The sequence below is a fragment of the Microcaecilia unicolor genome, chromosome 14 (genome assembly GCF_901765095.1).
Source record: "Microcaecilia unicolor chromosome 14, aMicUni1.1, whole genome shotgun sequence".
Taxonomy (NCBI): Eukaryota; Metazoa; Chordata; class Amphibia; order Gymnophiona; family Siphonopidae; genus Microcaecilia; species Microcaecilia unicolor.
This window is the reverse complement of record NC_044044.1, coordinates 36,398,217-36,470,305: the sequence shown is the minus strand read 5'-3', so window position 1 is coordinate 36,470,305 and position 72,089 is coordinate 36,398,217. Positions and strand designations below refer to the sequence as shown.

General features: G+C 43.4%; 1 protein-coding gene across 1 annotated transcript; it reads left to right on the top strand.

Moving 5' to 3' along the window:
- Nucleotides 1–28,802: 28,802 nt before the first annotated feature.
- On the top strand, nucleotides 28,803–71,752 carry LOC115458306 (immunoglobulin superfamily DCC subclass member 3-like; the record flags this gene model as incomplete). Its single annotated transcript, XM_030188183.1, has 13 exons — nucleotides 28,803–29,121; nucleotides 34,517–34,661; nucleotides 38,750–38,880; nucleotides 42,143–42,280; nucleotides 42,465–42,623; nucleotides 50,808–50,973; nucleotides 52,679–52,929; nucleotides 58,054–58,218; nucleotides 59,216–59,404; nucleotides 59,493–59,597; nucleotides 64,509–64,638; nucleotides 65,503–65,662; nucleotides 71,668–71,752. Coding segments are annotated over 13 exons (2,130 nt in total), but the record flags the coding sequence as incomplete, so codon positions are not given.
- Between the last annotated feature and the right edge of the window lie 337 nt (nucleotides 71,753–72,089).

Below are 72,089 nucleotides of genomic sequence, written 5' to 3'. Positions count from 1 at the left end.
GCCCCACCCTTCTCCTCCCCTCACCTGTACCTGCTTCCTGAATCAGCATCATGTGACCTGCCTTGCTTGACCCCTCCCCCAAGGATCAAACTTACTTGAAAAGCAGAACAGAACTGCAGTGGTCTTCTCTTACTCTCTCTTTTAGATCTGGGGGCTAGTCCTTATCTTTTCTGAGCTCCAACCTCACTACGGGAGTTACACTTTTATCCCTGCCAGCTCTAGTATTACCTGTGGCCGAATACCTCAAGCCTGCAGTTCAACTCTGAGCTGAGAGACAAACTAACCTTGCCTCCGAAGTTCTAGACCGTGGAAGGGAAAGAAAACTAAAGGATTTTAAGACCCAGTAACCAGACAGATGGTAAGTACAAGTTACTAGTTGTTTATTTAAACCCAATTTGGGCTATGGCAAAAATGATGTTCTTAACACATTAGGTTCTTTTGTAACATAAAAATACATTTATACATAAACTAACAGCATAATTTTGTCTTTACAGGTGCAGCAGTAGAACAACAACAACAACAGTGAAACCAACAGACAAGTATTAACCAAAGTATCTTATCTGTTCTCTCTCAATCTATAAATTTCCTTTATATTGTGTGTCTCAAGAATCATGACTTTAAATTTAAAAAGAGGCATATTTTCAAAGCACTTAGCCTTCCAAAGGTTTCTATGGAACTTTGGAAGGCTAAGTGCTTTGAAAATATGCCTATCTTTTAGGTGGGAACACCCAGATTCAGTCTCTACAACAGGTAAATCAGATTAAATTGTGACCTTTCAGTGTCCTTTTGCATAAGAGTGAAGACTTATCTTTGGTCCTTCTTGGAGCTTCTTGGTTCTTCCCCCTGGTATGTTGGAGCTCGGGTTCTTCTCTTTCAGTACAGGAACCTACTGCCTCACCCTTTAAACTAAATCAATAAATAAAAAAAAAAAAACCTTCCTTCCTGACTAACAGCAGGAACAGCACTAGCTGGGATTCAGGGATAACTGTGGCTTGCTAACTAACAAAATACATAAATAATAATTGTATAACCTTAAATAGTTTCTCTGTTCTTGTACTGAGTTCCCTAACTAAGGAAGGGCACTGTTCATTGGCTCTTGCAGTCACTCAGCATATTTGTCCCTCCAAATTAATGCAATCTTCCACTCTAGTGCACCAGCATGTGAACACACATACTGCAAGCCCAACCTTAAGCTTGAAGACCAGTTTTCCTAGTGGATTAACTGGGATTAATCCACTTGCATAAACCTGGCTTACACAACCTTGCAAAGGGTCTCTCCACCACAGTCTTAACTGTAAAACTTTTAAACAGCACACAAACAAAAAAACAGTTTAGTTCTTTCTTTCTCTTGTTCAAATCCAACACCTTTCACCTTCAGCACACTTCACCTGCATTCAGTGTTTCAGTACTAAACACGGGCAGAGAAATTCCCTTTCAGATGCTTAAAACAGGACCCATCTTTTCTCTTCAGTGTCTTCAGCCCCTCCTGCACTTCCTGGCAAGCTATTGCCAAGCGACACTGGGTCTCTGAGTCACTTGCTAGCCAATAAGGTGTCAGAACACAGGGTGTTTTCCTCGTGGACACTAACATTTTTTCTAAATCTCCATTTTGGAAAATAACTTTCCATAGGAAATAATAAAAAAAAAAGCTATACTTTCAGACAAAACCCCATAACATTTCTATACAATCAGATCAAAACATCCCACAATCATTGGTGCCATCAACCACACACAGTGTGCACCTTTCACATGTTTAAACATACATCTAAATACGTTTACAGACTTTTATCCAACACTCAGAGCATTGGGGCAAGCCGCAGACAGCGCAGCTCCATGCAGGAAGTCCAGAACTGCTTCTGGAGCCACAGCACTGACCACCAACAATCTCTGGGAGCCCAGGTAAAATAAATAAATAAATAAATATAACCCAGTGGGTTACATAGTTCTCATGGTTTTCTGATGAATTAAAACTACATCTGAGAAGCCACTTGTTGTTGGTTTTTTTTTTTTGCTCCTGTTGACATAGGTGATTATATTCTCCCTAAGCACAGCTTTCACTGTATCCCAGGTAGGTTGATTTATGTCTACCTTATACAGTAGTCCAAACATTTCTGCATCAAATATTCACAGAAAGCCAGTGTTGTATAGTAACTAAGGACATAGAACTACTTTCTGGTTACTTTTATTTGTAAAGACATTGCAGTTAAAAGGTAAAGCCTGAGGGAGATGTAAATGACGATTCCTCAGTAAACCAAATGAAACAGCAAAACTTCCAGCAGGATTTTGCTGCTGCAACAGTGGAGGAGAGGAGCGGCCTAATGGTTAGTGTAGCAGGTTGTGGAACTGGGTTCAATTCCCACCACCACCTCATGGTCGACAGTAGGTTCGGATCCTGAAGTTCAATTCCCTGCACAGCTCTGTGTAAACTTAACCCTCCATTGCCCCAGGTACAACAGTAAGTAGTACCATGTGTACTATTTAGATTGTGAGCCCACTAGGGACAAACCCAGTACCTGCAAAATGAAATTGTAAACTGATTAGGTCTAAGTGGTTTATAAATACTTGAATGAATGAACCTCATCTTAAATTTTGCTGTTCAGTGAGTACGGCCTATGAGAACAGTGCAGTTGCCTATATTTTGTTGAATTGGTTACTGGTCTCCAGCCAAACACAACAGTGATGAATTTCAGGGGCGTAGCCAGACAGCAGATTTTGGGTGGGCCTAGTCAAGAAGCGGGTGGGCACCAAGTGTTCTCTACCCCCCCCAATGCGATGAGGCCAGTATCAGCAGCTTAGGAAGCTTAGACTGTTGAAGTGGAAATCAGTGTTTTCAGCACCATCAGGGGGAGGTCTATGGAATATTCCTGCCCCATCCTTGACCATCTTTAAATCTAGCTTGAAAGCCCACCTCTTTAACATTGCTTTTCACTTGTAACCACTCCCCCACATTAATTGATTTCTTTATTTTTGTCTATTAGATTGTAAGCTCTTTGAGCAGGAACTGTCTTTCTTCTATGTTTGTGAAGTGCTGCGTACGCTTTGTAGCGCTATAGAAATGCTAAATAGTTAGTAGTAGGTCTTCAGCTGACAAAGCTTGGGATCCCCACTAGCTAGCACTAAATATGTGATGCTGTTGGGTGGGCCTGAGCCCTAACTGGATGGGCCCCGGCCCACCTGTGGCTACGCCACTGGGTTAGCTGACGTTGAAATGAAGCTAATAGCAATTCCTGGCAAACAGACTGCTCATTATCCCATAGGAAATTTTACATTGGGGTGACTGTTCACTGGATTGATAGAGTCTTTAGAGAGAAAGTTTGCTTCCCTGGCCTTAATGCTGAAAAGTTTCCGCATCTTTGATCTTCTTGCATCAGTTCTTCAAGATCAGAAGAAAAATTATTAGAACACAATGATTTCAACTTTATGAAAGCCTTCTCTGTAACTGGCCACATAAAGATGAAAGTGATGAATTAGGAAAAGGAGGCGTTAAGGGTTGCAGACTGGATGGGCCATTTGGATTTTATCTGCCGTCATATTTCTCTGTTTCTAATGCCGGTGATAAAATACTCTTTACTATATAGAAGTCGAGTGTTTTTACACATTCCCTTAATCATTAGCTGCAGACCCAGTCAGAAGACATCAGTAATATTACAACCTGTGTGGGCTCTCAAGAAAAGGTACAAAATCATTAATAACGCATACCTGAGAGCCCGCTGTGCTTTTTGTCTGGGTTGCTTTGTTGTGTACTTTGACCCTGTGCATTGTACGCCGGGAGAAAAACATTAACAATAATTGCATTCATTGTAGGTGAGGTACTTTTATTTTGTAATGAAAAAGTATTATATTGAGCAATAACTTTTTTTTTTTTTTACTTTCACTTAAGTAATTTTTTTAATGTGTTTTTCCACTATATTTTTACTTAAGTATTAAAATATACATTTATTTTTACTTTTACTTAAGTACTTTGAACAATACTGAGTCTCTATATAGATACACTGGAAATGTCCAACGTGGGCTTCCTTCTCTCCTTAGTCCTAACCTCTATGGAAATTAAGGTGTGATCCAAAATGATCAGGGGGCCCTATATTTGTACCTCTTTCTTTTTGGAAACAGATCTGTGGACAGAAAAATCAAATCAATTCGGGACGGGCGTCAGGCAGGAGAAGCATCTGATTTCTAGTAGAAGTCCAACAGAAAGACAATTTTATCACAGTCTCAACAAAGAAAGATCATCAACCAAGTAGACCGTTTTCCAGCAATTGACTCCACAAGGACCAAAAAAGTTATTTTTTTTTTGGTTCTGCCACAGTCTTTGAGTTGATGACACCACTACATCAGGTAGGCCACAATCATTTATTTATTTATGGCATTTGTATCCCACATTGTTTCAACCTATGGCAGGTTCAATGTGGCTTACATATTGCTAAAAAGGCAGTTACAAAATTTAGATTAGTAGAAGTTAGAATCACTGCAGTGCACAGTAAAATCAAACAATCATGCGGAAAGGAACTCTATAAAAAAAAAACCACAGTCCTTCATCAGTTAACTGAATCACTGTGTGAGACCCTCAGCTTGGTGCCAGTGAAGTTTCTCAGTTGGAAGGCATTGCTGGCAAAATCAGCGAAACACATGCATTGGTGAGCTATTACCCCTACATGCGGCCTTCCAAAACTAGTTTCAGACTTCCATATTAATCAATTACAAAAAATCCAACAAACCAAGTTAAACCATAAACTCACTATAATAAACTTGAATCCAAGTTTATTCTAGTGAGTTCCATATTAATCAGCCAACTGTGTTACCAGTGTTCTGTCCAGCATCTCATGCTAATGATGAAGAACGGAGGTGAGGACAACATCCTCCACCAGACTTTCACAGCGAATTTTCTCCTTCTCTTATTAACTGGAGCATTCTTTCTTTTTTTTGTTTTTTTGGATCGAACTTGATCATTTTGAGTTTTAGATTACGTAGCTTTTGCCAAACATTATAGAGAGTCTGTGCTCATTAAGTCAAAGCTCTAGAAACAAACAAGGCCCAACTTCAGAGATTTCTAGAAAAGCACCACTTGATCCTCCAGACTTACATTCACCAAACTTTATTGTGCAAATCAACCATCTTTGCTGAACACAAACTTTGGTCAAGCAGTACTCGCAGACTTTGCTGCTTAACACTTCAACCTTCCTCCTCCTCCTGCAAGGGGCTGAGAGAGAAAATAAAAGCAATTTGAATCCTGCCACCCTTACTTAGATAGGAAGTCACCAACTGTGCGGCTGTAGCAAACCCTGCTGCCGGTGGAGAAAAGGAGGTCCTGTGTGGACACTCAGGATCTCACAGCTACACGTTCCCTCCCATCCCAACCCAGTGTTAATAGACTGAACAGTAGCACAGGAACTCCCACTCAGCCTGAGAAAGTTTTTCTAGAAGTTTCTTTGAGATGAATGAACCTAGCTCCAACCTGATGATGTCACAGGGATCTTCTTGTCCACAGAGAAGAGCATTATGGAGATGCAGTTCTGGTTAGTATGGGAAGCTCCTACTTCCTCCACTGCAAATACTGTGTGCTGGTACTGGTTTGACACCAGAACTTGAATAGAATTTTATACTGTAACATGAAACATCTCCATTCTACTCTGCACCTGTGGCTCTTCCATGTGAATCATTTACATAAAAAGGTGCATGTAAGAATGACATTAATTGTAAATATAAAGTAGAGCAGAGCTCGGTTTCTTGGCTTGGGGTTCCCTAATATATAGATGTGAGTGAGAGAACAACTGAACCTACATGTTGTTCTGCCAAGGTCAACAAAAGGTAGGACATTTTCCTTTTGTTGACCTGGAAGAACAACGAATCATGGTCTTAACACATTAGATTCTTTTGTAACATAAAAATACATTTATACACTAACCATGAAGGTCCTTTGCTGACCCTGCCTTTCCAAGTTTATTCTTTACTGACATCATACTCGCTACTCTAGATCCAGGGGTTCTCAACCCAGTCCTCGGGACAGGCTCACTCAGTACAGTTTTCAAGATATCCAGAACAAAAATGAATGAGATAAATGCAATTCTATGCCATGGAGGGCTGTCTCAAGAAATGTGTTGAGAACCCCTGCTGTAGAGACAATTACATCATTTTTCTTGACCACCAGTTTGTTTGTTTGTTTTTTTATTAATTGATTTGCCTTTAGTCTGAAGATTCCTCTTCTATATAGTATTTTGCTAGCATGCCAGTAAAGTTATCCGAATGTGTTAATTCAAGAAACCTGTATTTTTGGACTGCACAGCAGCAATCCCCTGGTTTGGCTGCAGAGCTTTTGCAGCCATTAAGAGAGAGGAGGGGGTCCCTCCACGGTGTATTACAGACAACACTGCTCCACTCCTGTCATCTGTATAGTAAAACACCACCAGTTTCATGCAAACATGTGTTCCGTGTGGATCTCCCTCCTCTGAGCTTTTCTTTCACTTCTCTACAGATAGCAAAGGTCTGAGGAGAGTTCCAGTCGAAAGAAGGAATCTGCAGACAACCTCTGACCTTTGTTTTGGCCTCAACTGTATTGCTCGATTTCTCTTTCTTATAGGTTTAGGGGTTTTGGAGTTAGGGTGGGTGTGGCAGAAGTAGGTCTGAGGTGCTCTCCCTTTTTCACACTTCTGGGATTTCAGGTCTTTGGATGGGGCCCAGATTTCTCCAGGATTCCATATTTCTGCTTTCAAGGGTTCACTGGTCCTGCTTATCCTGGGGGCTGCCTGTCTGGGGTAGGTTTCCATTTCCTAAGGCTGGATATCACTCCCCTCCCCTGCTTTTGTCTCTCACAGAATAGAGTTAACAGCTTGTGAAAATGACACCATGAATGGAGCAGGGGTCTGGGGAAGGGGGGGGGGGGGATTAGAAGGCTGTGATCATCTCCCTTGGTAACAGTTATAAAAGTAAAGGGAAAAGCACAGCCAGGGAGAATCTCTCCTTCACTTGCAAATGAGAAATCCAAGCCCCAAAGATCCCAGGGCCTATATTTGTGTAATATCCAGGAAGGTTTTTAAGCCTGATCGGTTTGATGGATTGCCCCTTTGTAATGTCACTGACTTTCACCTGAGACCCTCCTAAGGGATTTGTTTGCCTTTGCATTTTGAGAAGCATTTGCTGTTCTGTGATCCACAATATCGGCTCTTTTCTGCCTGAACCTGCTGTCTCCTGTCCTATCCTTTCCTCTCTCTCCCTGTCAGTACCATTGAAAGCTGGCCCTGGTTTGTCTGCAGATGAGAATGAGATCTCCAGTGGAGCAGCAGTGCATTCGTTAATATATTATCTATATGCTTACAAGGTTTCTGTTCCAAAGCTATTTCCCTGCAAGAAAATAAGAATATTATATGTGCAATTGAAGTGTAGGTTTTGCACCACTGGTCCTATAGTGGGGCAGAGAGACAGCCTTGAATCCCTCAACTTCTGCTTTTCCGCTCCCCCTCGTCTGTGCTTCTCCACCTGGCTCCTGTACCTCTGCATCCCCCCCATTCAGTGCTGGGATATTGCTCATTTCAAACTTGCTGGACACTGAGATTTAGCATCTCCCTCGGGAAGGGTGGGGGATGCTACAGGGTTGGGACCTCCCCCTAATCTTCAGCTGAGCTGTTATTGGGGTCACTGAAGCCTTCGCACCCCTTCACCCCACCCCGCTGTATCTGTGACTGTGACAGGACATCAGGGACAGTAACAATGAGGGTTACAAATCTCCTTTTCCCCTGTGAGGAGGATCAGAGCTGAGCAGGGAAAGCAGCAGCCCTGGCTCACAACAGCAGCAAATGCAAAGAGATGCCAAGGGAAGGAATAATGCTGGACACCTGACTCACTTCTTGAACTGTGCTTTCCTCTTTCTATATGTTATAAAGACACACCTACCTCGTGGATCTGGCAGTGGATTGGAGAATTACTGGGGAATATTTTGGGTACACCTTAATGCCGGCATGTGGATCCTGCAAGTGTGGCTGGCTAGTTGTATACTGCAGCACTGGGGTAAGTGTCAAAAAATCTGGGCTCTGCTGTGTGCTGGTCTCCGCTGGACACCAGAACTTAGGGTGTAGTGAAAGAACCATCGTGCCCGGGACCCTCTGCATCCCTACTGTCAAAAGAAGGGCAAGATGGTACCAAGGTCCCCCTTCCAGCAGCTGCTACTTTGTTTAGGGTTCTATATTGTGTTTTGTCCTGTAATGCTGATGGTTCCCTGTGCAGCTAGGTGTCTGAATCTCTCTTAGGGTCCCGTGCTGCGTGACTAGGTTTGCACCACTTGCAAAATTTCTCTGGGATTTGCTTTTTGGGATCCTGACAACAGAGACGAGGCTGATTGGACGTTGTTCTGCTTTCAGGCAGCCCTTGTATGTTGGTTTCAGAAAACAGAACAGTCCGGGATGTGAAAAAGTTTCTCAGTACATGAGTGGTTACTGGAGTCTTCTCGTGCTCCTTTATTTCCTCTTTGAGGTTTACAACCTATTCTACCTAATGACCAGCCTGTAGTTTTTATCAGTTGGGTGAAATGTGCTTTATTCCTGATGGCAATGGAATTGATCCCGAGCAGAGCAGAACCCAGGGGAAGTGGTGCTATGGGGGAAGGGAGAGAGGCAGGTGCTACAAATAGAAGAATTGAGAAAAGAGGTAACCAAAGCGCTTTAAAAGTTCAAATACATCCAGAGGAGAAATCCTTTCCCATCCTTTTTTTTAATGGCAGCAGATAGTTAGGGTCTTATCAGAGAGTGACTATTGCAAACGCTGAGGAATAGAGTCTGTGTCTTTGCTATCTCTGTACAGTGCTGTGAATAAATTGTTTAGTAGCCATAATAAGCTTTCTTATGTTAAAGTGATACCGTTGGGTTCAAGAGTCTGCGTCGCTTGCTATTAACTGTTCAGCTGGATGTGAACCTCAGCATGGCCAGGGGAATGAGAATGCCTGACACAATGTTTGTTAGAGTTGTGATACGATGACCTGTGTAGGGAAGAGAATCCCCCTGTTCAGGTCAGAAGTATGGAATTTCCTGAGGAGCAAGTTGTTAGCAGACAGGTTAATGTATTAAAAGGTGGAAAACAGGTCTTCCTGGTGCCTCACCAAGTTCTTATACTTCTCTGTGGTTCTCTGTGGCTTGGAAGGATCTCCACAGTGAACGTGAGATACATTTGTGTATAATGGAGGTTTCTAAGGACTGGCTGGTTCAGAGCAGGTGCTGTTGAGCCCTGGGTCAGGCCTACAAAAGGTGGAACACGTTCACACTCGCCGCCTGTAGTCCAGAGCGGGAAGGGTGAGTTCTGGTTTGTACTTGACTGAAATCTGAGGTGCGAGTGAGTGGCTGGCCCTGTGCCTATACTTGTTACAGTGAGCGGGAATGGGGCAAATTTTTACCATCTGCAGTTTGCATCTTTAGCTGAAAAACAGTCTTCCTGCTATCTGTTATTATGGATCATTACTTGCTGTTCCATCACCCGGTTTGTATACCCTGCGACTTGAACTCACTTACTTGGTTAGGTTTCCTAAAAGAGTCCATGGAAGCCGTCTGCCTTCTGATTGTCTGATGCCTCTCCATATACTACTTACTGCAGGAGAGAACTTGAAGAAACCTCGGTAGTTTTAGCTCCTTCTGTTTCTTCCTACCCCCTCATACACGCACATCTGGTGATCAGCAGCATCCTTCATCTAAGCTGTGCCATCAACTCACCATCTATCGTCTGCCCCCTCAAATCTTTTCCAAAAGTGATGTTTAACATTCTGTTATCAGCATCTCTGACAAAATGTTCCATAATTTTATCACCTTACATTAGCGCAATCAATCCCTTCCCTGGAGAATGGTGAAACCTACTACCCGTAACCTCTAAGGTTCCCCTTGTTTCACCTGTAGCTCTTTTGGCAGAATGTTGACTTGCAGGGGCAGTAGAAAATCTTTTAGTTTGGAAGGACCAACCAAACCCAGCTTTGCCCCTAAGCTCTCTAGTTGCCGATACTGTGTTGGACAAAATATCGGTGGAGCCAAGGCCTCTGTGGCCCTCCCCCTCCCCCCATTCTGTTGCCTCTAGGTCCTTTGGTATTCCGATGATGGCAACTTCCATTGTTTTAAGTTCCACTCAACTTACAGACTAGAATTGCCAACTGGATTCCTGTTCACCCAACAGTGTGATCCAGTCCTGGATTTACCTCACTGCATGGAAAGGGGGAAACCTAGGTCTGGATGAACCTTGTCGAGTGAATCTGGATCCAGGAAGCAACCTGATTACTAACCCTTCTCATACCTTTTCTAATAATTGAAATGTATTTTTGAGGATGAGTTCACAAAATCCAAAACCCTATCACCATACATGTGACCTTCTCTGGGAAAAGTTGACTAAAGTAGCGGATCAAAAATGTTGAAAAGGGTTGATTTTTTTCATGTCATGAGTTCATAAGGAGCCAGAAAAAGTAACAGGTTTGAACTTTGCTAATTTTTTTGTTTCACATAAAGGATGGAGTTGGACTATTGTATTACAAACTGTTTGACGGAATTCATTAAATCCTTTTTTTTTTTTCTGGTGACTTTAACCACCTTTTCCCAGAAATAGTCACATACGATCAAATGCTTATAGAGGGGTTGTGTGAGATTTTGGTTTTGTTTGTATTTTGCACTTCATGGTTCCAGTGTTGGGGCTGTTTTGCTTTTGTTCACTTATTTTGAGTGTATTAACAAAAACGAAACTCTCTTTACTGGTCAGTTGCCGAAATAAAGCCTATTTGCACTATCCTTTAGCCTTGTTTACAATCACTGTGTGTAATTTTATGCTCCATTGGAAATATTACCAGAGAATATATGTGTGTGTGTTTGTGTTGGACGTTAAAGCCTATGGAGAAGTGTAATGCTGGGGTTTACAATGAGGTTTACTTTATTGTGTGCTGTATGTTTTTATAACATTTTTAGAAGTAACTTTCTTTCAAAGGAACGCAGAGGTCCCTCTTTCTCATCTGTGATTCGGTCTAACAGCTTCTTCGTCCATTTCTCCTTTCATTGTACCTAGCATCTGATGTCAGAAAGCCAGATCAGGTAGATAGGGGTCATGGCCTCCTGCTTTGGACCCCCAGATGTCTTAGCAACAAGTAGCTTTGAGGCAATGGGTGGTGGCTGCATCTGGACACTACATACCTCACTTTTATGAGGTGCTGAGCCCGAGTCATGGTCAAATTCATTCTATTCGCTGTAGGGGTCATCTCTCAAGCAGTATGCAGGTCACCGGGCCACAGCTCCCAGACAGAGCCAAGACTTTGGACAATAGGGACAGGAGGACTGCAAGTCTGTTTGAGTGATGGGAAGTCATGGGAATCTCACCCTGAACTCATCCTCTAGGCTTCAGACCAGGCAGATGGAGACCCTGGACTTGGGAGTGAGGTGGGGCCTCTGTTCCAGCTCCAGCCATTGTGGGGAACTGGAGCACAATTGGTCGCTGTGACCCTCGGTGACTTGTCACATTGTTCTTCCCCCCAGCATCCTCTGCTGGCCATTGTCTTGCTTCACTATAGAGCTCTGGGATGTGCTTTCTGCCCTCTTGGCTGCTTAAAGGCCTTTGTGAAAGAAGTATCAATCAAGATGTCAGAAGAGCAAACCATCTTTCCCCCTCCCTGAACCCATTCAACCTTACTTTTTAGAGCTCCCTTCCCTCTTTTCTTAACTTTGTAGGCCCCAGCTGCTTTGTAAGATTTAGACGGCACAAAGATAGTCAGAGTAGGGGGTAATAGCTCATGAAATATTAAACCGATAGACCTTCACTCCGCCGTACCACGCAATCTTGCATTAATTGCTAAAGAGTTTTATGTGGGATTCTCCCCTCATCTCCGTCCTTAGTACCCACACCCTTCTCTCAATCCTGCATTTTCCTTCCCTGGGTGAAGTGCACAAAATCTCAACATTTCTGAAAATGATTACGCTGAAACTTGCAGTGCAACTGAAATGGGAAGAAGAGGTTTATAGACTTAGCCTGGAACACTCTCAGTTGCTCCATTGTCCAGACCCAAAGTGTTTGCATTGTAAGAGTGTTTTACATCAAGCACCAATGGTTTGGAACTCGCTACCTACACACATCACAATGATGCGAAACTACTTGCTATTCAGAAAGACGTTAAAAGCATTCTTGTTTAAAAAATATTTCGAGAATTGATATTTTATAACCAAGGGCCCTGTTTACTAAGCCGCGCTGTAAGCTTGCGCTAAAAATCAGCGCTCGCTAACGCTAGAGACACCCATAGGAATATAATGAGTGTCTCCATCGTTAGTGTGTACGGTAAAAAAGGGTGGGGCACCTACAGCGCAGTTTAGTAAACAGGGCCCCAAAAGAACTAGTACATGATGTGGAAATAAGAAAGTTGATATTTACGAACCAGTTGAGCTAGTCCACTTTTCAGTGGTTGCTCACCATTACCACTGAGGTGTGATGTGTGCTGCACCGTTGGATAACTGATCACTATTTAGATGAGATGGTTTTCTGTTCTCATGAATTGGTTCTATTGCACAGGAAAGTGGGTTGGGATCTTTAGAATGGACTATTCTTATTGGGTCCATTTGGAGAAATGTTGACTTCTAGTGGGTTTTCCAGATTAACCTCATCATTAGTTATGTCCTTATGTTTTATGATGTTTGATGGCTGTATATGGAGTCCTCATTTCCTCTGGAAGTACATCAGATAGAAACTTGTGTTTTGGAATTATTTCTATTTTTGTGTTATATTTGGCTTTTTTTCACTGGTGGGTGGCTCAGCCTGAAACAACTTACCAGAGCTTCTCAGTGTCTGCCTTTCAATTGTGGAGCACGTGGAACTGCACTTAAGATCCACTGTCTGTTCTATGCTGAGTTGTGATTTAGGTTTTTGATTTAAAGTTACTTGCTTGGGATTGTTGGAAGATATTTGTTATTTATAGCTTGCTTAATGTAATTCCATTTTCCAGACCTTTTCGTTGTACTCTGCATAGTGTGTTGAGGCGCTTGGGTAACTGGGCATGTTTATTACAGGTTCCGAGTTGATGAATCTCAACTGGGAAGACGGAATACTCCATTTCATTTCTTAGCTTCCATCAGTAACGAGAGGGAGCCTGCAGAAGATGGAAGACACAGTGCATTAGTGATTATGCAAGGGTATTGTTTAGTGTAAAAAGAAGTGAATGAGATTACTTTGCAGGAGTCCTTTCAATAGCTGGAAAATTCCTTTCTGAAGACTTTTCTCTACAGACAATACAGCCTTCCCTGCTTTAACTTGTGTGACTTTCTTTAGAAATCTGAACTGGACTCTGCAGAAAATGTTAAAGTACAGCACTACTGTGCTGAGAAAGCTGAGAAATTTGCTCCAGAAATTTTCTGGGGTTTTTCTACCATGGCACTAATCAAGCATCACCACACGCTACCCGGTTACCACAGGCGCCCTTCCGCCACCTCAATGGGTAGCCATAAGTGCTCCCCCACCATATGGCTACACACTAAAACCAATTTTTTTTTTGGGGGGGGGGGAGGGGGCTTTTTACCCACTGCTGTAAAAAGAGCCCCTGCCCCTCCTAAGAAGCCTACATGGAGTGGAGGAGTAGCCTAGTGGTTAGTGCAGTGGACTTTGATCCTGGGGAACTGGGTTCGATTCCCACTGCAGCTCCTTCTGACTCTGGGCAAGTCACTTAACCCTCCATTGCCCCAGGTACAAATAAGTACCTGAATATGTAAACCGCTTTGAATGTAGTTGCAAAACCTCAGAAAGGCGGTATATCAAGTCCCATTTCCCTTTCCTTGGCTTCCTATTAACGCTCGCATAACATTCAAAATATGCACAATAGTCCACAGAATCATCTACGGACTCACATCAGATTACATGACAGAACTTATGGATCTACCATTAAGAAACGTGATGAGAACAGCAAGAACCAACCTAACCCTTCACTACCCCAATTGCAAAGGTATAAAATACAAATCTTCACATGCCACCAGCCTCTCCTTTATAGGCACACAACTTTGGAACTCACTACCCAAAAACCTGAAACTCACAGAAAACTACCTACCATTCAGAAAAAAAACGGAAAATACATCTTTTGAAGAACTCTTTCCCACCTGGATCTGCCTAATCCCACACCACCATACATCAGAAAAGTTCAGAAATGGAAAACAATAATATTAACCTCTCTCACAATATGCTAATATATCAACCTAAGTGTTTATTGTACTTCTGTATTATGTTCTAGACTTCTACAAATCTAAATTTTGTAACCGCCTTTTTAGCAATATGTAAGTCACACATGGTGGGAAAATGTGGGATACAAATGCAATAAATAAATAAAAGGACCCTTAGTAAAACATTGGTCTAGCTCATATATGCTTTTACCAAACAGGAAACCAAAGCTGTGTATCCTTATTCTCTTCTGTGGCAGCTAAGCAGTAACAGCTTTAGAGGTGAGGGTTGATGCAGAAGCAGGCACAGCCCAGTTTTCTTTGGGACATTGTGCTGCAACCATTCCTGGCATTAAACATCAAGCAAGAGGGTATGTGGTAGAGACATTAATATGCGGAAAGACAAATGGAGTTCACACTCTCCACAAGGACAGAACACAGCAGTAACAGGGTGGAAAGGAGTATCTTATCCTGGTGTGGTGACTGATCACTTGGAATTGGTTCCTTTCCACCCTGTTACTGCCGAGAGACATTAATATACCTCAAAACTTTCAAAACACATCAAATACAAAACAAAATCAGTAAAGACATAACAAATAAACTGATTACCATATTTTGTCCATCAGCTGCATGGTTCACTATTCAACCTGTCCCAACAAATGCTCCTTGAGCAGTCTCTCAAACAACCCTGAATTCTTGTGTGTCCTGAGAGTTGCAGGTAACTCCTTCCACTCTGTCGGTCCTTCAACGGATAGGATACACCTCCTTGTATCCTCTAAACCAAACAGTAGAAAATCCGGAACTGTTAACAGACAGGTGTTGTCTGATCAAAGCACCCGCTTCAGGCAATATAGATGAAGACAATCTGAAAAATTCTGAGATGTCATATTACGACTACTTATCATTTCTATAGCGCTACTAGATGTACGCAGCACCATACACTTGAACATGAAGAGACAGTCCCTGCTCGACAGAGCTTACAATGTAATCACAACAAACAAGAGATAAGGGAATATTAAAGTGAGAATGATAAAATAAGGGTTAGGAGTTAAAAGCAGCATCAAAAAGGTGGGCTTTTAGCTTACATATGAAGACGGCCAGAGATGGAGCTTGACGTACCGGCTCAGGAAGTCTATTCCAGGCATATGGTGCAGCAAAATAAAAGGAACGGAGTCTGGCGTTAGCAGTGGAGGAGAAGGGTGCAGATAAGAGAGATTTACCCAGTGAACGGAATTCCCAGGGAGGAATGTAGGGAGAGATGAGTGGAGAGATACTGAGGAGCTGCAGAGTGAATGCACTTATAGGTCAATAAGAGGAGTTTGAACTATATGCGGAAACAGATAGGAAGCCAGCGAAGTGACTTGAGGAGAGGGCTAATATGAGCATAACGACACTGGCGGAATATTAGTCGTGCAGCAGAATTTTGAACAGATTGATGGCTAAGTGGGAGACCTGTGAGAAGCAAGTTGCAGTAGTCTAAGCGAGAGGTGATAAGAGTGTGGAGTCATAATGCACACTATAATGGACCATCATCAACAGCTTAAATTTAACCAATTCAATTTCTGATAATAGGGCGTAAAATGATCATATTTTAACAGGCCGTATAACAAACGTACTGTCAAATTCATCACTACCTGCAATGCGTGTTTACGTACATAAGGCAACCAGCATAACAAATACTACAGTAGTCCAAACCAGTCAGAATCAAACCCTGAAGCACCCTACAGAAATAATTCTGAGAAATTAGTGGTCGTAAATAACCGCAACTTATAATGTGATCTTTTCACCACAGAGCGAATCTGAGAGGAAAAGGACAATGTAGAATCAAGCAATACACCCACATTATTTTAGAACAAGAATGTACAGGAATCACATCGTCAGATATTAAATGGAAAAAACACTGCCGGTTCAATGATCACCAGCAATATTTCTGGTTTTGACATATTAAGGGATGCTATTCTGAGACACCATAACAGGCCCCAGCTCCGTCAATGGGAGAAGAATTGTATGTCATCCGCGTAAATGCGCTATTCCACACCAAACTCCTTTAATACCCTACAAACTGGGGCCATATACAGTTTAAACAACATCCTGGACAGAGCCGAGCCTTGAGGCACTCCACACGTCACAGTTCTCATAGTAGACAATTCATTTTCCACACGTACTTGCATTTTCCTACCCATGAGATATGACTTAAACCGAGCCAATACAGATCCCGCAATGCCACAGTCCATTAAACGCTGTATCAAAGTACAATGGTCGAGGGTATCAAACGCAGCAGACACATCCAGGAAGACCATGAGATAACTAACATGGTTATCCAACCCTTGCCTAACCTCATCCAGAGTTACTGCCATCAACCCCTCAGTGAAATCCATATTGGAATGGCTCAAGACATTGCTCATGCAACAAATGATCTTCCAGTTGACAATAAGCCAGTGCTCAGCAATTTTGGCCAACATTGGAAAAGATGCAACCGGTCGATAATTGCTGAGCATGGTAGTTCCCAAGGCAGGATTCTTAACCCTGGCCATAACAGTAGCAACTTTGAAAACAGCTGGTACTAACCCACTATCTAGTAATTTATTGACCATTTCAGACAGCACTGGGGAAACTGATGTAGACATATTTTGCAAAACACATGGACTACACACATCCATCACAGACCCTGGTGAAATGTAGTAGATTGCCTCACCAATCTACTACATTTCTTTCAAGGGTGTGAACAAACATGTGGATAAAGGTGAGCCGGTTGATATTGTATTCAGAAGGCGTTTGACAAAGTAACCTCATGAAAGACTCCAGAGGAAATTGGAGAGTCATGGATAGGAGGTAGTGTTCTAGTGTGGATTAAAAACTGGTTAAAAGATAGAAAACAGAGAGTAGGGTTAAATGGTCAGTATTCTCAATGGAGAAGAGTAGTTAGTGGTGTTCCCCAGGGGTCTGGTCTGTGCGTGGACCGCTGCTTTTTAACATATTTATAAATGACCTAGAGATGGGAGTAACTAGTGAGGTAATTAAATTTGCTCATGACACAAACTTACTCAAAGTCCTTAAATCGCGGGAGGATTGTGAAAAATTACAAGAGGACCTTACGAGACTGGGAGACTGGGCGTCTAAATGGCAGATGACGTTTAATGTGAGCAAGTGCAAAGTGATGCATGTGGGAAAGAGCAACCCGAATTATAGCTACATCATGCAAGGTTCCACGTTAGGAGTCACAGATCAAGAAAGGGATCTAGGTGTCGTTGATGATACGTTGAAACCTTCTGCTCAGTGTGCTGCTGCGGCTAAGAAAGCAAATAGAATGTTAGGTATTATTAGGAAAGGAATGGAAAACAAAAATGTGGATGTTATGATGCCTTTGTATCGCTCCATGGTGCGACCGCACCTCCAATATTGTGTTCAATTCTGGTCGCCGTATCTCAAAAAAGATATAGTGGAATTAGAAAAGGTGCAGAGAAGGGCAATGAAAATGATAAAGGGGATGGGACGACTTCCCTATGAGGAAAGGCTAAAGCGGCTAGGGCTCTTCAACTTGGAGAAAAGGCGGCTGTGGGGAGATATGATAGAAGTCTATAAAATAATGAGTGGAGTTGAACGGGTAGATGTGAAGCGTCTGTTCACGCTTTCCAAAAATACTAGGACTAGGGAGCACGCGATGAAGCTACAATGTAGTAAATTTAAAACAAATCGGAGAAAATGTTTCTTCACTCAACGTGTAATTAAACTCTGGAATTTGTTGCCAGAGAATGTGGTAAAGGCGGTTAGCTTAGCGGACTTTAAAAAAGGTTCGGACAGCTTCCTAAAGTAAAAGTCCGTAAACCGTTATTAAATGGACTTGGGGAAAATCCACTATTTCTGGAATAAGCAGTATAAAATGTTTTGTACTTTTTGGGGATCTTGCCAGGTATTTGTGATCTGGATTGGCCACTGTTGGAAACAGGATGCTGGGCTTGATGGACCTTTGGTCTGTCCCAGTGTGGCAATACTTATGTGCTTGGGATTCTGAATGGAATCTTGTTACTCTTTGGGGTTCTACATGGAATGTTGCTACACTTTGAAACTCTGCATGGAATCTTGTTATTCTTTAGAATTCTAGAATCTTGCTGCTCTTTAGGGTTCTACATGGAATGTTGCTACTGTTTGGGTTTCTGCCACGTACTTGTGACCTGGGTTGGCCACTGTTGGAAACAGGATGCTGGGCTCGATGGACCTTTGGTCTGTCCCAGTATGGCAATACTTATGTACTTATGACAAGTTTTGAAATAGGAGGACCCTCCCTGTCAGAAACCTTAGCAAATGTATCCCAACACACCACATTTTCCCTCTCAGTATCATACCAGGTTACACCATAAGAGAATCCTTGTACCACATTCCTGACCTTCATCTAAAAAATAAATCTGCAAACTCATCAGCAGATATCCCAGAGTCACTCGAAGAGGGTTCTTTAACTGTAGTTAATGAGCGGACCACAGAAAACAACTCTCTAGGTTGATTCCCAGATTCACTAATCTGCTTTTGAAAATACCCCACCTCTTTTCTCTTACTATCATCACTCGATATCATATAACTATCTGTACAGTCCACATCTCTGTTACTCCGCCACTCCCGCTCGGCCCAACTCACAACGTAGCTGTTGTAAACCAGCAGACAATCAGAGTGTAGAATTACACCCTGTTTTAACCTTCACTATACGTTCAGGCACTTACCTGATCCAAAGCTTTAGTCAAAGTCATAATCCAATGATCAACCAATCCAGAGAGATCCAGATGAAGAGATTTATTTAACTCGGGCAACCATACATCAATCTCCCCTCGTACTTTCTTTGCAATCACCTTGTGCTTCTGGATACATTTACAGCCCCGGGATTCAAAGGTAATTTAAAATCCCCCATAATCACTAATTTAGGTAAATTCACTGCCAGTGTCACTAACACATTCCACAAGAGAGAGCAATCTTGTTCTAGCACAAGGAGGAGGGGGGGGGGGGGGGGGACAATACAACACATACAAAACACTTTTCATCACAAATACATCAATCATTCAAAGACTCTCAATACACACAATCTCTAAACCCAAACACTCACAAATTAACAACACCCCTCCCCCTCGCCTAGCTTCCCGACATGCCCAAGCCTAGGTATAACCAAGAGGACAACATGATTTAACCAGGGCCATATCAAGCCAATTCAGTCACAGCGAACACATCAACCACATTTTCAAGCAATAAATCATGAATAATAAGCAATGTCTTATTTCTCATCAAACGTGCATTAACCAATCCCAACCTCACCGGTGAGGAACGCATATCTTCCATTACATAATCAAGAGGTAAAGTAACTAAACTGTCCCAGGCTCTTAGCATCTGCAATGGCCAGCAACCTGGCAATTCCCCATAATGCCTATTACTGAAAATGAATGAAATAACACACATTCTGCGAGACGTATGAAACAAAAAATAAAAATATCACACCTCAAACGTCCAAAATCCACCCAAAGGTGTGCATTTGTGCGACGGAGGTGGCGCTCTACTTCTAGCACATCGCTACGGAGGCTCACCCTGCGCTCCTGTTGATGTCATTGGGGGCAGGGTCAGCAGTGGAACAGCAGGAGGAACAATGGAGCCTTCAAGCACAGCAGTAATCAGGTGAAAGCAGCTCAAAGCAACACAGGACAAGACACAGGCTGGTGTTTTGTCACAGGAATGGAAACAAACTCCTAGCTCATTTTTCCAATGCTAAAGAGTCTACCAGGAGCACCCATCTAATTTAAACATCTACGTCTACCGTTGCAGTTTGAGAATTGGCCTCTCTATGACCCTCTGAAGTCAGGGAAGATGTCTCTCATTAATGGAGAGGAGATACCGCTCAAAAGAGACCATCTATACCAACACACCACTTTGTAACAACTTTCAGCAGTTACTTCTGAACCAGAACTGATCTTACCCAATACAGAATAAAGCTATCATTTTCAAGAACCCAAGACTGTATTCACCAGTGTTCCCAACAACAAGCAACTCGACCAAGACAACAAAAAATAACAGCAATGGACAGTCACCTTCCAACCAGTTCAAAACATCAACTTTGTCTTACCATCATGTTCCAAACATGGCCAAGTTGCCTGTTTGTTCCACCAATGCCCTGCCTATGAGAGACTGCTGCAGTTCTGGATGGGGCTAGCCTCACAGTTATGGAGGCAGAGAAATATCTATTTTACCTGAAAGTAAACTTGACTTGAATGAATTCTATAAATTAGTCATCCTCTCCAGCTTTCAGAGGCTCTTTCGAAGAGTCCGGTGTCTTTTCTGTGGTCTCCCAGAAGTTGGTTTTCGTTCCTTCAGGAGTTGATTTGGAGCCTCTGTTTGTCCAGAGCACTAGTCCAGCACCACTTGTGGAAACAAAAGATAAAGATTTTTATTCCTAATTCCAAGAAACTCTAGAGGTATCAATTCTTCCTGAAATCAAAGCGCAAAATAACTCTTTAGTATTCCTGAACAAGTGAAACTGGCTACCGGATCTTTTAAGAGTCAGATACATTGCTATCCATCTAGATCACAGAAGTTCCTACGTTTTGTTGTCTATTCCTGATCCATTAACAGCACTAAGGGTGACTGTGAAATGCTCTGGGGTAGAAGCACAGTCTCACCAACAGGCTAATAGGCACTGTTCACGTTCTGTAATCATGAGGATTTCTGGTGCATTTCCAAATGTTGAACTTAACACCCACCTCAAGAACGTCTAGGTACAGTAGCAGGGAAGGTAGTCCTGCCGCAAGACAAAAGACAACATTCATATGGCAATGTGCTGCAGAGGATTAAAAATAAGCCCGTGGCCTCTACAATTCAAGTAACAGCACTGACCTGTCTCATAATGCGGCTTGTGCAGTGAGGACCTAAGATCCAGAGGAGTGAGTCAAGGGTCCCATTGCTTTGTTTACAACACAGCCTACAGGGAAGGATTTCCCAATCATTAACACATCAGTGTATTCTGAAAACAAATGTCCAGCCATGTCCAGGTCACAGGGAGAGGCACAATGCGGTTGCGGATCGTGCACTCCAAGATGGATCCGTCTCAGATCATTGGAGTTGCTTCATGCCCGATTAATGCAGTTTAAACTTACTTGGTTCAGAGGTCATCAGTCCAGGGCCCCTTTTTCATGCACAGCTATGGCCAGGCTGTAACTAGATACCAATTTGCAGCAGTGCTTAAGAAAGTTATATGAGTGGAGGGCTTAAATCCAGCCCTTTTTGGAACTAATTCTTTCTGTATAGGTGCAGCTACCTACCAGTGCAGATGCAGTGGGCCTAGGAGAATGTATGATTAAGAGCATTCTTAGGGCCTTTCTGGGCTTCTTCTGGGGTGTGCTACAGGTGGAGTTATTCTCCAGGTCTACTTTTGTTGTGCTTCCTTGCCATTGATGGTCCACAACGCCTGTGCTTTGCTGCAGATGCTGTTGGCCTTGGATCACTGGCCACTCTTTTATACACTGGGCCAGCCACAGAGCTAGGGGGCTTGCATCTTGGACTCGTGCATCTAGATGTGATCTCGTGGTATGGAGAGCACTGAACGCCTTGGACTGCGTTGTTGCCTTTCTTATACCAATTTCAGACCCAGACTAAGAAGCCACTGTTCCACCTGGGGTGCACAATGACTTTTACGCCTAGACCTGTAGATGTCTGATCTCTACGGTTATGGATGACTTTCAACTCATCTTGGATTGGTTTCCCACTACAAAATTGGCTTGGTCTGACAGGAGATGATCCCGGGGGGTTAATCAAAGTCAATAGACAGGTTAGGTTGTGGTTGGCCTACAGCTGAGGCACAACTGGGCTGATGTTACTTACACAGGTTTTTACAGCCACGACAAAGTTCACCTGTCTGACAATAGTCCTGAATGATTTTCAAGAATTTATTGAACGTGTCTGTTTTTGTCCAGGCAACAGCTTTGGGCAGTTTCAAGCTATTTGTACCCTTTGGGCAGAGTGCAAATTGATGATAGTTTTCACCAGGCGGTGAAAATTAAGCTCAGTGTGGGTCAGGTGACCCATAGGCATGGCAAGAAGGTCCTTGCAAGGTTCACAAGCCCTAGCTGTGATGACGGGGCACAATCTACATCGCTATTCAGCTGTCATGGTGAGTAGTGGCCAAGTTCAAGTTCCTGCTTTATTGTCCATCTTTATTTACAGCTCTGGTGTTTTGGAATTTTACTGTTTTGGCTGTTTTAATTTTGCACAATAAATGAGGCTTTGGCCTTCTTTAACTTACAGTTGAGTCTTCATTGTTGGTTAAGTGTCCTAGTTGCAGTGGTCGAGGGCCGGGGAGGTTAAGTTTAGGGTGATTACAAGGAAGCGGGAAGAGCAGTCACAGCTCCCCATGTTATTAATCTCTGCAGGAGCAACTTCTTCACACAAACCCTACAACATACGTATGCTTTAACTGTTTGGTTGAGAAATTGTCATAGTACAAATGAGCCCGAAAATAACTCTCAAACAATAACAAGAGTGAAATAAAGATAACATTAGGAGCAGGTTTGTATCCAACCATCCAAAGGAGAAAACAGTACATTACAGTTTTATTCCGACTCTCCTGTGCTCCCTCACCTCCCAAGCCTATCACCATCCCACAACACTTTGAACAACTGTCTGGTGTTAGTCAAAAAGTAGGTGAAGTACAAAAACATACAACCAGAAAAATCGAGAACCACAGGGTGAACAAATCAACAGCAAACACTAATACTACCAACCTCACAACTAGCCCCCTGCCTTAAATTCCTTCTCCTCCTTCAACAAAAATAAATTAGGAGCGGCTTTGTATCCAACCATCCAAAGGAGAAAACAGTGCAACATTACAGTGCAATTCCTTTTTTTTTATTCCCACCCTCTTGTGCTCCTTCACCCCTCGAGCCCCTCACCATCCCAGAGCACTGTGCCCAGAATAAAAAAAAGATGAAACCCTATTAACAATAAAACATCCAATACTAAATGTACCTAGGGGGAAAAAAAGGGGACTCTTACTCTCTTCCCATCCCTAATCTCTGTGGGCTTATAAAAGAATGAAAACAACAAAAAACCTTGGTAGATAGCAACACTACTATGGAAAGGATCCACCCCACAGAAGCAGAAGCCTGCACGGCCACATTGGTGATCTGCAAGGGCCGACTTCTACGTGGAATGTTGCTACTGTTGGAGATTCTACGTGGAATGTTGCTACTATTGGAGATTCTACATGCAATGTTGCTACTGTTGGAGATTCTACGTGGAATGTTGCTACTATTGGAGATTCTACGTGGAATGTTGCTACTATTGGAGATTCTACATGGAATGTTGCTATTCCACTAGCAACATTCCATGTAGAAGGCTGCACAGGCTTCTGTACGTGCAGGATGTCAGACTCACAGAAGCAGAAGCCTGCGCGGCCACATTGGTGATCTGCAAGGGCCGACTTCTACATGGAATGTTGCTACTGTTGGAGATTCTACATGGAATGTTGCTACTATTGGAGATTCTACATGGAATGTTGCTATTCCACTAGCAACATTCCATGTAGAAGGCTGCGCAGGCTTCTGTACGTGCAGGATGTCAGACTCACAGAAGCAGAAGCCTGCGCGGCCACACTGGTGATCTGCAAGGGCCGACTTCTACATGGAATGTTGCTAGTGGAATAGCAACATTCCATGTAGAATCTCAAATAGTAGCAACAGTGGAGGAGTGGCCTAGTGGTTAGGGTGGTGGACTTTGGTCCTGAGGAACTGAGTTTGATTCCCACTTCAGGCACAGGCAGCTCCTTGTGACTCTGGGCAAGTCACTTAACCCTCCCATTGCCCCATGTAAGCCGCATTGCGCCTGCCATGAGTGGGAAAGCGCAGGGTACAAACGAAATAAAATAAATTCGTCCGGAACCAACAATATTAAAGTGTATTTAGGACTAAGCGCACTCTCCGTGAGGCTCCCAGGTAGCTGCTAATGACTTTTCCCTCCACAGTCAGGACCCTACAGACCACCGCTCCTCCAGCATTAGGACGTGAAAACGGTTTTGCCAGCTCCAATATGAAGGCAGTACCTTACTGACCCTTACACTTAGAATAGTATTTTTTTTTGCAAATCAATCCCACTTTACGAAGGAACAAGCGAGTGCTCTTGCCTTGTATCCTCAGGGATTCATAGTTTTCTAGCAAGCATCCCGCCGGGATTAGTGGGAGTCGTTGACCTGTAATTTTGTCCAAATAGCGTAAGACTAAACCCCAGAAACATGTCACTTTGGGGCAAGCCCAAAAAGCATGAAAAAAGGAGATTTGTCAATTACATTTAAAAGAAATAGGCACGTCTACCTGGCCAGAGAAATACGCCCGCAGCTGTGTAAAACCAGCAAGAAATAGCACCCAGAATTGTCACTTATGGAGACACAAACTCACTGACAATCCTGGGATTCTCTTTATAAAATGCTAAAGCGACTGCACAATGTTCCTAAATATTTATGGGTCTCTATGTGATATAAACCTGCATATAATTCAGAAATAGAGACCACCTCTCCTCTTAATGTAACTGAGCGCTGCAATGGAAAAACAGACTGCCAGATTCCACGGATTTAATATAATGCTGCAATAGAAAAACATCACCTGGATGTTGCAATCTCGCCAGACTGAGCATAGTTCCATTTGTGTGAAATACACAATCTACCAAAGACGCTCCCCTCTGCTTTGGCAATGTGCAAATGCCTCAGAATCTAACTGGGAGAAGATTTGGCACCTGTGGGCCCCCCCACCCCACCCTTAAATCAGCTCTCACCAGTATGAAAATACTCGGTGTCACACTTGATCGCAACCTTACCCTCGAGAGCCAAGTAAACTCTGTAACAAAATGTTGTATTCAATATGGAAGCTCAAACGATTAAAACCTTTCTTCCCAAGAGCAGCTTTTCGATACCTAATACAATCAATGGGCCTAAGCCATGCAGATTATTGCAATGGAATCTACGCGGGCTGCAAAGAAACAACTCATAAAAAAACTCCAGACCGCCCAAAATACAGCAGCCAGGCTGATATTCAGCAAAACACGCTTCGAAAGTGCTAAACCCCTCCGAGAAAAGTTGCATTGGCTCCCAATCAAAGAACAGATCATCTTCAAAATCTGCACCTTAGTCCACAAAATCATGTACGGCGTAGTCCCAGGATACATGACAGACCTTATAGACTTACCAATAAGAAACAAAGTCAGATCGTCAAGATTCTACCTAAACCTACACTACCCAAATTGCAAAAGACTGAAATACAAAACAACTGACGCAGCCAGCTTCTCCTACATAAGCACACAATTATGGAATGGGCTCCCAAAAGCTGTGAAAACAATCCACGACCACTTGAACTTTAGGAAATCACTAAAAACCTACCTCTTCAAAAAGGCCTACCTCAACGACCCCACGTAACCCTCTTCACCTACCAACACAGCATGACTATGATCGAACAGGACATCACGCAATCTCCATCCATTCCGTCCCTCCACTTTGTATTTGTTATCCACCAACTGGGCAAACGTCTCTGACGGTACTATGTAAGCCACATTGAGCCTGCAAATAGGTGGGAAAATGTGGGGTACAAATGCAATAAATAAATAAATCCCACAGAGAGCATACCAAGATACTACTATGAAAAAGAATAAAAGTAGGTTGTATATTCTCTTTCAGGAGCTGCGAGTGAGGACGCTGGAAGCAATACTTGGGGACACGTGGTTATAACCAATGGTTGACAAGCAGTGTTTAATAAGGGGTGGCTGGAGCCCAGCTCTGGCCACCTTGTTGGCCAAGGGAAAGGGGAGGGGACTTGATATACCACCTTTCTGTGGTTACAATCAAAGCGATTTACATATTATATTTGTCTACTTATTTTGTACCTGGGGCAATGACTGGATGGACTGTGCAGGTCTTTATCTGACTTTGTCTGTCTAGAAACCAGTCACCAAGATAGCGAAGTAAATAAGTGAAATGATATTTTCTTATGTAAGGTAAACCCACGTCTCATCTGGCCCAAGGTCCAAATAAGTATTTCAATTGCATTTTTGTTTTATTTCCCCCCCAGAAGAATTTACAAATTATTTTGTGTAAGTGAGGTAGGTCTTTTTTGTAATCTACAACATTTTATAATCTTGGATTATTGTCTCCACGACAAATCCGATTTTGGGTAGATCGTCAAGTGGCTGTGTACTGTATAAGAGACTCCTTATGCCTCTTCTAGGAAACTGCAAAATCTGAATATTTAATCTGATTTGGTTATGAATTTATATGTCCTTTTTTACACTGGTCATTTGTAATGAATGATGGTACAACAAATATTCCAAATAAATCATAAATTGTGGACCTGTCACTCCAAGGCACATATTTGGCCGGGAGTCGCAATCAGTTTAGGCTCAGCTGAATTCTGCAGCCCTGCAAGTGGTCCCTTCTTAGCTGACTATTTTGGACGTTTTTGAACACGATAAGACACCCAAGATTGGCTTGTTCTCCTCAGATCAAAACAGGAAGCTTCCTTCCTTCTGATCCAGAAGACCTTCACCAAGCAGGTTGGCTTAAGATGTATGTAAGACACAGGTGCCCCATTGTCCATCTATCCTCTAGTTTCACTAATATGATTCTCATAGGTCTCTATTGACAGGAACAACTCTGATTCCAGACTTCCTCTGAGCAATTCAGGCACGCTAAGAATATCCTGCTTCCAGGTGATCAGAGTGGAAAATATGCTGTTTCTTATACTAACCCTCTACCTTCTGCTTAAAAAAAAAAAACAAAAGTCTATATCTATCTTTCTCTCTCTCTCATCTTTACCTTCAACCACAATATCCTAGATCTTCAAATGGAAAAAGATGATCCCTCTAGTGCTCTGAGGGCCAAAACCTTTACACGCAAGCACCGATTCTCACGAAATTCCTTTCTCTAACTCCTGCCACAGTCAGGATTGCTGATCACCTCAGTCTGCACGGTATCTCACTTTCACAACCCAAGAAGTCATGGCTTGGTTTTACTATTTCTACCTCCTACGCAGAAACCTCCAGTACCTTAGGGGCCCTTTGACTTTTTAGCCGCGCGGAAAATCGGAACTACTGCAGGTCTAACGCGGCCTCTGGCGGTAGTTCTACCCCTCCCCCCCAGTGCACGACATTTCCGGCACTACTGGAAATTCCAGAAAAATATTAGTGCTGAGGGGTACCCGGCAGTAATCAGGCAGCACTACATGCTCCGGTGATCTCATAACCCGTTCACTGCTACTGATCTCAGATCTGGTGCACTGGATGATCTGCTAAACTATATACACTGGGCTCCATCCAGATGGCGTATTTCAGCAGACTGAACCAAGTTTTCTCTCTCAGATTTTACCAGTTCCAACTTAAACAGCCTATAAGGATTTTTATTCCCCCTAGAGTTTCACTCTTTGGCCTCTTCCCATTCAGGTGAAAAGACTTTAGATTGTTAAAGAGCCGCATCTAAAAAAAAGATATAGTGGAATTAGAAAAGGTACAGAGAAAGGCGACAAAAATGATAAAGGGGATGGGACGACTTCCCTATGAGGAAAGGCTAAAGCGGCTAGGGCTCTTCAGCTTGGAGAAAAGGCGGCTGAGGGGAGATACGATAGAGGTCTATAAAATAATGAGTGGAGTTGAACGGGTAGATGTGAAGCGTCTGTTCACGTTTTGCAAAAATACTAGGACTAGGGGGCATGCGATGAAGCTACTATGTAGTAAATTTAAAATGAATCGGAGAAAAATTTTCTTCGCTCAACGTGTAATTAAAACTCTGGAATTCGTTGTCAGAGAATGTGGTAAAGGCGGTTAGCTTAGCAGAGTTTAAAAAAGGTTTGGATGGCTTCCTAAAGGAAAAGTCCATAGACCGTTATTAAATGGACTTGGGGAAGATCCACTATTTCTGGGATAAGCAGTATAAAATGTTTTGTACTTTTTTGGGATCTTGCCAGGTATTTGTGACCTGGATTGGCCACTGTTGGAAACAGGAAGCTGGGCTTGATGGACCTTTGGTCTTTCCCAGTATGACAATACTTACATAATTATCTATATGATTTTTATCGTAGATGTACCATTTCTACTGCTTGCAGACTGGATTCATTTTAAAAGCCAGAGTGCTGCCAGTTTCTATATCCATGAAAGCTACTTGCACCCCAACAATTCGGTCCCCCTAACCCATTTACAACTATGAAACACCTGTTTGGTCATGTGGTAATGCAAAGATTTTCTACATTAAAACTCCACTCTTGCAGAACTTATCCATGGGCCTGCTGCAAATTAAAGTGTGAGCAGCACCATAGCTGGTTGATCATGTTCCAGGAGTTGATGTGCAACAGTTGCCTTGTATGGCTGATTTATCTTGCTCCGTCAATGGAGAAAGCAGGTGGCTTACCTGGGAGATACAATCAGCAACACAATCCCTCCCACCTCCCTGAGAGTTGAGCCATAAGCTATACAGTGAGAGACTGTGTAAATTCAGTACTGGTTCTGATCTGTAAGAGCGATTGCATTCTTAGCACCATCATCCCACTTGTATAAATTCCGTTCTGCAGACTATGGGGGGATGCTGGCTATATGTGAACTACTTTACTATGGGGCTGATATGCTGGGGAGGGTGTCTTCTTTGCCCTCTCGTTGAGGATGGGTTGACTTACACTTGCTATTCTCCTTGTAGGGTTGGGGCAGGCCTCTTCCGCAGAAATGGCTTTTGTGGTGGAACCAGCAGATGTTATTGCTGTGAGAGACCGGCCTCTAGTGCTGAACTGTCTGCTGGATGGAGAGCCCCCTATCAGCATCACGTGGCACAAGAATGGCTTCCCCCTGGTGAATAACTCTCATACCTCTATCCTGCGCAATGGCTCCCTGCGCATCGAGACTTTCCACAAGCGGCGAGGCCTCAGCAACGAGACAGATGTTGGGGAATATCACTGTGCTGCACAGAACCGTTACGGGCTACTGGTGAGCCGCAAAGCCAAAGTCTTCCTAGCATGTGAGTATGAACTACCCATCCTTCACACACATGGGAATCAAGAGAGAAAAACCTTGAAGGGAATTAGGGGCCCATGAATGAGGTTAACCAGAAGAAACTGCATGTTTTCTCTGTTACGTGTACTTACAGTTCAACCCCTGAGATCAAACGTTAGGTCAATATCAAGAGCTCAGCATGGTCTCCTCTTGGCTTTTTGGCTGAGACTGGAAACCTGCACAATGTAAAGTGAGGGAGGCTGTTAAAGTCTTTGGGGACAAGGACTGAACAGGAATAGTGAATCTCACAGCACAAAGAGCAAGTGGCAGTCTTGATGTTACATAGGTAGGGCAGCCCATGGGAGGGGGGGGGGGATCTCAGCGATTTGAGCCTCATTTGCATGTCAGTAGGGAATGTACAGTGGGGCCACCATGTGCAAACACTAGTCGCCTAGTGGTGGGACCAGGATACATTTATGGCTTTGGCTCCTTGCACGTTATTCCTGGGCACATTGCACAGAATTCTGCCAGGCAGCAGCATCAAAAGTTGGACAGCTCAGAAATCTCTCTCCCTGTTTGAGGGACGGTACACATGTCCTCTGGCCCCAACAGTTCATTTGCACTGCGCAGCCATACAGAGCCTGTGCAGTTCAAAAGAACAGTCAGGCCCAGGATGGCAAAGGAGGAGGACAGAGCCAGGTTGACTATTTCTGTTCAGTCCTGACCCCACTGGGATCAGGTGGCCATCAGGGGAGAGATGGAGGCTGGAGAAAGCTCAGAGGGAGTGATGTGTGCTGCGGGGTAAGGGGGCTGAGAAGCTAATGGGAGTATAAGAAAGGGGAGGGGAGGGGTGGCTGGAATGTGTGCAGGGAAAGGGAGGGGGCTGGAGAACGCTGAAATGAATGGTGTGTTATGGGAAAGGGGGGGCTATGAAGCTAGGGGTTGTGTGCACCACAGGACAGAGAGGGGGTGGAGGGACAGAAACCTGCAGTGCAGTACAGTGGATGGAGGATTGGGGCTGGAGAAAGCTGTGGGGGGGTATCTGACATGGTGATTAGGAAAGAGAAAGGAGAATGTGAGGCAGGGCGAAACAGAAGAGGTGTGAGAGTGCTGAGGAGGGGGGGGAGAAATAAGGAGAGTTGAGGTTATGTGCCCAGAAGAGGGGGAGAAAATAAGGTGGATATATGGGCCTGGGGGTGGGGGAGGGGTGATCTTGGATTCCCCAGAAGCTTAGCTGGTGGTTGGGATGCGGGGATACTGCTGGGCAGACTTATACGGTCTGTGCCCTGAAAAAGACAGGTACAAATCAAGGTAAGGTATACACATATGAGTTTATCGTGGGCAGACTAGATGGACCGTGCAGGTCTTTTTCTGCCGTCATCTACTATGTCACTATGACATAACTGGGATCTTACAGGGAGTTAGTGAGAAAGAATGAGGGGGGCACTGAATCTTGAGGGGTGGAGACACAGAGAACTAGGAAAGGAAGAAAGTTGCTAGGAAGGAGAGAACAGATAAACAGAGAGGAGGTGGGACAAGGGGGAGAAAACTTGGAGGTATTTACCCTGGAAGGGGCAGAGAAAGCTGGGGGCTAAATCTACTAGTCAGGGAATAGTGTTCAACCTAAGAAAGAATTGGGGAAGGTGGAAACCGAGAAGGAAAAAAGCTTGGGGAGGGGATTTTCTGTTTAGGGGAGGAGTCAGGCCTTATGATTAAAAGATTAAAAACACAGAATTTGCCTGGTGTAGCAGGGTAGTCGCGGTGCGCAGTAACTGGCCTTCCTGCTCCCTTGCCTTGGGCTGGTTGGTCCTTGGAGCGTAATAGTCAGAGCTCTCTCTGAGATGGGGGAAGACCCACCCTTGCAGCTGCTCTCGGACCCCACATTATTGCTGTCTGTCCCAGTCTGCTGACCTTTACGTAACCTGTGCAGGATCTGTCACCCCTGAATTATCCCTGTTGAACCTGATAACAAATGAGAGACTTGGGGGTTGGGTAAGGGGAGGGTGCATTTACATTTCAATGAGCAGGATCCAAATGGCCAGCTGTTGGGGTCAATAGAAAGACACTCCTCCCCCTCTTCGGGATGAGATGGGGAGGGAGGCTGGCTGTAAGGTCTCTGCCTTGAGCAGCAATCAGACCTGAGAAAGCAATGCAGAGATTTTCAGAGGGGTCATGGGATGAATGTTTTTCCCTTGCTAGCTAGCCTCCTGCTTCCTATGAAATCTCTTTCTCTGCCTTGTGCTCTGTTTGGGTGCTTGCAAGCAAGTGATCTTTCTTCCCTGGCTCTCTGCATCTGGTACTTGCTGTCAACTGCTGAGCAAGTTATAAATAGGAACAACAAATATTAATAAAAATCTCTGTAGGCAAATGGCAGAAGCCTAAGAAATAAGATGGGAGAGTTAGAATATATCGCACTAAATGAAAAATTAGATATAATAGGCATCTCTGAGACCTGGTGGAAGGAGGATAACCAGTGGGACACTGTCATACCGGGGTACAACAAATTATATCGTATTGACAGGGTGGATCGAATTGGTGGAGGGGTAGCATTGTATATTAACAAAAGCCTTGAATCAAATAGATTGAAAATTCTGCAGGAAACAAAACACTTCTTGGAATCACTGTGGATTGAAATTCCACGTGTAAAGGGGAAAAGGATAGTGATAGGAGTGTACTACCGTCCACCTGACCAGGATGAACAGACGGATGCAGAAATGTTAAAGGAAATTAACACACTGGGCAACACAATAATGGGTGATTTCAATTACCCCCAAAATTGACTAGGTAAATGTAACATCAGTACAGCAGAAAAGTACCAACAGCCTTCAGAAACGGGACACAGTTCCTTTAATTTTCAAAATCAATATTCCAGTACAGACCCGACACGGGCCGTGTTTCAGTGCACAGCGCCTGCGTCAGGGGTGTTTTTGCTGGTACAAATATAACATCAGGGCATGCTAGGAAGGTAAAACTCCTTGACAACATCAAGGACTGCTTTATGGAGCAGCTGGTTCAGGAACCCACAAGAGGGGAACAATTCTAGACTAGAGAGCTGCATGGGAATGGGGTTAGTGGGGGTTCCCTCCAGGTCCAGGGGACTCCTGTGGAGATGGACGCAGGTCCTGCAGGGATCCCAAAGGGATGGGCACAGGTCCTGTGGAAGTGTAGTGCCAGGCAGGGGCGTAGCCAGATGGCCACTTTTGGATGGGCCTGAGCCCAAGGTGGGTGGGCATGGAATTCTACTACTACTACTATTTAACATTTCTAAAGCGCTACTAGGGTTACGCAGCGCTGTACAATTTAACATAGAATTCGCCCCTCTCCCCCTCGGTACCCCTCTCGGTTTGCTCCTCTCTCCACCCCTCCCTGCCCACAAACCCCAAATATTAAATACTTCAGCTGGCGGGGATAGCCAAACCGCCTCCTCAAGCAGCCAGCACTTGCCTCAAACGAATGCTGTTGCTAGCAGGTCGTGCACGCTCAGTACTTTTGCACGTGTGAAAACTGAACATTTGCAGGAGCGCTGGCTGCCCAAGGAGAGAAAATCTTCAGCTGGCAAGGATTGGGGATCTCCACCAGCCACAGCAAGAGTGTCACAATTTTGGGTGGGCCTGAGTCCAAAGTGGGTGGGCCCTGGCCCACCCAGGCCCACCTGTGGCTACGCCACTGGTGCCAGACCAGCCTACCTCTCCTTTCTTTGTGCCATGACAATTATAATAGCACTAAAAAAAATGAATGGATATGGTTGATAGCATTGAAATCCCCATAAGCACGGAAAGGGGAAGTTATCAACATAGGCTATGTTGAGTTCTTTTCCCACAGGGGATGGGTGAAAATTTCTGTCCCTGTTCAACTCTCTATTCTAGACCTAGTCCTGAGTGCAGCACATGATCTGTGCAGGAGGTAATGGTGCTGGAACCACTTGATAACAGTAATCATAACACGATCAGATTTCATATAATCTCTGAAGTACACACAGGATTATGTTAACTTTCAAAAAGGAGACTATGATAAAATGACAAGAATGGTATTAAAAAAAAAAAGACCTTGAGAGGAACAGCTGCAAAGTTACAAAATGTACATCAGGTGTGGATGCTGTTAAAAAATACTATCCAGGAAACCCAGACCAGATATATTCCATGTATTAAAAAAGGGGAGGACAGGAGCATGGCAAAAAGTAAGGTGAAGGAAGCCATTAAAGATAAAATCCTTCAGAAAATGAACGGAGGAGCCGACAGAAAATAGTTAAGAAGCAGCATAAGGAAAAGGAGCTGGGACTTGATATACCGCCTTTCTGTGGTTACAGTCAAAGCGGTTTACATATTATATATACAGGCACTTATTTTGTACCTGGGGCAATGGAGGGTTAAGTGACTTCCCCAGAGTCACAAGGAGCTGCAGTGGGAATCAAACTCAGTTCCCCAGGATCAAACTCCACTGCACTAACCACTAGGCTACTCCTCCACTAGCAACATTCCATGTGGAAGCCTGCCCTTGCAGATCACCAATGCGGCCACGCAGGCTTCTGTTTCTGTGAGTCTGACATCCTGCACGTAACGTGCATGTCATCAGACTCACAGAAACAGAAGCCTGCGCGGCCGCATTGGTGATCTGCAAGGGCAGGCTTCTACATGGAATTTTGCTAGTGGAATAGCAACGTTCCATATAGAATCTCAAATAGTAGCAACGGAATCTCAAATAGTAGCAACATTCCATGTCGATTCTCGAATAGTAGCAACAGAATCTCAAATAGGGAAAGGGAAATGGGACTTGATATACTGCCTTTCTGAGGTTTTTGCAACTACATTCAAAGCGGTTTACATATATTCAGGTGCTTATTTTGTACCTGGGGCAATGGAGGGTTAAGTGACTTGCCCAGAGTCACAAGAAGCTGTAGTAGGAATTGAGGTTCTCAGGCCGCTGCACTAACCATTAAGCTACTCCTTAGTGAAGGCCAGCAACAAGGAGAAAAATGAGCAACGTTATAAGCCTGTGGAAAGACCAGGAGCAGCAGAAAGCGCCTGGTAGCATGTGAGAGGGCTGGAGGCACTGGATAGTTTCCAAGTTCATTACAATCTCACACATCAAGTAATATGAGGCCAATATGAGAACACAGAAGAGCCTAGGGTTCCAGAGTAGCCATGTGGTCACCTAGCAAGTGCCAGACAGCCCTTGATATGAGTAAGTGGGAGATCCAAGTTCATATGAGGATGACCAACAACAGCACATGAAGGGACTGCAGGTGTCAGAGCACCTGGAATTGGTACAAGTACTAATTTCTAAAGCGAAGAGAGACATATGTAGGACTGTACAAAGACACTTAATGGTTGCTGGTGTCGGAGAGCTATTGATAGGATCACATTGGAAGGCTGCTGGCTCTGGTTTAATGGACATATTTTTGTTGTTCCTCTTACTTGCAGCATTGCCCAAATTTCACTTGCACCCAGAATCGATGGTGGTAGAAGAGGGCGGGGTTGCCCGCTTTCAGTGTCTTATCCATGGAGTTCCAGAGGCTATGATCACCTGGGAATGCAACCGCACCACACTGCAGACAGATGATTACCGGTAAGTCATGACACCGGGCAGGACACGTGCATGTCAGCATTCCTCATCGTCCACTAGACCAGTCCAGATGAATGGATTTTGCCCTCCTACCAGCAGTTGGACAGAGAACAAACACTTGTGAGCCCTATGTAGAGCACTATGCAGCCAATTTCTCTTCAGTTTTCTGTCTCCAGCAGATGGTAAATGGGCATCCCGTACAGCTGAGGCAGGGTTGCCAAGGGCGAGGGCAAAATTCTTCCTGCCTGTTTCCAGGTCTATCTTCTCCTGCGTGCTGCCCAGCACCCTGATGGTTGCATTAACTCAATATCGTGTTAATACAATCATCCGGGTTCTGGCACGGACAGAAGCAGTGCAGGAGAGAACAAAGTGAGGCAGCAAACAGAAATGTCCAGCACGGCGGCCCGAGTGTGGGGGGATGGGGATGTGGTGCAGCACAGCAGTGGCCCAAGTGGGGGGGGGGGGCATAGGGGGTGCACGCCTGGTCTGGGTTGATCCCAAATGTCCTGACAAAGATGACGTATAAAAGCTGTTTTGGTCTTTGTCAACTAAGCCTCCAAATGCTCACTGCCTGCCATTTGTTACGAGCATGAACATAAGACAATGTCCCTGCGTAATATTACTTTAGCTGCCGGCCAAAAAACAGAAAGCTGATCTAAATGAGATTCATTATGGAAAACATACGTTGCCCGTTTATCATGTAGGTATTTCTGGAAATCAGGATCCCGATAGAAATAAGAGGCACCATGATCATAAATCTTTAATAAAGCTGGGTAGATAAGCATGAAACGAACTTGGGCCTCATGGAGTGCTTAACAAATGGGTGAGAAGTGCCTCCAACGTTCCCGCAACGATGAGAAATAATCCTGAAAGTTCTTTACGCTAGACCCCTCATATGTCAAAGTCTCCCTCTTTTGATGGAAGATTCTTACAATCTCAACTTTGTGCACATAATTGCGTACCTTAATAACAACGCAGGGCCGGTTGCCACCATCCTGCTGACAGCCCACTCTTTCCAAGCACAGAGGGCCCGTGCTATCAGACAGGGCAAATTCAGACAACAGCCAGCGCTCCAATCGTGCTGGTAAGACTCAATCAGGCACCAACTCTGGGACCCCAATAAACCAGAGGTTATCTCTCCATGAGCGTTTTTCTAATTCATCTGGTTTATCCACTTGCTCATGAACTTGCTTTCGCAGAGCTTCCATCTGCTCAGTTATCGGGTTCCCGGCGTCTTCCAGTGCAGAAACTCATTATTCAAGGTCTCCACTATCAGTACTTCCATGTTTGAAAGCTGCTCCAACAACTCCCCAAGGTGCGGCTCTAAGGCATGCTCGACTGCCTCTGTAAGTTGGGTCAGCTACATAACTGTGAAGGCAGCGGTCACGGGATTCACAGTCGGCGCCATTTTAGCTTCACTACTGCCCTGCGCCTTCTCAGTGTCCTTTCTGGTAGATTCCCCGGTCATTGCATTATCCACTCAGGTCACAAAGTTGTCCATGCACCAGGTAAGCTGAGGTTACATCTGGCCAGCTCGACTCATTCTTGTTAGAGGAACATACAAGAAAAGAGTCCCGGAGAGGACCAGTAGCACTTCTAGCCCTCTCAGCTGATCTCATGACTCTCAAATTTAGATATTTTAATAGTTATCTTTTGTTTCAGAAAGGGTTGAAAACTTGGTTGTTTGAGATATCTGCTTCAGTGAATGATATTTTATGGACTTCCTATATATGACTGAGATTGACTAATTTTTGTGTATAATTAAAAATGTCATTTGTGTAATTCCCAGGTTTTCTTGGTACCTTCTTAGCTGAGATTAGTCTTAGAGTCCACCGCTTGAGTGGTTTACCTTTCTTCTGTGTGAATAGTAATTTAGGGTTTCCACCAATGCAGAATCCCTCGTACCTCCTTGTGCATTCAATTGTGGAGTCCTAAAGGATTTAATACTGTCACCATTACTTTTTAATCTCTCTCTTTCTCTTTTCCCATGCCTTACCTGGTGAAGGTGGCATTAGCAGGGTTTGCTTATGGAAATGACACCTTACTTGTAGATTACACCGACCCAACCTCTCTCGCCCTTATTCCACCAAATACTTGCCTTGAGGCTATATCCACTTGGCTTTTTCATCATTATCCCAAGTTAAATCCTGCTAAAACCCATATTTGGGAAAGCGAAATACGAAAGCGCCAAACCCCTAAGAGAAAAGCTGCATTGGCTCCCTTTAAAAGAATGAATTGCGTTCAAAGTTTGCACCCTGGTCCACAAAATCTTTCACGGGGAAGCTCCGACCTATATGTCAGACCTCGTAGACTTGCCTACTAGGAATGCAAAAAGATCATCACGAACATTCCTCAATCTCCACTACCCCAGTTGCAAAGGATTGAAATATAAATCCACATACGCATCCAGCTTCTCCTACGTATGCACACAACTATGGAACGCATTACCGAAGGCCATAAAATCAATACTTGACCTAACAATCTTCCGTAGACTGCTGAAAATGACCTGTTCAAGAAGGCTTACCATAATGTTCCATCTTATATACAAAATAAATAGACTTTACACGAACTAGACAAAACCGAACTCTTGACACTTGACTGTTAACCTCGCTGCTATTAAAGAAAGCTACACAATACGCACTACCAATCTATTTCCTAAATTGAAGATGACATCTCTATAGTCGACGACCTAACTTATGCTACAACTCATTTTATCACTTAGAAACCTCTATGCAATGCCATAATGCATTCCTCTGTACCATGTACGTATACAACTAAATGTATTACCATTTGAAATTCTGTACCCGGAACTGGCGATCGCCATTACGGCATAATGTGAGCCACATTGAGCCTGCAAATAGGTGGGAAAATGTGGGATACAAATGCTACAAATAAAATAAATAAATGATATGGATTTCAGGAAGGCCTTTTCCTCCAACCATCTCTCCTTGCCTCGAAAGTTCACCTGTCACGCTTACCAACTCTCTTCTACATTGAATTGCTTTTAGACTAGGTGAGGTCTCTCTTGGCAAGAAGAACTCCTCATGCATGGAACTAACAGGCAAGTCCCGGGGTCCATGGTTGATTCCTACAGCTATGGCATTTGGTATGTTTTGGGGAAAATCTCGAGTGCTCCTTTGTCATTGCACCCAAACATTGTACATTTCTTGAAAAGTGTAACTCACCTTTGACAACCAGTTCATTGGTGTTCCTTTGTTGGGATCTGTGCCTGCGGACTCTGTTCTTCTCCATTGGAGCTATTGAGGCAGACATCTTTGAAACCACTTATTCTGAAGGCAATGTTCCTGATGGCTATTTCCTTTGTGAGAAACAGATTTCAGAACTACAGTTTTTTCTATGCGTTGTTACAAAAACAAACTGAGGAGCTACACGGTGCCTTATATAGGGCAGGGTTCACAAGTGTGTTTTTGTTCTCTATCTGCTGATAAGGGGAGAAAACTCATTCATCTGGACTGGTCTGGTAGAACTCAAGGAAGGAAAATTAGCAGGTAAGACCACATTTTACCTTCCTCACTGCCTGGGAGTCCCTGGGAAGGGCAGTTTGTCAATAACATGATATGCCAGATGAAACGAACTTGACTTCTTGAAATTATTGCATATGGCACAACGGACTGTTTTTGTAATATTTTGGTTTTCGGGATGGGCTATAAATCAGAACCAGACTTTGCAAGATTTGTGACCTGTTTAACAAACTGAACTTTCCTTTTCAATCATTCTCTGGGTGTACAGCCAGGACAGGACTACCTTCAGTCTTGCCTGCTCTTTTCTATTCAGTTTGTAATAACACACTCCTCTCTCAGATCCCCACAAATGTTTGGGTGAGATGGCAAGAGCTGGTGATCCACTCCCTCAGCTCCTGAGAGACTTGTGTGTGTTGTACAGTGGACTGTGACACTCCAGGTGGAGGCTCTCCGGGGACACTATTGCAGGTTTTGGTTATCAATGTGTTGTGCACCTAACCCATACCAGACTGTCACACCCTGAAATGAGGGTGGCAGGTGAAGGGCTTCTCCAGTCGTGTGAGATGTTACTCAATCTTAATCCTCTTCTCCTATCTATCTCTTTCCCAGTTTAACTCTGCTCCCAGCAGGGATCCTTCAGATCACAGGTGTGCAACATACAGACAAGGGCGTGTACCGCTGCGTGGCAAGCAACATTGCCAATACCAGATATAGCCAGGAGGCTCAGCTCTCAATTACCGGTGAGTCTTGACACCTCCAGGACAGATAAATGTATGGTATATTTCTGCGATCACCAAACCATGGAACCTACAAAACTATTATAGCTTCTGTTTTATGAACATTGGAAAGAATTATGTATAAGAAATCAATGTCCTTCTCTGTCAACCAGCAGGATTTAAACAGTCGCACAAGTGGGCGATGTGATTACCTCAAGGGTTCCCACACTGCTGCCAGCCTCAAAATACTTCAGATACAGATGTGTTACACTCTCTCTACATGCTGATTCCCCCCCCCCCCCCCATGTTATTTTTTTTGTTTTGGTAGACTTTTTTCCCCCTATACCTTATCCAAATATATCATAAAATATGTTTTGGTTTGTTTTGTATAATTGAGTTTGACAGAGGCACTATTTAACATGGTTAATAAAGGGGGGGGGGGGGGGGGGAGGTATATGGGGGTGGAGGTTAAGGTTCTCAGGGATTAGAAAATATAAAATGTTAATGTTTCAATCATGTCATACATCATTTGTGGGAACCGAATAAACGAGATATCATAGTCCACAAACTAACAACGATATGCATCCAGAAGTACATTCAAATATGCAAATTAACATCGCAAACTAGTCCACATAAGGCGGCACTAAAAATGCTTAGTAAACAGGGTCCCTAGAGGAAAAAAACAAATCTAAGCCTAATTATCACCAAATAATAAACTATTACGTAAGGCTTAATTTTCTCCAACAGGATGAGGACTAGAAAAATATAACAATTATTCCCACTTGTTACCAGACACTTACAAGGAAATTTCAGGAAAAAAAAAAGATTCCCACAGCCAAAACCTTAGGCTTCAACTGCAAAAAAGCCCTTCGCCTTCACTGAGTAGGTCTGGCAACATCAGGAAAAATTAATTTTCTGTGAGAAATACACCTTTAAGACTAACAGTGTAGCTCATTTACTAAAAGGTTCTTGTGATGATTCAAGAAATCTTGAGATATCCAAACTATCAGAGGACTTAATATCATATGCTCCCTCCTGATTAAGCACCTTACAACCTTTATGCAAATAATCAAAATGACTGATCCTCAAGTTTTCATAAGGCATTTGTACTACCTCCTTCTGATACAGCTTAAGGAGTTCCAGTAGAGCCAGAAAATGAGATACAGGAAAATGTAAAAAACCTAACACTGTTGGATACTTATTCAAGTAGGGAGGGAGGGAGGGCAGGACAGTGTGGCTTCCTACCTCTGTTGTCCACAAAAAGCAGATAAGCAATTATCGCTTTCTCCTTGGATAAGTTAGGGGGGGAAGGGAGGTAATGCCGTCACATTCTCAAGGGTGATTCCTAAGCTCCAGGGATGCTTTGGAATTTCTCCTGTGGGACAACCTGCAATGTCTATTGGGTGGATGGTGACATAAGTTATTCCCTCAAGCAAAAAGGGTCTGCATTACTGGTTTTTCAAAGGTACTTCCTGCCTTGCAGTATTCCAGCAAAAGCCACGGTCCTTACCAAGGACCTCAACCCTTCCCCCAGCTTCTGGAAAGTTCTTTGTGCTACAGTCATTTCTTCCCACGTGTATTACAACATCAACCTTAAGATTAGAAGATTGGAGGCCCAGAGGATGGCCTTCCATCCTATACCTCCACCACAGAAGTATAAGCTGCAGAAAGTCGACTCAGGGATTGTAGCATCTGCCACTCCCTGTGCACCTGTACAAACATGACCTCTTGGATATCCACCTAACTGTTTATCCCAGGATTTGCATTATAACCATTCGATCATTATGGGAAGCTGCTTTGTGAGATCTTCATTGACCCCTGATGCAAGCGAGAACACCAAAACACGGGCCGTGTCGGGTCCTAGAATAAATTTTGGCTTCTACATTCTTTGCCTCCAGCTACTGTTTCATCTGAAGGGCCACTTCACGGGTTGTTTTGATTTTTTATACTGTGGGTTACCGATTCACTTTGGTCTACTCACCTAAACAAGACAGTAAAGCAGAATAGACAACTGCTGTAACGATACCAAAGTATCAGCCCCAAATCTTTCTGAGGGGAACTTGAATGTGAAATGGTGTCTTCAGTGCAGTTTTAAAGTGGCTAAGCGAAGTCTCAAATGAATATAACACAGTAAAGCATTGTGATACAGTGAACGAGGGTTGAGGGTGGGTCTTCACAAAAACACAGCCGGACAAGGTTGTAAACATTAAATAACTACTTTATTAACTTAAACCTGAGGCCTGTTACTTCACAGGGCTAGGAACAAAGGTAAAGTCTCTTATCTTCAGAGTGGGAAACGTCTTAGCATGGGCCTGTGGCCAACAGGACCCAAAACACGGTCTACGGCCTGTGACTGATACGCCCCAAACACAGTTTATAGTTTCTCTCTATGAATTTCCAGCTCTGGCTCCAGCTAGACCTCAGAACAAGGCTCACAAGTCTTCAGATAAGAGATTGGCTTACCTCAGCCGGGTCACAGCAGCTGGAGGTATTCAGTATAGACATATGCTAGGGCTTTGGTTCTTCCTTCCCTGGGCCTCCTTAACTCCACTCTGGCCTTGACTTTTATACTTCCTGATTCCTGTCCTTTTAGCTCTATCCCTCCCTGGTCGGGACTAGTGGTTTTAAGGTGTCTTAGATTTCCTGAGTGATTATCCTTAAGGGTGAGGGCAGTGTTCTATAAACCCCCTCAGAAGCATTTTAAAGTATCTAAACGACAATGCCAAAGCAGGTACTGCATGTCCAGTCCAACCACAGTGGCACAAAGAAATACGGAGGACTAAATTACAATACAAATTCTACCACAAAACACAATACATAATTAACATTAAAAAGCAGCAGTTCCAAAGGGAAGAAGCGCTGACATTATACATTCCTTGAAAGAAGAGTCACTTCCGAGATATGCATGGGCAGTGCAGAAACAACTGCATCGTGGGCCACCAAGAAAATGTGGATCGGCAGCCTGTGATTGTATATGGGAGACTGAAGATAACAATGTAAAAACCCCTCTGGAAAAATAATTAACTTTCAATAAAATAAGAGCAGCTTTCTCAACTTTTTAATTGCTAAAAAAAAAGAAAGGATTGCTGAGACTAGGATCAATATGAGTGATTGAGGGCATGAGTTACAAATAGGCCATTATACTGCCTTACTAATGAATGCATCTATGTTGCTAGTTTTTCAGGTTTCACAGTTTGGTGATCATTCTGGTTTTATTGCAAACGTTGGGTTCATGTGTTTTTTGGCTTGTGCACTTTTTTTTAGGTTTTTTTTTTTCTCTCCACAGTTTCTGCTCCCAGAAATTATCAGGAGCCCGTGATCCTCTCTGGCCCTCAGAATCTGACCCTCACAGTGCACCAGACAGCCATCTTGGAATGCATCGCTACAGGCAACCCACGCCCCATTGTCTCCTGGAGCCGGTTGGGTAAGCAGGACCTAATACCTGTCTGTATGTGGAGAGCGATTTCAGGGAGGAAGCTATATCAGTCCATCATTTCTCCTGAGAGTAATCCATTCAAATCCGAACCTGATCTACCCACTACAGTCAGGTGCTAAAACACTGTGTCACTTATATCCTGGGTCATTCCGTCCTCTTCTCCTTCTTGCAGATGGTCGCTCGATAGGTGTGGAAGGAATTCAGGTCCTAGGAACGGGTAACCTCATGATTGCTGATGTTTCTTTGAAACATTCAGGAGTTTACGTGTGTGCCGCCAACAGACCTGGTACTCGTGTTCGTAGAACTGCACAAGGGATGCTGATGGTGCAAGGTGAGTGTGGGAAAAGTTTTAAAAAAGACAAAGAAAGAAAGAAACAGAAGTCAGAATGTCAACCAAGCAAGTGCCCAAGCTGGAGAAAACATTTCTAGCATCTCCCCCAAAAGTGGCCCATAGTCCGTGATGACACCCTCCGTCTCCTCATTATTTTTTTAAGGGGGTCTTTTACAAAGGCACGCTAGTGTTTTTAGCATGCGCTAAGTGTTACAGATGCCCATAGGAATATATGAATTCCTCAATCAAAGAAGTTTCACATACATTTTCTTCAAAACCACACCCTTAACTTTAGCATTTTACTTTCTTTAAATTTTTATGCAGTGACCTCAGCGATGCTCATTGCCAGCAAAAGTTTTTCAGGAAATGTAAACAGCAACCACCCTCTTCATCGGTTCACTTAATTGCATTTCTCCATTTTTTAAGAAAAGTTTTTGTTTTATATATATATATATATATTTTTTTTTTAATTAACTTTTCTTTTAGATCTTTTTTTCGAACGGACCTATTTCGCTCAGAATTGAACTGTCTCAAGGACATTCCCCTATAACAGAAAAAACCAACATCAGTGCATCTATCAGCATTACCCGAAATCCCTGTATTTCCCAGGACTCAAGCATGGAAAAATTCAAACTTATATCTCTATCTAGGTCTTACCCGACTCTTTTAGCACCAGCTCTGCTATAGGGGAATTGATTTATTGGAGTTTTAGCTGAGTAGCTATGAATTATATACTGTATACACCAAGGGTACCTTATATAAATTTGACTGGAATAAGCCATTGATTGAGTATATCATAGGAATATATGGCCATCTCTAACATTTAGCGCTTGCTTATTTACTCCTTTGTAAACGGAACCCCAAGTACTTAATATCCCGCCTTTCACAGCGAATCAAAGCAGTGTACAATATTAAATAAAAGCAAAAAATAGAGCAGATTCAGTCGAAAGAGAGCCATCAGTCTGCTTTCTTTTACTTCGTCTCTTCTCTACGGAAGACCCTTCCATTAACCCTTTCTTCTGAGCAGTCTTAACTCCACTTTAAATCATTGCTGAAGACCCATTTCTTCATCTTAAGCTTTCCCTTTTGCTACTTCTTCTGATGGTCCTGGACCAGAATTGCTGCCTACTTGATGTTTATTTTGATTTGTGTTCTTTTTAGTTTTTCTGTCTGTTCTTTTCTCCCAGTCTTTCTTTCCTGTCATATTTTGTAGTTCTTTTCCGATTCATTTTAATGATATCGTACACCGCTCTGATATGCCTATGAAGCGCAGTATAGCAGATGTTAAATAAACGAAACTAAACTAACAAGGTAGGAGAGGGCAGCGCAGAATGATGGGAGGGTGTAGGAGGAGACAGAGGTATAGGGTAGTGGATTAAAGCACTGTACACTGGGTAACTTTTCCGTTGGGAGTCCCAGAAAAGCCTCTGTCCTCTTTGTCTGCCTCCGTCTTCTTCGCCCTTGTCAGACCAGTCCAGAAGACTGGATTATGCTCACTCCTAGCAGATGGAGGCAGAGAACAGATGTCAGAATCCAGTGTAGCCAGGAGGGTGTCTGATAGGGCTGAAGAGGAATCTGTGTAAGGGAGCCCCCAATGGCACAGTCCCCTATTGGCATCCTCTCCCTACAAACAATAAATGGACCAGAACCTTTTGACTAATGTAATTCAGCTGTTCTCTTTGGGGCAATAGATATTTCCCTGCTTTTCTCCTCTTCCCCTAGTGGGGGTTGCAAGCGGGATAATGTGTACTGTACTTAACGGCTCCTGCCTGTACTTGCATGACCTTTAAAGTTGTGAAGGGGGGGGCAGATGTAGGAAAGTAGCAAGCCAGCCAGGAAGACAAATTACTAGGAGGCTACCGAGTCTTCTGATTGCAGGTGAGGGATGAGGTCACTATAGGAAATGTACAACCTGCAGCAGGTGGACTCTGCCATAGTTATACTATCTATCTGCCACTGAGCAGTCCAGAGCTACAGGGTGAGGCCTTCAATGCTATATCTGAAATTCCCTCTATTGGTGAGGGTTTGAGCATGGTGGCCCTTCCCTCATGGAGGCATCTGCAGTGTGAACAGTGGCAGATCTGTTTTCACACATGCTGCAATATAAACAGACTATGTATCCACCTGTGCATTTACTGAGGGTGATTCCTGTGCTCTACAGCGGGTGGGGCGTCTCTGCCCTTGGTGAGACTGCAAATCTATTTCTCCCTGCTTTGCTGTTGCATCAGGCCTTTAATATATTACAGAGAATGGAGAGCAGCACTCCTTGCCCCCACCCCCCCCTGGCTGTTGAGAGCCTTCCTTCCTCTTCCTTACCAATTTGTTCTGCCACAGGGTGGTTCTGCATCTGTGCATCCCTGCAGAGTTCTAGGGGGGTGAGGCATCCCTGTTGAATCTTGGAGGGCATGCGGTCCAATATGATCTCTCTGCTTTCCAGCAAACATCTGGAGTGGATTTTTTCTTTCAGGGAGCTAGAGGAGGATGCTACAAACATTTGACTTTCCTTCTTTTTATTTTCATAAATTATCTACAATCAACTTTACAACCATCTCAGACTCCAATATATTTGGGCCTTTCATAGATAACTAACACCTTGATAGAGATCCCAAAAATCTCATGAACAAATTCTCACTGCACAGTTAACTGAAGGTATGTGATTCAAGACAGAAGAGGTCAATTTCTGGTGAGTCCAGCAGACTTGGGCTAGAACAGGCTGGTGACAGCCATCTTCCTCTTAGTTGCTGATGGCTAGCAGGGCTTCAGCAAGGAGAATTATTCTGAACTGGGAAAGACATTGGAAACCGAGCAAGGAGGAGAAGAAGCAAGGACATTGGAATCAAACTAGCAAGAGATCTGAGGAAGCAGGTATCTAACGCCAGGGACAAAGAAAGAGACCAAGTTCTGGCAACTTGCTGCCTGGAGTTCTTTGTGGACAGCAGAATAAGTAATCCACATGGTTTGTGGCATTGTTCCTGATGCCTCTGAAACAGTGGGTTCCTCCCAGAGCCCCAAAAGATTTACTGTGCCAGCTTTCCCTCCTCAGCTAGTGTGCCTCCTCCTTCCTGGTCCATACATAGCCAAGCAGTCTGAGGAGGAGAGTGAGATGCAGCTGTAGAAGTTAAATAGTTCATCCTCTAGAAGGTGGGCAGAATGTGCTGTTTATGGAGAACCCCACATATAGGCAAGAAACCTAGCTTTGTCCATAGATAAGCAAGATAGAGAATTGCATACAATAGGTGACTGAAAAGCTAAGAAGTCTAGGTGACTTCAGCTCTGGTTTGGTCCTCAACTGGTTGAAGGGACAGCATAATACAGGTTGTGCTGCTCAGAGGCTGAAACGTTTAGGTAGCCTTGTAGGAGACCAATACAAAGATAGAGTCAGAAGAGTTATGCATGACCTGAAGGAGTGAACAGAAGACCATGTAGTTGATGGGCATGGATGGAAGATGATGGAGACCTGGTGGTAGCAAAAGGCCACACAATCACAGATCCGTGTGACACGGTCTTTTAGGGTCAGAGCAGACGACAACCTGATGAGTTTCTGTGATTTGGAGGAGATAGTGAAGGAGTGCTCCTTGGCAGTACGGAGTGTGGAGAGATGCTTCCTGAGGGTTGGCATGTGGAGGCAGGAAAAAAAAGGCAAGGATAAAGGGCTCATGATTCTCCTGTCAGTATTCAGCTGGCCGTGGTCAGCATTTATTTTTAATGCACTGAACATGGGCTGCTAAATTAGAACCAGATATTCAATGCTGGGTCATCTGCACCAGAACCTATGCAAGTCACGGCCAATGTTCAGTCAGGACCTGCATAAGACATCTGTGCATATCCTGACCAAAGATCAGCTGGGACCCACATAAGGGGATTAGTCACCTCCAGCCCCACGTTCCAATTCCCCCCCTAGAAAAGCACCCCTTTCTGGTGCCCCCCCAAGCAGACTGGCACTTCTGGGAGCACCATTAACCCCCAGAAGGCCCCTCTGGACTACCCTCCTATTCCATGGTGGCCTAGTGGTCTTCAGGGCAGGAGCTGTCTTACCTAGAGGAGGGGACAAAGACAGAATTCCAGCTGGAACCCAGAAGCTATGTGGGTGCTGGCCAATATTCAGTACTGGCACCTGCACAGTTAAGCGGGCGAAGTTAGGGCTCATTGTTGCAGTTGGCCGGGTCTTGCCACTTGTTGGTCAGTCCTATCTGCCTGCTTAGCTATGCGAGTGCTGGCACTGAATATTGCTGGTACCCTCATGCCTGCTGGCTCCTCCCTGCCTCTACCTCCAGACCTCCCTTTCTAATGGCCAGTGAGCCATGAGGTTCAAGTACAAAAAAACATTTTAAGCTTCCTAGTAGAAGGGCTACCAGTGGCACCCACTATCCAAAAAGTGCTGCTTGCATTCCAATGCCCCTTCACCTGCACCATCTTCCGAAACTCTGCAGACTCTGGACGTGGTATTGTCCAGGGTCCTGAAATGATGGAGACAATCTCTATTCTCTTTCAAGGATGGCGTAGAGCTGCCTCTGACAAGCTTGTGAGATCCTCCAGCCTAACTGGGGACATATCCTTGAAGAAAGTTTTCATGGGCTGCCCCACTGGGTGCATGGCGAGTGTCAACAGCCCTGCGGAGGTCTCATCTGTTTTTGATGCCAGGATAACAGTCCAGTCTCTATGAGTTGGACAGATGTGCCTTCCCTGGTGCTAGGGAGAGGGTCAACACCTATGTGTCCTCCCCTCAGCATGACAGAAAGAGAGTCACCACGTGGTCTGGCTGGTGGCATTCCTAGTACTGGTAGAGCTCCTTACTACTTCCTGGATGCAGACAGTACTTACACTGATTTAGACAGTGGTCCCACTCTGGGTAGCCTCTGAACCTGCTGGCCCTTGTGCAGTGCATGCATCTGGGCTAGTCATGGTGCAGGTCGAGGCACTGACAGCAGATGGCAAGTGGGTCTGTGATGGACATCTTCGTTTTGCAGGGACAGTGCTTGAATCCGGGTGGTGTGGCTGCTATCAGGAAAAGGAAGATGAAGCTGGCCAAACGGAATTCAGTGGCTCCAACAAAACTTTTCTACTAACAGCTAAACTAACTTTTTTCATTTTTTGTAAATCTCAAAAAGGTGACACAACTGTGGCTGCCAACCAAAGAAGAAACTGAGGATCACGTGGTCTGCTGCACATGCGGGAAAAACTGTCTCAGAGGTCTGAGAACTGTCCCAATCCTGTCAAAATGTTGTTGTCCACAATTTGTGGCTGGTTTTCATTATGACAAAAAGCAAGATATGAAATGTAAAAGTGCAGTTTGTACTTTCACAGCTGATTCAGTAAGTCTGGAGCATGCGATATGGTGTAGTAGGTAGTGATCGTGACACTGTGGGATGTCGGTCTGTTATACTGAAGCAGGAAACCACTTTATAAGTTTCATTAAAGTTTTGAAAGTCAGCTAGAAAACAGGTGCATCTTAATTCCCACATTCTTCCCGAAGCCCTTTCAGAACAGAATAAGTTTGACTATCTGGTTAGATTTTTCTTTTTTTTTTCTTGAGAGCTCTTGATCTCATTGACATACAGAACTGACACCTCTTTTCTTTGCTGAAAGCTTTGTAGAGAGGAATAAATTTCATTTGTTTGCCCAGGCTCCACCTCCCTTATGAAAAGGGTTGATGACCCCAGTGTCTGGGCTTTGTGATCTGGAAGCCCCGCTGCAGTCTGCCCTCCCTGATGAATTGCTCTGTCTTGGTAATGTAGTCACAACAGTTTAAGCTCATAGTCTGCCCCCTTTCTTCCCTGAATACAACATCTGGGGCCTCTAGCCTTTCTCACACTAATACTGAGACCTGGGGCTGAAGGAAGGGAAGGGAGCAGGAAGACAGGACAGCTGGTGATTTGAATGTAGAGATGCCAGAGTGGACACTTCAGGCTGTGCATATGTGTATATCTGCATGTGTATTGGGAATGTTTCTCTGTATTCATGTGTAGACAGTGTCCCCACCTCCCCTAATTACCCAGAAGTACGTCCAGCTTATGTTACCCTGAGAAAGGGGTCAGAAGAAAACTTGCATATGATGGAAAGGATAAATTAAGCAGAACTGTAAGCACTTGGAAAAGGGGGTCTGGGCAGATTCCTGAAGGAAAAGTCCATTGATCGTTATTAAATTTTGGGGTTTTGCCAGGTTCTTGGGGCCTGGATTGGCCGCTGTCGGAGACAGAGTGCTGGGCTTGATGGACCTTTGGTCTTCTCCCAGCGTGGCAGTGCTTATGTACTTATGTCTGTCACTCAGGTGGAAGTTAGGCAGCAGACTAGTTTAATCTGATACCCGAGTCCAACTTCATTTTCCAAGTTCTAGGAGCACAGTGTCTGGTTATAATACTGAGAAATGCTGCCCTCTGCCGACTCACAGCTGCTCAAAGGGCTGACGGTACTAAACCATTCATACTTTTCTATAGATCTTTTCTTTAATGCACCAAGAAGTTAGAACTCCTGCAGCAACATTTAACCTTCAATGTTCTCGTAAATGTATTATAAAGTTTTCTTTGAACCTCAATAGCTACATTATTTTTTCATCTTAAGAACCGGGGGCTCCTAGAACCTTGGTAGCATGTTTAACTGATCGATAAGATATAACCTGGCCGTTTGCCAACTTCTAAGTTTCCTGTTTTTGCCTTTTTCCTTACTTTTGATCCCCTCCCCCTCCCAAACACACACACACCTTTTTTTGGTCTAAGTGGGCTGCCTGGATACTTTATTATGTCTTTACGTTATTTTTCCTTTTTTTTTTTTTTATTGTTATTTGTCATAAGTGAAGCTGTTTTCTTGTTATGCTTGTTGAAACCTATATGAATATAAAAAGAAGTGACACATCTGTGTCATATAGTGGAATTGGAAAAGGTGCAGAGAAGGGCGACAAAGATGATACAGGGGATGGGATGACTTCCCTATTAGGATAGGCTGAGGCTGGGGCTGGGGCTCTTCAGCTTGGAGAAAAGGCGGCTGCAGGGAGATATGATTGAGGTCTATAAGATAATGAGTGGAATGGAACGGGTCGATGTGGAGCGTCTGTTTACACTTTCCAAAAACACTAGGACAAGGGGGCATGCGATCAAGCTGTAGTGTGGTAAATTTAAAACGAATCGGAGGAAATTTTTCTTCACTCGACGCGTAGTTAAACTCTGGAATTCGCTGCCGGAAAAGGTGGTTAAGGCGGTTAACTTAGCGGACTTCAAAAAAGGGTTGGACGGCTTCCTGGAGGAAAAGGCCATAGAATGTTATTGAATGGACGAGGGAATAATACAGTATTTCTAGGGTGGGTGGGACAAATTGCTTGTTCTTTTGGTCGCTGTCGGTGACAGGGTGCTGGGCTCGATGGACCCTCGGTCTGTCCCAGCATGGTGATGCTTATGCACTTATGTCTCATAGCCAAACAGTGCAGACAGCCAATCAAACTCATAAGGGCTATTGTAGTGGTGTATAGGTGGGTACAGTAGGTTTTTGGTGGGTTTTGGAGGACTCACCATACAATAAAAGGGGGTAACGGTGAGATGTGTACCTGAGAGTTTTTAGGTGAAGTCCACTGCAGTGCCCCCCCTTTGCTGCCCCATTGCTGTGCTGGGACATCTGTGTGGCCAGCCTACTGGCTCCCATACATCCCAATGGATTGATTTTGTGCGTTTTTATTCAAAAATGGATCAAAAAGATAAACGCGCAGAGCACAAAAAACATCTAGCAAGTGTCCATTAAAAAAAAAGAGGTTTTGCTGTTTCGAAAGTTACTATATTTAAAACGTCCCAAGTCGAACTTAGATGTTGTATCGAAAATGCCCCTCCACAGTATTTATATGGTAACCAATCCAACCTCACCCACAGTGCAGAAATGAACTGCACTAGCTTTTTTTCCCACATGCCTTTTCATGCAAAGCAATTTGAATATTATCACTTAGAAAGAAAGGATAATAATTTAATGGGAGCCTGTCAGGAGTTCTAACCCCAACTTTGCTGCTGAATCTAGGTCTCCAAAACAATAACATTATTTATCTGAAATACTATATAACAATACTGGACAGTAGACATCCCTAGCTTATGATTATTCGAATAAGGATGAAGTCAATATAATTGAAGCTGCTGTTTGTTTTGTAAACCTGAGGCAAGGGATGAACAGGAGTGTTTAATTAGCTTTCAAAATGCCATTTAATTGTTGCAGCTCCTCCAGAGTTCATCCAGTGGCCGCAGTCCATCAGCAAGGCCCCTGGAAGCAGTGCCATCTTTACCTGTGTGGCGCAAGGAGTGCCCGAGCCCCACCTCATCTGGCTGAAAAATGGCAAAATCTTAGCGCCCGGGGGAAACGTCAAACTCAGCAACAGCAACAGGTAGGTGAAGTGGAGAGGGGGAAAGGGAACTCTGCTTCCGGTAACAAAAGACTGGAGAGAAAGTACGATGTTTCCAGGAATCCACAGATTTACGTCACGTAAAACTTGGTGCAAATGCCGACCCCTAAATCAGGTGCAGACCGAGCGTATTCTATAACAACGCACATTGATTTTAGAAATGTCCACGCCCCACCTATTCCACGCCTCCTTTTCAACTATGCGACTTAAATTTACACGCATTATGTTACAGAATACACTTAGACAGTTGTGTGTGTAAATTCTAATTAATGCCAATTAGTTTAAATTGCTTAGTAGTTGGCAATTATCGGCACTGATTGGCTTAAATAATTAAGTAGCATTCACAAATCCAGAACACGCCCGGATTTGCACATGCAACTCATGTCATATATGGGCTCATTTTCGAAAGAGAAGCACGCCCATCTTTCAACACAAATCGGAAGATGGGCATCCTTCTCCCAGGGTCGTCCAAAACGGTATAATCGAAAGCCGATTTTGGACGTCCCCAACTGCTTTCTGTCGCAGGGACGGCCAAAGTTCAAGGGGGCGTATCGGAGGCATAGCGAAGGTGGGACTTGGGCGTGCCTACACGTGGACGTCCTCGACCCATAATGGAAAAAAAAGGGCGTCCCTGACTAGCACTTGGACGACTTTACCTGGTCGTGTTTTTCTTATTATCAAGGCACAAAAAGGTGGCCGAAATGACCAGATGACCACCGGAGAGAATCAGGGATGACCACCCCTTACTCCCCCAAGTGGTCACTAACCCCCTCCCACCCTCAAAATATATCTTTCAAAATATTTTTTGCCAGCCTCAGATGTCATACTCAGGTCCATCACAGCAGTATGCAGGTCCCTGGAGCAGTTTTAGTGGGTGCAGTGCACTTTAGGCAGGGGGACCCAGGCCCATCCCCCTCCCTACCTGTTACATTTGTGGAGGAAACAGCGAACCCTCCAAAACCCACCAGAAACCCACTGTATCCACATCTAGGTGCCCCCTTCACCCATAAGGGCTATGGTAGTGGTGTACAGTTGGGGGTAGTGGGGGTTTGGGGGGCTCAGCACACAAGGTAAGGGAGCTATGTTCCTGGGAGCAATTTATGAAATCCACTGCAGTGCCCCCCCTAGGGTGCCCAGTTGGTGTCCTGGCATGTCAGGGGGACCAGTGCACTACAAATGCTGGCTCATTTCTGAGATGAGCGTCCTTGGTTTCCATTATCGCCGAAAATCAGAAACAACCAAGTCTAGGGACGACCATCTGTAAGGATAACCAACATTTTAAGATTTGGGTGTCCCCAACCGTATTATCGAAACGAAAGATGGGCGTCCATCTTGTTTCGATAATACGGGTTTTCCCCCTCCATCCATCAGGATGTTTTGTGAGGACGTCCTCAACAAAACTTGGGCGTCCCTTTCGATTATGCCCCTCATAAAATCCGGGGGATAGTTTCTCAGAAGGTATTTATTTCTGTCAGTTTACTGGTTGTAGGATTCTTGCATCATTTCAGCACTTGCAATGGGTGTAATACGGAATAAGTAACAGATCCGTTGGTTACGTGCACACTGCCGGCTTGCACATATATGGGTTAATTTTGTGGTTTCCATGGCAATCTTTATTTCTGTGCTCCTCCAGTAAAATTAAGATTTGACTCTACATAGTATCTTGCTATCTCTGCTCTGTCCATAGCACCCTGATGATCCAGCAAATTACATCCACGGATGAGGCTATTTATCAGTGCATTGCTGAGAACACAGCAGGTACCAACCAGGCCAGTGCGCGGCTAGCAGTCACACTATCCAAAGAGCTGCCTCAGTCGCCAGAGGGCATCACAGCCATCCCCCTCTCCACCACAGACATCCAGGTGACATGGACAGTGCCCCCTCTGGAGGTGACAGAAGGGATCATTGGTTATGTCTTGCACATCCGCAAGGCAGGAGGTGAGAACTCCGTCTATATTCAGACTCTGATGCTTCTTGTAGTGTATATACTGTGGAGAACTGACTACATAACTGTCTATTTTACTAAAGGCTTAGTTTCGAAATCTAGAGGTCAGTGTTCAAAAGATTTTGGGAGTTCCCAGAATAAATATCCAAAACATTTTCCCCCTCGCTTTCAAGTTAGGCAACAGTTAAACATATACCAGGACTGCAGCTAAACTTTTAAACCAGATAGCGCTGCTAAGTTGATTGCCTGTAATGGGGGTTCTCTATAGACAGTAGGGGAATACAACCCCACTAACTGGTGTCATTACCATGACATCAGCAGCCCTGAGCTCTCCTACCTGTAGAAACTTTGAAAAGTCTTCAGGCATCTCCCATGCCAGTAACAGTTATCTCTCACTTCAATATATATAGCTGCTCATTTAACCGGGTTGGGGGGTGGGGAAAGTGGCTGCAGTCCCCAGCTGTCTATTGCAAAACTCCATTATAGGTTAACAGCTTTGCTTTCTTTGCCAGCAAGCAGACAACAATCAAAAGGAGGAAGAATAATATAAGATTACTACTTTGAATCTAAAGCAAAATTCAATAACTGCAGAATCAACAGAACAATAGTAATAAAAAAAAGCCTTTAAGGAAAAGGAAATAAACAACTCTAACTACTTTCCCCTTGTCTACCACAAAATGTTCCAGATTAGCTGGATTGCTAACTATATGATATAATACCAGGCACTTGCAGGGAAAACGAAGGAAAAAAGTATGACCTGAGCTAGACACATCTGGAAACAGTCATTTTTAATCACCCTCAACAGCCAATACCAGCAAGCTAGCCCTGGTGGAGGAGTTGTAACCTAGTAGATATCAACAGATAAAGACCTGCACAGTCCAGTCCATCCAGAGTTCCATTTGTTCACGACTAAATCTTAGAGCATACCATCATGATACCACTGCAACCTCCCCCCCCCCCACCCCCACCGCACACACACTTAGGGCCATTTATTCACCAATATGAACTTTAAAATATTTGGTAAAACTGTTTGCGTTTCCATTGTCACCCTCTTCTTCTAGATCAGGAAAATCTAGACTTCTTTATTTTCCACCATTAGTGGGTGTTATAAAGACGTCTTATATCTAACTATCTTTTCCTTATCAGGTACGTAAGTTCTGGTGTTTCTTATCGGTTTCTCTTAGAACAATCTTTAAAGTGTACAAGACATTAGAGGAATAGATTTTTGCAAAAAAGTATCCAAATAAATTCCTTTGACAATTAGATATAGGAACCACTTTATCATCCAAATCTTCTACTATAGGACATTAACTATATAGCATTATCATAGTAAAAGTATATATAGGGAGGAAAAAGCCTGAACAAACTCCCCTCAAAGCCAGTCTCTGGTAAAGCAGTACTCGCTACCATCAATGCCTACAAATAAAAACCTCCCTTGTTGCAAATGAAAAAAACTCAACACTTAGCTTAAATGTGCTGAGATAGCTTCTGCAATTTCTCCACGGTCGATGATGGCCAGTGTTTCGACTGTCTGCTTCAGGATCCATGGATTAAAGCTGGAAAAACAGAAGGATCAGAGCACAAATCAATTAGCAAAACCTTACAAAATCTTCAACATACCTTTTAAACGCTCCAGATTTTGGGCTGCAAACTGTGAAGGCTTAACACCAAACCAAAATGGCCCCCGTTTATATAAATGATCTTTCCTCAGCCTTCGATTTGGTTAGTCACTTCCTTTTGTTATCAAAATTGTCTTCTGTGGATCTTTGTGGTGCTTTGCTTGGTTGGTTTTGCTGTTTCCTCACTGGTCTTTCTTTTCAGGTATCCCTCCCGTCTTCTCGTTCAGATCTGATAGCCCCTCGGTTGTGGTGTTCCCCCAGGGCTCTGTTATCTCTCCTTTGCTTTTTAAGGTTTTTCTTAGTCCCCTTGCATTTCTTATCCAGGAGTCTCACATTAAGTGTTACATTTATGCGGATGACGTCCTCTTAGTTTCCCCCTAGGACCCTTGTCAATGTGGATTTTAGTTCTTGTCAAGGGTGTCTTGACAAAGTTTCTTCTTGGCTTACTTCTCATCGTCGTCTTTATCTTAATCATCCGAAAACTTCTGCGATCTGGCTTAGTGGCCACTGCTCCCATCCTTCTCCCACTCCTACCCATTGATGAAGTTCCCATTCAATTGGTAGACTCAAAATATCTGGGAGTCCATTTTGATAGCGCTCTAACTTTGTCCACATATATTTCTGTCACTGTTAGGATGTGCTTTTGTTCCCTTTGACCATTTCTTACTGATGAAAGCTGCACCACTTTACTTTAGGCACTGGTTGCAAATTGGATTCTGGTAATAATCATTTATGCTGGTCTTTCTGATATTCCTCTTTGTAAACGTCAGTCAGTACAGAATACTGCTATTCACATTCTTTCTCATGCTTGTCGCTACGATCATGTTACCTCATTTATGAAAGAACACCATTGGCTCCCTGTCAAATTCCAGATCATTCATAAAGATTTTGACCATCACCTTCAAGGCCCTCCCCTCTGGGCACTCCACAGTATTTGGTGAGTCTCATTACTTCCTAGTGTCCTACACGTGAGCTTCGTTTGGTTTTCGAATCCCATCTTTCCGTGCCACCTCTTCATTGTGCCCATCTTAATTCCACACATGCTTCTGCATTTTCTTGTTCGGCCCCTTTTCTCTGGAACTCTTTACCTTTTGCCCCGAAAGCTGAACTTTTGCTCCCTCGCTTCCAAGGTCTCCCTAAAGCTCATCTATTGGCCCAGGCATTTCCATACGTTTTTAAATTTCAGGAACATTTTCAGGTAACAGGTACTGGCTGGCAGTCAGTTGTCTCTGTATTCCCCTTTCTTACTGCCTTCTTTTGTTTTATTTCCCCTGTCCTACTGACATTGGCGTTCCTTTCCTCACTTGTTTTATTTTAGTATTGGACACCGCTTTGACTGATTGTGAAAGGCAGTATATATCTAGTTCTGAATCTGTGGTTAAAGTTAGCTAGATAACCTCTCAGGTTAAATCTCAATCTGTCTCTCTCTCTCTCTCTATCTATATATATAGTTTACACTTCTATAAGATTTTTGCCCAAACTTTTTTAGGTCTTACAATATGTACTGTGTGTGTGTGTGTGTGCGTGCATGCGTGTGTGCATGTAAGAAGCGCTGGTGGGATGTCTGAGTTTTGTCGCCTCCTTCACATTGCCCACATCTTGTGTGTAATAGGTAACATGTTACGTAATACATGGGAAGCTAGTCTGACATTTTTTTCCCCTCCATCTTTGGAAGATGTAATGATTTGTGTTCACGGTTAAACGCCCCCTTGTCATAACATTTCATCCAGGGAGTTGCAGAAGCTATAGGCTGTAGTCTCAGACATATCACGGTGACCCTGAGCAGGAAAGGCCCCGGTTCAGAATGCGGCCTTGCTGGGCCGCTGATGTCACTGACACGGATGCTATGGAAAGCACCAATTATATGTGTAAAATCAGTGCAGGAGCGCTCCTTTCTGTGTGGCAGCAAATTTTGACACGATTTGCATTAAAAACACCATCGCGCCTGCGTGGCAGAAGCTGTGTTTTTGGCGCAAAGGTTGCCGGGAGTAAGGGGGCTATAGAAAGTCATTTTGAGCCTGATTCTGGCGCATGCACATTAAAGGAAACCAAACAGGGAGATTGACTCCTTACATTAAATTTAAAAATATACGGGTCCTTTTACTAAGCCAAGCTAAAAAAGTGGCCAGCGCTGTTTTTATCAGGTGGGTTTTCTGAACGCTGTGGCCTCTTTTAGTGTGGCTGTAAATGGTCGCAATTATTCTGATATCATTTATAGCCACACACTAATTTCCCATTAATACGTGGCCATTAACGGTACCTATTTTGTAAATGCTAAGGGCTCCCGCACTAACGCCTCCCATGCTAAAAGACTGGGCTATCAGCGTACACAGATCGACTCACTACCACGGGATGGCTCTGGGCATCCGGCTAGGCCCAAAAATACTCTCTCAATGTATTCCTTTTATACAAACCTGATAACAGAGAGAAATTTAAAATAATCATCAGTGAAATTATTAGTGAAATCAGTGCGTCCTCCGGCAGTGCTTTTTGGCTTAGTAAAAGGGCCTCATAATTCTTGTGAGTTTGGGATATTTTCAAAGCCAGAATAGAAGTAGTGGAGGGTTCCTGGTGTGTGCTATATGCTTACTAAAAGTTGCAGAAGCTTGAAATGAATGAAAATAGAATAACGTGAAAAATAAAATTCCTAAAATTCCCCCCTCCTTTTACAAAGCAACGTTAAGCAGCTGCCAGTGTGCTAATGCTGACACGTGAATGGGCCGTGTTGGCACTGCCGCATAGCTTTGTAAGGGGGGGGGGGGGGTATGTGTAAAAGTTTTAGATAAAAGCAATGTTCTGTCGCTGCTAACCTGAATTAGTAAAGTTTAAAACAAAAGTGAAGTTTGGAAATATCATTTTAAGCCATTTTAAAAGTGAGATTCCAGGTTCTATCAGCTGATTGGCTGCACTGCTCCATGAAGGAACCTGTGCCTCAGAATAGCTTTAAGAAATACCAACGTCATAGGATGACGCAGAGAGAGAGATTTGAAGAGGCAGGAGGTGTGAAGAGAGACTGTGTCTGTGAAACATATAAATACATAAGTATTGCTGTACTGGGAAAGACCAAAGGTCCATCGAGCCCAGCATCCTGTTTCTAACAGTGGCCAATCCAGGTCACAAATACCCGGCAAGATCCCAAAAATGTACAAACCATTTTATACTGCTTATCCCAGAAATAGTGGATTTTCCCCAAGTCCATTTAATAACGGTCTATGGACTTTTCCTTTAGGAAGCCGTCCAAACCTTTTTAAAACTCTGCTAAGCTAACCGCCTTTACCACATTCTCTGGCAACGAATTCCAGAGTTTAATTACACGTTGAGTGAAGAAAACTTTTCTCCGATTCGTTTTAAATTTACTACATTGTAGCTTCATAATTATTTAATGGTATTTATTAACTGAGAAATCGAGTGAAAGCGATAGAAAGTGTGAGGAGATTGTTGTAGTAATATTTACAATACATCTAATTAAATAAGAGGTTTGCTGCATTTGTGTTTCAGATCCAGACAGCCGGGAGCTACAGGAGGCAGTCAGTAAGACCACCTTCAAACATGTCTTCACTAACCTAGAACCTTCTACCACTTATTCCATTTACCTGAAGGCTTATTCCCCCCTGGGAGCCAGCAAAGATTCGGAAACCATTCTAGCCACCACCATGGGAAGCGGTGAGCCCTCTTCGCTTTTCCAAATCATTCCAAGACCTTTCACAAGCTAACGGTCCTCTTTTCTGGGGTACTTTGGGGTGGAGGGAGGGGGAGAAAGCATTAGATTCCACGCCGAAGTATCCAGTTTTTGAGGGTTGCTGTATATCACTCCAGGAAACAACACAGTTCTCACAGCAGGAAATGGTACCTTCACTCCTTTATTTGTTCAATCTGATACCTCTACACAACACATTACCACAGAAATCAAAACACTATATTTCCTGACATATCAAGGGAATCGCAGACTAGGAGGTGTGAACTCTTGGCTTTTAAGCCAAGAATCATTGCCCTAGGTGGGACCTTCCTAGAGCGATTCCCTTGTAAGTGTTTTATTTCCTGATTACTTATTTGTTGAACCCAGGAAATGATAAGAGTTTGTGGAGTTAAAAGAACAGATGAAGAACCCTCTGCAGCAACTTCCTTTAAGTTACCAGTGTACCAGCTGCAATTACCGATCAACCTTCCTCCCTCAGAAAATATGAATTGTAAGATTAACCATTCCGTGTTTTTCTTATTTTCTTTGAGATAGTTTTCCTGATCTTGGGTCCCCCAATTGTGGACAATAATGTGGACTAACAAAGATAATATTTTTCCTTAATGTTTGTTTTAATTTATATTTTCTCTTTTCTTTCCCATTTATGTATTGGACATAAATGCAATATAAAATGAATAAACAGAAATCAAAACACTATAGAATTACAATAAAAATTTACCTACAAAATTTTACATTGCGTAAAAACATAACCAAAGGCGAGGCTTTCAATGATTTAGGAAACCTCAGTGTAATACCTTCAGAATGAATTTAACAAGGCAGTGGCATTGTAAAGCACGGGGTCTGTATCGTTGCCTGTTTGTTCCCCCATACAGCTTTCTCTAGAAGTTCCTACCTCTGCTCTTATGTTTAATTTTATGTGTCTGTTGACTTTCACACCTGTCCCTCTGTAATTGTCATCTTTAGTTCCTGAATCTCTCGGCTTCTTCACCAAAGTCATCAACTCAACTGCAGTGCAAGCGTTTTGGGAACTACCTCAAAAGCAAGGGAATATTGAGGGATTCAAACTGTTCTACAGAAAAATACCAGCGGCACACTTTGAGGGTCCACTGATCCTACTGAGCACAGCCAATTCATACGTGTTCACTGATCTGGGTAAGAGCCTTCCCTATTCTCTAACAGGACCTGCTTCTCTCCCAGAATCACCTTATGGCTGTTAACATTCCCTCAATCCATTTTTCAGAAGCATCAGCAATGTATGAAATCAAGCTACAAGCATTTAACGGGAACGGGGAAGGCAACGGTACTACACGGTTTGTGTCACTGAAGGAGAATGCGGAGAATTTGGGTAAGTGACTTTATGCCTTGCAAGCGGAGAAGGTCACAGTACAAAACCAGATTAATTACACTGTTCACAGGGGAAAGGGGAGGGGACTTGATATATCGCACCATGGAGCGATACAAATGCATTATAAAGTCCTCATTTTTGTTATCCATTCCTTTCCTAATAATACCTAACATTCTACTTGCTTTCTTTGCTACCGCCGCACACTGAGCAGGGTTTCAACGTATCATCAACAATGACACCTAGATCCCTTTCCTGGTCGGTGACTCCTAATGTGGAACCTTGACCCACGTAGCTATAATTTGGGTTCCCCTTTCCCACATGCATCACTTTGCACTTGCTCACATTAAACGTCATCTGCCATTTAGACGCCCAGTCTCCCAGTCTCATAAGGTCCTCTTGCAATTTTTCACAATCCTCTTGCGATTTAACAACTTTGAATAACTGTGTCGTCAGCAAATTTAATTACCTCACTAGTTACTCCCATCTCTAGATAATTTATAAATATGTTAAAAAGCAGCGGACCTAGCACAGACCCCTGGGGAACCCCACTAACTACCCTTCTCCATTGAGAATACTGACCATTTAACCCTACTCTGTTTTCTACCTTTTAAACATTTTTGAATCCACAATAGGACACTACCTCCTATCCCATGACTCTATAATTTGCTCAGGAGTCTTTCATGTGGTACTTTATCAAATGCCTTTTGAAAATCCAGATACACAATATCCCCTTTATCCACATGTTTGTTCACCCCTTCAAAGAAATGTAATAGATTGGTGAGCTCTCTGTCATCTGGCGGTCCAACCGATTCTTTTGCTGGATTCTTGATATACCTAAAAAATCTTTTACTATGTGTTTTTGCCTCCAACGCAATCTTTTTTTCAAAGTCCCTCTTTGCCTTCCTCATCAGTGCTTTGCATTTGACTTGACATTCCTTATGCTGTTTCCTATTATTTTCAGCCGGATCCTTCTTCCATTCTCTGAAGGATTTTTTCACTCTAATAGCTTCCTTCACCTAACTTTTTAACCACGCCAGCTGTCATTTGGTCTTCCTTCCTCCTTTTTTAATACATGGAACATAACTGGCCTGGGCTTACAGGATGGTATTTTTGAACAGCATCAATGCCTAATGTACATTTTTGACCTTCGCTGCTGCTCCTCGTAAGTTTTTTTTTTCACCATTCTTCTCATTTTATCATAGTCTCCTTTTTGAAAGTTAAATGCTAACGTATTGGATTTCCTGATTATACTTACTCCAAAACTAATATCAAATCTGATCATAGTATGATTACTGTTATCAAGCGGCCCCATCACCATTACTTCCGCACCAAATCATGCGCTCCACTAAGGACTAGGTCTAGAATTTTTCCTTTTCTTGTCGGCTCCTGTACCAGCTGCTCCATAAAGCAGTCCTTGATTTTGTCAAGGAATTTTACCTCCCTAGCATGCCCTGATGTTACATTTACCCAGTCAATATCAGGGTAATTGAAATCACCCATTACTGTTGTGTTCCCCAGTTTGTTAACCTCCCTAATTTCTGATAACATTTCTACATCCGTCTGTTCATCCTGGCCAGGCGGACAGTAGTACACTCCTATCACTATCCTTTTGCCCTTTACACATGGAATTTCAATCCACAGTGATTCCAAGACGTGTTTTGTTTCCTGCAGAAATTTCAATCTATTTGATTAAAGGCTCTCCTTAATATACAATGCTACCCCTCCACCAATTTGATCCACCCTATCACTACGATATAATTTATACCCTGGTATGACAGTGTCCCACTGGTTATCCTCCTTCCACCAGTTCTCAGAGATGCCTATTGTATCTAATTTTTCATTTAGTGCAAAATATTCCCAACTTATTTCTTAGGCTTCTGGCATTTGACATATAGACATTTCAAACTGTTTGTTGTTCCTATTTACATCTTGCTCATTAGTTGACAGTGTTAATTTGCAATCTTTTGTCTGATTTTTATTTAAGGACACCTGATCTACTATGGTCTCTTTTGCAACCTCACTATCTGAATACCCTATATTCCCTGTTTTGGTGATATCTTTGAAAGATACCTTGTTCCGAACCATGCGTTTTTGAATGACTGTCAGCCATCCCCCAGGTTCTAGTTTAAAAGCTGTTCTATTCCCTTTTTAAATGTCGATGCCATCAGCCTGGTCCCACCCTGGTTACAATGGAGCCAACCTTCAGGAATAGGCACCCCATTCCCTAGAATGTTGCCCAGTTCCTTAGAAATCTAAAACCCTCTTCCCTACACCATCACCTCATCCACAGATTGAGACTCCGGAGCTCTGCCTGTCTCTTGGGCCCTGCGCGTGGAACAGGTAGCACTTCAGAAAATGCTACCCTAGAGGTTCTGGATTTGAGCTTCCTACCTAAGAGCCTAAATTTGGTTCCAGAACCTCTTTCCCACATTTTCCTATGTCATTGGTACCCACACGTACCAAGACAGCCGGCTCCTCCCCAGCACTATCTAAAATCCTATGTAGGTGATGCGTGAGGTCCGCCACCATCGCACCAGGCAGGCAAGTGACCAAGTGATCCTCATGTCCACCAGCCACCCAGCTATCTATATGCCTAATAATCGAATCACCAACTACAACATCCATCCTAAACCTTCCCTTCTGGGCAGTAGCTCCTGGAGACAGGTCCTCAGTGCGAGAGGCTATTGTATCCCCTGCTGTGCTGGTCCTGTCTATAGGATTACTTCCAGCTGCACCAGGATGATGCTCTCCTTTTAGAAGACCTCCCTCCTTCAAGCAACACAGATTGGAGGTGGGACTTCTCTACAATGTCCCTGTAGGCATCCTCTATGTACCTCTCCGTCTCTCTCAGCAATTCCAAGTCTGCTACTCTAGCCTCAAGAGAACAAACTCGTTCTCTGAGAGCTAGGAGCTCTTTGCATCGAGCACACACATATGACCTCTCACCAACTGGGAGATAATCATACATGTGACACTCAAGGCAAAAGACTGGATAGCACCCCTCTTGCTGCTGGACTACTGTCTGCGTCTTAATATTATAGACTTGTTTAATTAAAACTTTTTAAGGTACTAGGGATATCAGATGAATATAAAGAGCCTTAAGATTGGTTTAATTTGTAATTTATTTAGCGTTTGCTTCTCAGAAACTAGTTAAATGTAATTAAAACTCTAATAAAAATGCCCCTCTTGTTGTCCTAATTAGAATAATTGGATATAAATGAAGAGTTGAGCTAGGAGTGGGTGGGAATGAGGACCAAACTAGGCCCTACTGTGCTTTCTAGAAACTATGTGTTAATGTTGTGGCAGAAAATTAAAAATGTAAAACTATGGGGAAAAGGGTATGGAGACTAGCTAATAAAGTTTGATTCTTTTTTTTTTTTTTTAATTCTGTGTTTATCAATATCCTACAATTTCTCTTTTAAACCCAATCTTTAACTTACTAAGCACAGAATAAAATAATGTCTCTATGGTCTAAACTGATCCTTTTTAGTGCAGAGATTAGCAGACTCCTGCAGAAAACGACCACACTTCAATACATAGGCTTGATGCATTCAAAGAATAAATTTGGGGGTAAACCAATTGGAGGTATTAAGAAGCCTTTACCTGACTCCCCAAATGTAAGTCCATGCTCACGGAAGCAGCAGGAGTAAGCAGAACTGCTGACACAGAATCTGCTGGACAGCCTATAATGGCCACTGCTCCTGGGCTTCTAAAACATGAAGGTGTGGGCAGAGGGAGGATATGAATTCAGCTCAATTAAATGCGGTGCCAGTGGGTTAGAGGTCCGTGAAGTGCCGCAAAGGGTCCAAGGTCCCTGAAGGTGCTTTACAAGGGATTTACTTGCCTACAGAGTAGCGGGTAAGCTCCATAGAGGGAGCAACGTTTCATGAAGCAGCTGACCAGTAAAATACAAGCAATGAACAACAACAAAGTCTGAAAATGCTGAAAGTCAGAGGAAAAACACAGGTTGGGACTCCTGCTGACGTAAAACAATAAGCAGCGCTACTGTAATCGTCTCGTCTTGGAAAGAGGAATAGTATGCAAAGAAGTTGGACTTGCCTCTGCTGACTAACTCCAATAGCTGAGCCCCGCTTGCAGAGGCACTCAGAGCTGACAGGCTTAAATGTTTTCCCCACAACAGCCAGGATCTCAAAGATGCTTTCCATACTCTTCAAGTTTCCTTCTTCCCTTCATTCAAGAAGCATGAGAGCTGCCATTGAGAGGAAAGACTCTAACTACTAGGTATATCCCAAACTGGAATACCCTTTTGCTCAGTTAGGAGCCAGTTAACTAATTGGACCAGGAGCTAGTCTGCAAGACTAAACTAGGAGCTGCAGAGCACATTCACTTCCACCTTCTGGTGACAGAAAAATACTGAATTGTAGGAGTTGCACCCAAGGACATAACACCCACAAGTTCTGAAATGGTCTGGTGGATACTAAGGAATTGGCTCTTTCTCCAGTCCACTGGGGCTGGAGTCTAATTTTGTCCATCTTTTAAACTGTCCACAGCAGACCCTCTTGCATGAATCTGTTTAACAGTGGAAAGCTGGAAAAAGTATGAGTTTGTTTTAGGAAAAAGAGAACACCATGGTTATTTTGGAAAGGCATTTGGGGTGGAAAATTAGGAATAAAGGGGAGAATAATTTACAATGTACCAAAGTTTATTGGTGGATTGTATGAGAGAATTTCTTTTACAAAATTGTGATGCTATATATTTGGTTTTTTTTTAATGAGTGTTTTATGGTAACACCTAGAAATTGTATGATAAGGAAGACACAAAAATATTACAATAATAATTCTTCTCTTGATCTTTGCTAAGTTTAGTCTCTAATGTTACCTCCTGACACACACTGCCGTTGTGTGCTTTATATGTACTGCATTCTTACCACATTCCTGTTTCTCTTAGCAGATGCATCCCCTGGTTGTCACTGCAATCAGGAAGGGGAGACCTCCCTAGCTGGCATTGTGGTTGGAATCCATATTGGGATGGCCTGTATAATCTTCTGCGTTCTCTTCCTCATGTTTGGTTATCGCAAGAGGTAAAGCCACCCTCACTAAAGGCCACGTTCTCGCGGAAGATACACAGCATAAACAGGCCTTGTAATATGTTTATATTTATTTAGATTTACTAATACTGCCTAACCTAAGTGACGGATCCAAGTAGTTTACAGTGTAAAACCAATAACACAAATTATTAGAAAGGAAGCACAAAATCATGATAGGAAAGCAACTGCAAATACACCAACATAGACAAAACCAGGAGAACAAATGAAGGAGACAGGAAATATAATACTGGCAGGTGATCAGCAATCAGGGCAGCTAACCTAGCTAATACTGAAGGCTTGTTGAAAAAGCCAGGTTTTAACAGCAGTTTTAAATGATTTATAGGACAATTCAGCATGAATAGCCAAAGGTAGTGAAAAAAAGCATGATGTCTGGTAGATTCTAACTCAGTGTTATGTGGACTACTAGGAAATACTAGACGGTAGTCATTAAAGGAACGGAGTAAAAAGACTGGTGAGTAGGGGATAGTAAGAGTTGTGAGGGTAAGTAGTTTAAAGAGGATGTGTTTTCCCACTGGGGACCAATGATATTTGCAGAAGTAAGGGTTTCATTTTCAAAGTACTTAGCCTTCCAAAGTTCCATAGAAACCTATGGAACTTTGGAAGGCTAAGTGCTTTGAAAATACGCCTCGGTTCAAGTATCCCAGTCCACACTGCCGCTGTTGACTATGCTGGGTTTGAAACACATGAACCAGAACCTCCGTTCCAGTCAGTCCCTCAGGTGTCTAATTATTAGTAGAGAGGCTTTGAATGTAAACTGCCCATAGTCATGTCCTCAAGCACTGTGGCCTCTCTCTTACAGCTGACATTAATTAAACCTGTCTTATTTTCCCCCGGCAGTTTGTTTTGCAAGAAGCTCACCCAAGACAGCTGGACAGTCCCTCAGGGTACTGAAGCCAGGCAGAGCAGCTCACAGGAAGCCCAGCCACATACGAGATCACAGGGGGAAATGAGTCAAAACTGTGTGAAGCCACCAGAAATGGTGGAACTTGTTACTCAGGTAAGGAGCATATGCGACCAAGTAGAACACGTATAGACTGCTGTGATGTAGGTAACTCACACTTAATTCAGATTGATAAAGAGTATCTCACTTGCTTATGAAGTAAAGGGAGAAAGATATATTACTATCTCAAGACATATTTGGAAGGCCCAACTCCTCCAAAAGGATATAGACAGCATCGAAGATAAATAGAACTATTCAAGGACTGTTATCAGCTAAGATTTATAGACCCTAGTGCAGAAATATAACAGATATTATTGCCACAGAAGAGGATTTAAGAGGCTGAAAAGGGGTAGATTTACAGTGGGGGAAATAAGTATTTGATCCCTTGCTGATTTTGTAAGTTTGCCCACTGACAAAGACATGAGCAGCCCATAATTGAAGGGTAGGTTATTGGTAACAGTGAGAGATAGCACATCACAAATTAAATCCGGAAAATCATATTGTGGAAAGTATATGAATTTATTTGCATTCTGCAGAGGGAAATAAGTATTTGATCCCCCACCAACCAGTAAGAGATCTGGCCCCTACAGACCAGGTAGATGCTCCAAATCAACTCGTTACCTGCATGACAGACAGCTGTCGGCAATGGTCACCTGTATGAAAGACACCTGTCCACAGACTCAGTGAATCAGTCAGACTCTAACCTCTACAAAATGGCCAAGAGCAAGGAGCTGTCTAAGGATGTCAGGGACAAGATCATACACCTGCACAAGGCTGGAATGGGCTACAAAACCATCAGTAAGACGCTGGGCGAGAAGGAGACAACTGTTGGTGCCATAGTAAGAAAATGGAAGTACAAAATGACTGTCAATCGACAAAGATCTGGGGCTCCACGCAAAATCTCACCTCGTGGGGTATCCTTGATCATGAGGAAGGTTAGAAATCAGCCTACAACTACAAGGGGGGAACTTGTCAATGATCTCAAGGCAGCTGGGACCACTGTCACCACGAAAACCATTGGTAACACATTACGACATAACGGATTGCAATCCTGCAGTGCCCGCAAGGTCCCCCTGCTCCGGAAGGCACATGTGACGGCCCGTCTGAAGTTTGCCAGTGAACACCTGGATGATGCCGAGAGTGATTGGGAGAAGGTGCTGTGGTCAGATGAGACAAAAATTGAGCTCTTTGGCATGAACTCAACTCGCCGTGTTTGGAGGAAGAGAAATGCTGCCTATGACCCAAAGAACACCGTCCCCACTGTCAAGCATGGAGGTGGAAATGTTATGTTTTGGGGGTGTTTCTCTGCTAAGGGCACAGGACTACTTCACCGCATCAATGGGAGAATGGATGGGGCCATGTACCGTACAATTCTGAGTGACAACCTCCTTCCCTCCGCCAGGGCCTTAAAAATGGGTCGTGGCTGGGTCTTCCAGCACGACAATGACCCAAAACATACAGCCAAGGCAACAAAGGAGTGGCTCAGGAAGAAGCACATTAGGGTCATGGAGTGGCCTAGCCAGTCACCAGACCTTAATCCCATTGAAAACTTATGGAGGGAGCTGAAGCTGCGAGTTGCCAAGCGACAGCCCAGAACTCTTAATGATTTAGAGATGATCTGCAAAGAGGAGTGGACCAAAATTCCTCCTGACATGTGTGCAAACCTCATCATCAACTACAGAAGACGTCTGACCGCTGTGCTTGCCAACAAGGGTTTTGCCACCAAGTATTAGGTCTTGTTTGCCAGAGGGATTAAATACTTATTTCCCTCTGCAGAATGCAAATAAATTCATATACTTTCCACAATGTGATTTTCCGGATTTAATTTGTGATGTGCTATCTCTCACTGTTACCAATAACCTACCCTTCAATTATGGGCTGCTCATGTCTTTGTCAGTGGGCAAACTTACAAAATCAGCAAGGGATCAAATACTTATTTCCCCCACTGTAGGTGTAGCACAAGGAAATCTGTTGACAGGGTTCTTACAGAATTCAAGAGAGCCTTGGACATGCAGGGGATGCTGACATAGCAGTGGCCGGTAGGGTTAGCTACTGCTTCTGCACATAGCTTCAATGGATGTACACTGCACTACAGACTAGCATGTTAAGAGACAGACCCTGCTTGACAGAGCTTACAGTCTATTTCAGAGAGAACAAAGTATTAAGGAGCTTCAATTATTATGGGACTAATGGGCACTAAAAAGGAGAATTAGAGATTAAGAGCTAAAAATAACCCAGAATGTTGGCGATGATACAAGAAAGTATCAGGACCCATTTGGAATGCAATGCCGTAGAGAGCCAGAAGTTGGATCTTGAATTATTAAGAATGTGCAGAAGCAATGCTAGTGAGGGCTACACAAGACCTAGATGACTATGGAGGATATTACACCCAGGTGTGGTACTTTATGTGCCATGCTTGGTAGATGATGAATCTTTTAAAAAGGAGGGTAGGGTAGGAGGGGGTTGAAGAGGGGGGTGAGGGAACTGGATAGGAGCTGGCTTTTGTTATTTCTCCTTGTCCAGATAATTGGTTCGATTATTTCTTTATTGTTTGTTGAAATCAATAAATATAAATGACAAAAAGTTGAAGAAGAACTAAAACAACCTGAAAAAAGGGGGGCTTTTATCCTGAATTTGAATAGAGGCAGAGATGGAACATGATGTACTGACTCAGGAAGTCTATTTCAGGCATATGGCAGGCAGGTACAATGGAAGGAACAGAGTCTGGAGCTGGAGCTGGAGCTGGTGGTGAAGGGCAAATCTAATCTAAATTGACACCTATAACCCACTTGGCTCCCTATGAAGGTCCAAAGTGGCATACGATCAATTATGAATATTATAAGAAACACATTATCTTATTGTAACAGTCCATTATAGAGTAATATTGCATAAGAAAACTCAATTCAACTATTGCAGCTCATATATCTCTCAAATAAATAGGTTTTTCAACCTTTACAAAATAACATATAAGAAAATTGATTTCTTAAGCACAATGGTAAGTCGTTCGAAATTAGTACAACTTGATGAGAAAAAGAATTCTCCAATAATTAAAAAAAAATCTAATTGTCTTAAAAGATGGACAAATCAAATCCAATTGATGTAAAGTATGGCTAAATCCTGATCTGGATGAAAACTGAACCAGATGAACAAACTGTAAGGCAGTTAAGCCATGAAAAATCTTGGAAATAATGCAACAAGATTTAAAAATAATGCGAGCTTGCAAGGGAAGCCAGTGCAGTTTCGTCAATAGTGGGGAGACATGATCAAATCTGCTCAATTTGAAAATCATACGAGCCGCTGTATTTTGAAGCAGTTGAAGTTGATTCCGTAGTTTCACACTTCAGTAATCTGAGACGATATAAGACTTTGAACTAACAATCTAAAATGATGGTCATGAAAATGTGAACAAATAGCTCTCAACTGCTTCAATTTGAGAAAAACCTTCTTAAGAACTTAAGAGTAGCCACACTGGGTCAGACCAATGGTCCATCTAGCTCGGTAACCTATTTCCAAACAGTGGCCAAGCCAGGTCATAAGTACCTGGCAGAAACCCAAATCATGGCAACACTCCATACTACAAATCCCAGGGCAAGCAGCTGTTTCCCCATGTCTCTGAATAGCAGAATATGGACTTTCCTCCAGGAACTTGTCCAACCCTTTTTTTAAACCCAGATACGTTAACCGCCGTTACCACATCCTCCGGCAGAGTTCCAGAGGTTAATTATTCATTGAGTAAAAAAATATTTCCACCTATTTGTTTTAAAAGTATTTCTATGTAACTTCTTAAAACGGCTATTGATTTGTATTTCAAAAGACAATGATGAATCTAACATATTATTCCTAATTTGGTAGATTTGGATTGCCTTAGGTAGTAACTCTATATGATTAGTGAGCCAAAGAATCTTGGTCTTACCTGCATTTAGCTGTAACATAGAAGATAAGGCCCAATCTTTATCAATACAAGTAGATATTTCAGTTATAGAATGGTTCACATCTGTTGGAACTGGAACCAAGTTGAAAATATCATCAGCATAAGAAAGAATCTCATCCATTGCTAAGAAAGAGAATTAAGAGAACTCATGAAAACATTGAAAAGGATTGAGGACAGCAGTGATCCCTGTGGTACCCTGCAAGGTGGGTGCCAAGCACTCAATATCAATCCATTCGTTTTAACCATATACGTACTATGGGTCAAAATTTTCTGTAGCCAATTCAAAACCAATCCAGTAATGCCCTAATTCCTCACGTTTGGCAGAAACAGAGTATAATTACCATATCAAATGCAGCCAATAGACTGAATTGCAACATTACAACCTGAGAACCAGTAGCAAGTAATGTTCTGACTTTGGTCACTAACGTTAATAACAAAGTCTCAGTACTATGTAATGCTCTAAATCCAAACTGAGATAAATGCAATATTTGATATTTATCTAAATAGTTTGACAACTGTTGTGCACCGACAGCCGTCATTAATTTTGTAAACAGTGGAATGCCAGCTATTGATCAATAACTAGCTGGCAAAGTGAAATCCAAATTTACAGACATTAGAGTTGACCCTACCTGATGAACAGAGTTCCAGGGGAGGAGTGTAAAGAGATATGAGGAGAGGTACTGAGGAGCTGCAGAATGAAGGCACTTTAAGTCAATAAGAAGAGTTTGAACTGTATGTAGAAACGGATAGAGAGCCAATGAAGTGACTTGAGGGAAGGAGTGATGTGAGTGTTGCAAAACCAGCGGAAGACATATTGTGCAACAGAATTTTGAACAGACTAAAGAGGAGAGACAGTTTGGTAGAAGACCTGTGAGCAACAACTTGCAGTAGTCTAAGCAGGAGGTGATGAGAATGTGGATAAGGGTTTTGGTTGTGTGTTCAGAAAGGGGTGACTTTTGGTAATGCTATAGGAAAAGAAATGACAGGTTTTTACCAATCTGTTGGTTGTGTGCAAAGAAGGAGAGAGAAGAGTCAAAGATGAGCTGCAGAGACAGGGAGGATGAGTTATCCACTGAAACTGAGGGCTTGGGAGGTGGGTTTAGGAGAAAGATGTGAAGCTCAGTCTTGGCCATGATAAGTTTCGGACGGTGGGTGAGACGTCCAGGCAGCAAGATCAGACAAGCAGGCTGAGGCTTGGGCCTGGATTCCTGCTAAAATTTCTGTGTAGAGACGGGGTCCAGGGAGCCATCAGTGTACAGATGATACTGAAAACCATGGAAGGAGATCAGAGCACTAAGGGGGGGGGGGGGAGTCTATAAATGGCACTAATATAAGGTATTAGTCTGTTCTAATTATTTGTAGTTTGTGGACTGATTGATCCAGCTCTTGATTACTGTAATCCGTCCTTGAACTGAATAGGTATAGGTGGAATACAAGAATTAGTATAACACTCAAAAATCATCACCAAGGGTGCGTGGGGATGAGCTCCATTTATAGAATAGCACATGGAGCCTATTCCCATGCCCAAAGTTCAGCGCTGGTACTTAGCATAAATGCCAGCACTCAACTCATGGCACTGAGCGTATAAATGCTGCTGTCAGCAAGCCCCTGACATGTCTGTGCCCCTCCCCCGGCCATGCCTCCTTTTCAGTTGTGCACTATGGGTGCTATAGAATAGCGAAGGCTGATGTGTATGCAAAACCAAATTATTGCCAATTAACTTCAATAATTGTTAAGGTAAATTAACTGATAATTAATAGCTCATTAAGCAATTTGTTTGTGCAGAGATCTCGGATCCATGCTGAAAGTTTGGCACTCAAATTTGGGTACCAGATATAGAATCTGGAGGCAAGTGAATAAGTGTAGAAAAAAGGGGTCCCAAGACAGTGCCTTGAGGCACATCGACTGAGAGTGGTACAGCAGTGGAAGCCAATCCACTAAAAGTGCACTGGGAGAGAGAAAGCCAAAACAAGACAGTGCCCCGAAATCCTAGTGAGGATAGCCTAAGAAGGAGCAGCAAATAGGTCAAGGACTGCAGAAAGGAAAAGGTCACTGGAGACTTTGGCAGGGGATGTTTCTGTATAGAGTGCAAAACCCAGAATGCATCTAAGGGGGATCTTTTCTATTTCAGAATTGTCCGTATTTGGAGGAGGAAGAACAGTCATGCTTTCAAGTTACTGTTCAACAGCATCTTTCCACCTAGCTGGGCCCCAGTGACAGCATCTCACAGAGAGGCCCAAGTTCACTCAAGCCGGACTGTTCAACAGAGAAACCTCCAAAGAATCTACCTCACTTGCACAGAATGTCTGAAGCATCAAACCAACCTGTGAGATGTTTCAAGGAATTTTTTTTTAGAAGCTGAAAAAACCAAAACTACCTCGGTTGTTGTCATCACACATTGGCTTTTCTAGCCCTACTTTCCCCGACGGTGGCATGGGAAGCTACTCCAAGGCTAAAGGGAAAAGGGAGGAGACATTGTTCACCTTTCCTGCTCTTCTGGCTGCTTCATATCTCTAACATCTCCACTTCCCATAGCAGAAATTATGAACACCT